We start from the raw sequence: 56,065 nt of genomic DNA on the forward strand, positions 1-56,065 counted from the left end.
GAGGATTCTAGGAGAGGAAACAAGGATCTGAGGAAGCACACGCTTGTTTCACAAGTGCATCATCACACACCAACCTGTTGCCATTATACACACACTCACAAGCGTACACACACACTGAAGACTTCATATGGATCCACAATGAAAAATTGTTAAGCGCAAAGGACCCAAGCTAGTTAGCTTGAATAAATAAAACCAAATGTATTAATTGAAATACAGGCCATAATTCCTTAGTTGTGCTTAATTTTGAATGTGTCTCTCGTGTTCTGTGTTTGTGTGTTGCATCCACTCATACATATCCTGGCCCCAAACCCTCCAAATCAAAAGTTTAATCTGAGTTTAGTCAACAGCTTTATTTGTAAGTGCACATTCCAGAACAGAGCAACAACAGATCTGATAAAGGCTGGTGTTTCTTTAACTCTTCACTCAGTTGTTACAAATAGAGAGCTATAAGTCATGTACGCACATAAATGATTCCTGCAGCTGCCTTCTGTACATCCTCCCCACCCCAGAGCTATAGCTCCTTCTCCGCTAACTGCTGCAGTCCCTAACACGGCCACTAATTTCACTGCTGCTTGTTATGACCTGTGGGCATTTGTGGTGGTCTGCATCAGGCCCCATCACCAACCCTGCAACCCCTTCTACAGCCCCTCCTACTACTACACCACACAGCTTTACATGTGATTGCCCCCACAACTATAGGCCCAGCAACAGCTCCTACTGCTGCCCCTACAAATAATGGCACCACCTACTTAGTAATTTCTGCCAGGATCTCAAGGCAGTTGATGGCCATCATTCAGATGTCGAAGTCAGAGGTGGGAGACTGCTTAATTATGATCACCTTCCTGATGATAAGCTCCTTTGCCTTTCTCAACATTTTATTGGTATAGCACCCTCCTCCGTTTCCCTCCACCATCCTCTCTACCTTTTCTAGCAGCCCTTTCACCTGCTCTCGGTTGGCGAGATCTTGGTGAGGTCCTTGTTGTTGAAGACATGGTATCTGTTCTGGCACCTCTTCAGCAGAGCCTTGAGTGCCTTTGGGGACTCCTATGTATTCTTCTATCTGCATGCCATCCTGAATCTCCTTGTGGTGAAAAGAACCAACCCGTAGTTCTGCTCCGCTTTCTCCCTAAAAAATCGTAGTAATTTGCCCCACAACCATCTCATCTTCTTCAGTGAAGTGGCCGTGCGGGATGACTACAAGGAAGGCATGGGGGCCAGGGACACACACCTGGCAATCACAGTGTGGAGGTCATCTGGAGCAACAATGACTACAAGGAAGGCATGGGGGCCAGGGACACACATCTGGCAATCTCAGTGTGGAGGTCATCTAGAGCGACAACAAAAAATACACATGTCAAATGGTAATATTGGAAGCAACACCTGACACAAACCAGAAGGTAGGGCTAGTTTAATAGGTTTTCAATGGTTAAGTTATGACAATTTTTCCCCAGTGGAATGATGGATTCAGTCAAAGTCCTGTGACAATATTGAAACAAAGGAAATATATGTAGTTATACCTACTTGAAATGACATTTGTCTGATTTAAATGTCCTTAACTATTAGCTATTGGTTAACCATTCTCTGCTTTTGCAAACTCTTTTGTGGCTTTTTGTTCCATCAATGATGTAATGAATAGAGCCTGTAAAGGATTGTTACAATAACTAAGTTACAATACACACATTTAACACTATTTTCAAGATACAGAAACATTTAGGCCAAAGTAGCTTTGAATCCTGATTGAACCTTTAAAAGCAGTAATGCAATATAGTTTCACTGTTTAAAGTGTAGCCCATCCAGATGGTCAGCTATAGACTTCATAGATCGTTTTTAAGTCATTCATATATTTTTCTAGTGTTCTCTGCTCACCATTTACAAATCATCAGTTACTTGCCCTCAAATAAGGTTGTTACGTTAGAGCTACCTATTCTAAGAACATACATGTAAAACATGAACAACGAGAACCATTGCCAAAATAATGTTGTATTTGGTTGCATAGGACAATATATTACAAAGTGCGGACAGGCATGCATACTTACTTTATCCAAATTATGATAAAAAGCAGTATTTAAAAAAATATGGACCTAAGGAAATCCTTAGGTCCGAAGACCTCCTCGAAACTTGAACCTCGTCTGCAATTCTCATAAATAAACAGAAAAATAAGTTAGGGATTCATGAAGTAGAATGTGATGGTAGGCCTACTTTCATCTGCAATTGAACATAAGAAATCAGTGGGAAGGCAGTCATAGCCATATCAACATCAGTTAAATGTTTTGCATAAACCCCTGCTGTATGACTGACTATACATTTCCTCTGATATCTTTCATGTGGGATCATCATTCTAACACTGTCAAGACTGGAATTAGTTTTTTCTCTCTCACATTATCTTCAGTTTCAACAGAAATAGAAACAATTTAACTCCTCGACCTTTAAGCAACAAATCACACTGAAGGTGACAGCATCACTCAGGATAGTCAATAAAGGCTTTATTCAAACATGAAATAAAAAAAATACTAACAAACAAAAAACAGAAATCACAAGGTTTCGCATAAATACATACGGTCCAGAGCATATCAGAGACGACACATTTAAAAAAGAATTATACAACAACATTTAGACGCAAACAGCCAAATAACCCAACAAAACAATCTGAAATAATGTCGTGTTTTCTCTGTTCCTGCCTGTTATGAAGCATGTATGCATCTCATCATCTCAAATGCATTAATGGTAGTTGCCACTCAAAAGGTTAATATGAAACTAATAAACTATTAGCATGGGTCTTTGCATTGTGTGGATAAATTGCCACCTTACCAGAGATCAAATGGTCATTGCAGTCAAGAGCTAGGTTATAGACATCAGTGCTACAACCCAAAATGCTGACAGTACAGACCGTGGCTTCCATTGGTGTCATGCTTCACTATGCTGAATATTTCAATAGTGTGCGTGGTGGTACGAGTGAGAAGACAACTCAGAGGGGAATATCATGTCTCCTAACCTGGATGAAGGAGGCTCATGTTACTCAGTCCCTTGCACGGTGTATCATGACGAACTATGATATCCAATCAATCAGTAAAGGAATGGATGAAGGGCAAATGCTCAAGTTAAATACTAGGGCTGGGACGATACCAATACCGCAATACTCGTTAGTATCGTGGCAAGGAAACAAAGCAGGTTTAACTTCTTTAAGAAAACAACCCTAATGTTAGAAACAAACCTCATTATGTTGTCACATTTATTTTCCAAGCTATAGCACACAATGTGTCATACAGCAGGTTTTTAAAAGACCAAAGACTTGATCTGCTTCGTGTTTTCATTTTTGCCATGGGAAAAAAACCATTGAGATACTGGTATCATTCCGGCCCAATTAAATACCCCTGCAGGACACACCTTAGAACAATAAAACACAGAAACATAACAGGATCCTTGCTGATCAAACAATGCTATCTAATTACATGGATAGCAGATCGTTTTATAGTATTCTACTGTAATTACTGCAGAAGACACAATTTCAGTATAGTGCTTTCAGAGCATTGTCCTATGGCAGAGTGGTTCTTATTTACTCTAATTCAATACAGGGCCTAATCTATGAAATAGAGTATAAGATGGTGAAACTATGAAATAGGACTAGTTCTCTCGCACTGAAATATGCACCCTGACTTAAAGGGGAGCAAGCTTTGTCTTTTGATGTATAAAAACAACTCATACCAATAAGGATGCAAAATACTATTCATATATATTTCTGTGTGTGTGGTGAATATTAGTGAACTTTAACAGTTTTTTCAACTATAAAAATAGCTAAAAAAATCTGACAGGTATTTTTTAGTACAGAGTAGCGTTAAATTCATATAGATTATTTTTATTTTAAATATCAGATACGTTAAAGTAAAAGGCTGGTATAAAAGTAATCTGCTCCTCCTTTCCTCCTAAGACATTGCCATGTAACAGACTCAAAACAGAAGTCCTCCACACTTTCAACTTACGCTTTAGATCAGATCAGTATATGCTTCAGCCAACTATAATGCTAGTCAGAGAAGTTGGCGAAGCACAAACAGATCTGAGCTCAGGCTAGGAATGGTAACTCGTCCCATTTGTGACAACAGCATTGGGTCTCTACAGGACATAACATAAGTGTCCAATTGCAATGTCCAAATCACTGGACAGGTGGAGCAAGAAGGCCCCTTCAGCCCAAATGTGGCAAACAGAAGTCACAGAATCTATTTCACACAGGACAGGGGTTAAGGAAGGGTCAGGGGTTGTAAGCAAACATCCAATAAGACAATATATAAAATATAACTCAGTTACCACTCACTGTCTTCATTACAAAAGCCTTTTTTGTAAATTAACAAAAAGGTGAAATGAAAACAAGGTAATGGATTTAAAAGGAAACAGGGGGAGTTAAACTGTCTGTCAAGCTCCATGAAGCCACAAGGGCAACAACTTTTTTTAAAGTGAAAATGCAGACACTAAAGCATGAATCATGCAGAGCCTTCACTTCCTCACGGGCACACAGTAGGCATAACCACAGGTAGAACTAGACACGGGCATGCACACACACACACACACACACACACACACACACACACAATCTGAGAATTAGTCTCTTATAGCCAGACCTTGGGCAACGGCACATTCAAAGATTGCGGAAGTAAGCCGTCTGGCAAGAGACTATCTATCTGAGAATGGGATGTACAGTATAATAAGCGGGTGTCTATGGAGGCAGCTGCCTGCCAACATACACCACAGGCGGCCGGTGACACCTTAATTGGGGAGGACGGGCTCATAGTAATGGCTGGAACGGATTGATGGAATGGATTAATGGAATGGTATTGAACACACCAAATACATATTTTCCATGTGTTTGATACCATTCCATTCTAGACATTATTATGAGCCGTCCTCCCCTCAGCCTCCTGTGCCATACACCCAGATATAAAAAAGGCAAAAAAAGAAAAAAGGAAACCCGAGGAGAACTCCATGGCTCACGCCACTGACATTTTAAGGACACTTAAAGGGAGGATTGTATCATTTGGGTTGAGACAAAGCGTTTCGCTTTGTACCTCGTCTATGCTGGTTATAGAGTTGCCAAAGCATGATATAAAAAAATTGAAATAGACTGAAATAAATAACTCAACTCTTCCAGTGGATGTGAAAAAAAGGTCACTGAATGCGTCTGAGATGCGAACTCAACGGCTCGTCAAAACCTAACAATGACCCTTTAGGCTTAACTCTATAACTTGAGGCATTAATTATTGGCATTGTTCATTAATGAATATAATCTTATCGGAGATTGAAATCCTGAACCGAAACACAAAAAACCTCACCTGAACTCCTGCACAAATCCTCCACATACAGTATCAGTCCAAAAATGTGGACACCTACTCATTCAAGGGTTTTTCTTTATTTGTACTATTTTCTACATTGTACAATAATAGTGAAGACCTCAAAACGATGAAATAACATAAATGGAATCATGTAGTAACCAAAGAAATATATAAATATATTTTATATTTGAGATTCTTCAAAGTGGCCACCCTTTGCCTTGACAGGTTTGCACACTCTTGGCATTCTCTCAACCACCTTCACCTGGAATGCTTTTCCATGTCTTGAAGGAGTTACCACATACTCATTGGCTGCTTCTCCTTCACTCCGCGGTCCAACTCATCCCAAACCATCTCATTTGGGTTGAGGTCGGGTGATTGTGGAGGCCAGGTCATCTGAAGCAGCACTCCATCACTCTCCTTCTTGGTCAAATAGCCCTTACGCAGCCTGGAGGTGTGTTGGGTCATTGTCCTGTTGAAAAACAAATGATAGTCCCACTAAGCGCAAACTAGATGGGATGGCGTCTCGCTGCACAATGCTGTGGTAGCCATGCTGGTTAAGTGTGACTTGAATTCTAAATAAATCAAAGACAGTGTGACCAGCAAAGCAATCCCACACGATCACACCTCCTCCTCCATGCTTCACGCACCTACTCTGCGTCTCACAAAGACACAGCGGTTGGAACCAAAAATCTCAAATTTAGACTCATCATACCAAAGAACAGATTTTCACCGGTCAAATGTCCATTGCTCGTGTTTCTTGGCCCAAGCAAGTCTCTTCTTCTTATTGCCTTCCTTGAGTAGTGGTTTCTTTGCAGCAAGAAGACCATGAAGGCCTGATTCACACAGTCTCCTCTGAACAGTTGGTGTTGAGATGTGTCTGTTACTTTAACTCTGTGAAGCATTTATTTGGTCTGCAATTTCTGAAGCTGGTAACTCTAATGAACATCCTCTGCAGCAGAGGTAACTCTGGGTCTTCCATTCCTGTGGAGGTCCTCAAGAAAGCCAGTTTTATCATAGTGCTTAATAGTTTCTGCAACTGCACTTGAATAAACTTTAAAAGTTCTTGACATTTTCCAGATTGATTGACCTTCACATCTTAAAGTAATGACGGATTGTCGTTTCTCTTTACTTATTTGAGCTGTTCTTGCCATTATATGGACTTCGTCTTTTACCAAATAGGGCTATCTTCTGTATACCACCACTACCATGTCAAAACAACTGACTGGCTCAAACGTATTAAGGAAAGAAATTCCACAAATTAACAAGGCACATCTGTTAATTGAAATGCATTCCAGATGACTACCTCTTGAAGCTGGTTGAGAGAATGCCAAGAGTGAGCAAAATTGTCATCAAGGCAAAGGGTGGCTACTTTGAAAAATCTAAAACATATTTTGATTTGTTTCAACACTGTTTTGGTTACTACATGATTCCATGTGTGTTATTTCATGGTTTTGATGTCTTCACTATTATTCTACAATGCAGAAAATAGTAAAATAAAGAAAACCATGAAATGAGTAGGTGTGTCCAAACTTTTGACTGGGACTGTACATCAACGCATCATTTTCTCAAGAGATCTAGTTCTGTCTGCATGGATAAAGAAAGTATCTCCAGTAATGGAGTTTTGGATAAAGGCCAGTTGAGTCAGAATATGGCTGATAGGGAGTTGGTCCATCTGTGAGATGGGGCTACTCAATGACTAACTACTAACAGTGCCTCAATTCCATAATAGCACAGATTTCATATGGCAAAAGCAAGTAACAATACAGGCATCAAACGGACACCGTTAGGAGTTAATGGTGAGGTCCCTATACAAAACCAATATTAAAGGTAAAATAAAGTTTTAGTCCAACGTTTCACACACTTCTTGTTTTACATGTTATGTTGAGAACATGAATCGTGACATGCACTCTTGCTGTAAAAATTGAACAGTGCATGTTTGATTTCCTCAGAAATCCAGTTGGAAAGTTTGATTGACTAGGGCCCTGAAGCTGGATGCAATCGCTACAGATAATTCCTCTCCAAAAATGACTTTTTGACCAATTATCTATCCAGTTACTTCCCACTTCCTCTCTCTCAAGCAACATCATCATTTGAGTGGGAGAGATTTAGCACAGACACACCTTGCCCAAAAGGCCAGCCCAGAGTGGCTTAGGGCCAAACCCCATGTTTTCGTTCAAAGGAACACACAGTACAAGCAGTGGGGCAGCTGGTGGGGCACACACGGGTAGCGGATTCATACTTTAAAACATTTAACCAGTTGACCCTGCCCTGCTTACATCCCATCCACAGAAATAACAACTGAACACAAACATATGAGGTCATCAAAACAAACAAAAACATAACTATTAAAACATAGGTTCTAACACAAAAGAGACAGTTAAGGTTCTTTTGGGGAATAGATAAAAAAAATGTAAGTGATGAAAAGACAAAATGTCACATTGAGAATAGCCCCCTCACTTCTCTTTAACTCCATCCCTCCATTCTCTCCCTCCAACTCTATGAGGCTTTGGCTTTTCTCGCACGGGGTGACGTCTTGTCATCGGACTTCACCACACCGTTGGCAGAACCTACTAACAAAACAAACAAGAACAACATGTCAGAAACATATCTGCATCACAGAGTTGTAATGGCTGGAGGTGGGTGATCCAAGTGGGCGGCAGCGGCGGCGGACTCACCCCGGGCCAGGTCCTTCTTGTGGGGCTTGCTCTTTGGGCTGAAAGCCTTCTTCTTGGAGGCCTGGCTCTGGCTGTGCTCCCTCCACTTCTTCAACTGGAAGTTGATGAACTTCCACATCATCCAGGCCTGGGTCAGGCAAATGGCAGCCAGGCACGTCATCCTGAGAGGCAAGGGGGGAAACATTATGAAGACCAGCCATGAGCAATGACAGGCATTTTACTTTCTTTGATAGATGAAAAGTTCAAACTTGCTCTCAAGGGCCAAATCAGAGGGGGTAACAGGGCAAATTAAGCAATCTTAAGAAACATGGCTTGCCTAATGGTAAGCACATTGAAGTTGCCTTTTGCCAGTGAGAAACCCTGGTTCTCTGCGCGGGGCAGTCCGAAGCCAAAAGTTAGTACGGAGAGGGTGAGGGTAAGGAGGCGAGCGATGACGAAAAGTAGCGCCCACAGAGTGAAACTGGAAAATAAAAGAGAATCTGAGTTAGTCACCATGGCAACAACAGTAACATCGTCCATGGGCTGACGTAAGACACTATCAGTTATTCAAATCAATCAGTTTAGTCCGATAAGGGAGGAAAAGCTCCCATTGTATCACACAAGTGACTTGCTGAAGGTGACAATAATAACAAAATTAAATTCCAAACCTATCTCTGTATGCAGGTTTTATTCCCAACTTCTACCCTCCTTGTATTGACTGGTATGAAAATGGAGGGGGTGTCCAGCATACAACTTATACATACCCCTTCTGCTTGTTCTCGTCACTGAAGTAGAAGAGGCGTGAGGCGTGGAACAGGAGCTCCACCAGGTAGTGAGGTACCAGCAGCACCAGGCCCAGCCGGTGGAGGCTGAACACAGGAAGTCCGCAAACACCAGGGGAAACGGATAACAAACCTTAATCAGATGACATTTTCTGTCCAGGGATTAACCATACTGAACTACTCAGTAAAATTTTATATTATTCACATTTGCAGGAGGAAGCATCTTTAAAAGTTGTCCAGAAGATAGAAGCAATGATTTATGCATATCTACCATAAAAGGGCCTATAATTGATCCATGCAATGCAATTATGAGTGGCACTACTTCCAATATAGTTGTTTAGTATGTTTGGGCAAAATGGTTCTGTTACAGTCTAATGCTACGTAAATGCTTGAATTGAATAGTACTATATGTACTGTATCAACTGGTAATTTTCCATAGCTGTCCAGTACCCTCTTCACACACTGCACAAAGGAGGGATTTGCTGCTGACTCCTTATCGATCGGGCACTAGAGGCCCAGCTCAAGGCCAAATTCTTCTTCTAACAGAAAATAACTCATCACTCCCCTCAGTCATGTAGGCTGCGAGAACTGGTTAGAATATGTTCTTGTTTGTACAATGCTTTAAGGAAGTGGAGCCAAGTCCCCCTAATCTCTCATGTAAGCTTGCTTTCCCCTAGGAGAGGCAATCATCTCTTTGAGTAGAATAAGTATATAATGACTGTGTGATTCTGTAACTTTTGAGTTCTTCTCCAGTTCATCCTGAGAGTGATCTCTCTTGCAATTGATTGAATAAACTCCTATTGATGATAAGTTCTGCCTGATTCCTGAATGAGTTTTCCCTCAACAAGTAGGTGTCCTCCCATCGATTCTTTTTGGGGTAAGACCACCACCACGAGGGCTATTCGAGAGAGGATACGGAAAGGACACAAGGAAAAGGGATTCAGCCCACAACATCCGCAGGGGAAAAGGATACATTATAACACTGAAGCCATTTGCAAAAAAACTTGAATGACCTCCTTCCTTCCCTATCCTGTCAGTCATGCCCAGTGATCAGAAAGAGGTATGTGGAGCACTAGGATGAAATTAAAGCACTACGCTGCCTTTACCCATCTTCCAGACCAGTGGTCTTGAAGGAGAGGAGCTGAGTAACAGAAGGCCATTAAAATAGTATTGGGTCAAGGAGGTTCAGATGCCAGCTAAAACAGTTAGAGGTACTTCTGCTGATTATACTACTTTGATAGGATATCACTACTACCGTGATAACTGCTGAACTTTTCCAGTCACTTTCACACAACAAATTAGTTTGTCACACTTGACCTGTATGTTGGAAGATTAAAAAGGTTGCCTGTATGGGAGGTATTTTGAGGACAAAGCAAATACATTCATACAGGTTTACAACTAACCCCACCCATCACCTCAGACACCAAACTCTCTCCGGGGAAACAGTGCATTCGGAAAGTAGTCAGACCCCTTCACCTTTTACCCCATTTTGTTACGTTAGACTTATTCTAAAATTAATTAAATACATTTTTTCGTCATTAATCTACACACAATACCCCATAAGGACAAGGTGAAAACAGGTTTAGAAATTTCTGCAAATTTATAAAAAAAAGAAATACCTTATTTACGTAAGTATTCAGAGCCTTTGCTTTGAGAGTCGAAATTGAGCTCAGGCACATCCTGTTTCCATTGATCTTCCTTGAGATGTTTCTACAACTTGATTGGAGTCCACCTGTGGTAAATTCAATTGATTGGAGATTATTTAGAAAGGCACACCTGTCAATAGTTGACAATGCATGTCAGAGCAAAAACCAAGTCATGAGGTTGAAGGAATTGTCCATAGAGCTCCGAGACTGGATTGTGTCGAGGCACAGATCTAAGGAAGGGTACCAAAAAATGTCTGCAGCATTGAAGGTCTCCAAGAACAAAGTAGCATACATCACTCTTAAATGGAAGAAGTTTGGAACTACCAAGACTCTTCCTAGAGCTCGCCGCCCGGCCAAACGGAACAATCAGGGAAGAAGGGCCTTGGTCAGGGAGGTGACCAAGAACCCAATGGTCACTCTGACAGAACTCCAGAGTTCCTCTGTGGAGATGTGAGAAACTTCCAGAAGTACAACCATCTCTGCAGCACTCCACCAATCAGGCCTTTATGGTAGAGTGGCCAGACAGATGCCACTCCTCAGTAAAAGGCACATGACAGCCCTCTTGGAGTTTGCCAAAATGCACCAAAATAACTCAGACCATGAGAAACAAGATTCTCCGGACTCATGAAACCAAGACGGAACTCTTTGCCCTGAATGCCAAGCATCATGTCTGGAGGAAACCTGGCACCATCCCTATGGTGAAGCATGGTGGTGGCAGCATCATGCTGTGGGGGTGTTTTTCAGCGACAGGGACACGAGTCAGGATCGAGGGAAAGATGAACGGAGCAAAGTACAGAGAGATCCTTGATGAAAACCTACTGGGGCGAAAGACAATGACCCTAAGCACACAGCCAAGACAACATAGGAGTGGATTTTGGACAAGTCTCTGAATGTTCTTGAGTGGCACAGCCAGAGTCCGGACTTAAATCCGATCAAACATCTCTGGAGAGACCTGAAAATAGCTGTGCAGCGACACTCCCCATCCAACCTGACAGAGACTGAGATAATCTTCAGAGAATAATGAACGGAACTCCCCAAATACAGGTGTAGCCAAGCTTGTAGCATCATACCCAAGAAGACTCAAGGCTGTAATTTCTGCCAAAGGTGTTTCAACAAAGAACTGAGTAAAGGGTCTGAATACTTATGTAAATGTATTATCTGTTTCTTATTTTTATAAATTAGCAAAAATGTCTAAACCTGTTTTTGCTTCATCAATAGTCATCGCCATTTCACCTGCTGTTGTTGTGTAAGCTGATTAGCTGTTGTTGTCTCACCTGTTGTTTTAGCTAGCTCTCCCAATCAACACCTGCGATTACTTTATGCCCTGCTGTATGTCTCTCTCAAATGTCAATATGCCTTGTATACTGTTGTTCAGGTTAGTTATCATCGTTTTAGTTTACAATGGAGCCCCTAGTTCCACTCTTCATACCTCTGATACCTCCTTTGTCCCAACTCCCACACATGCAGTGACCTCACCCATTATAACCAGCATGTTGTATCCAGAGATACAACCTCTCTTATCATCACCCAGTGCCTGGGCTTACCTCCGCTGTACCCGCACCCCACCATAACCTTGTCTGCACATTATGCCCTGAATATATTCTACCACGCCCAGAAATCTGCTCCTTTTATTCTTTGTCCCCAACACTCTAGGCGACCAGTTTTGATAGCCTTTAGCCGCATCCTCATCCTACTCCTCCTCTGTTCCCCGGGTGATGTGGAGGTAAACCCAGGCCCTGCATGTCCCCAGGCACCCTCATTTGTTGACTTCTGTGATCGAAAAAGCCTTGGTTTCATGCATGTCAACATCAGAAGCCTCCTCCCTAAGTTTGTTTTACTCACTGCTTTAGCACACTCTGCCAACCCTGATGTCCTTGCCATGTCTGAATCCTGGCTTAGGAAGGCCACCAAAAATTCTGAGATTTCCATACCCAACTATAAAAAAATTTGTCAAGATAGAACTGCCAAAGGGGGAGGAGTTGCATTCTACTGCAGAGATAGCCTGCAAAGTAATGTCATACTTTCCAGTTCCATACCCAAACAGTTTGAAATTCTAATTAAAAAAATTAATCTCTCCAGAAATAAGTCTCTCACTGTTGCTGTCTGCTATCGACCCCCCTCCGCTCCCAGCTGTGCCCTGGACACCATTTGTGAATTGATCGCCCCCCATCTAGCTTCAGAGTTCCTTCTGTTAGGTAACCTAAACTGGGATATGCTTAACACACCGGCAGTCCTACAATCAAAGCTAGATGCCCTCAATCTCACACAACTCATCAAGGAACCCACCAGGTACAACCCTAAATCCGTAAACATGGGCACCCTCATAGACATTATCCTGACCAACTTGCCCTCCAAATACACCTCTGCTATCTTCAATCAGGATCTCAGCCTCATTGCCTGTATTCGCTACGGGTCCACGGTCAAACGACCACCCCTCATCACTGTCAAACGCTCCCTGAATCACTTCTGCGAGCAGGCCTTTCTAATCGACCTGACCCGGGTATACTGGAAGGATATTGACCTCATCCCGTCAGTTGAGGATGCCTGGTCATTCTTTAAAAGTAACTTCCTCACCATCTTAGATAAGCATGCTCCGCTCAAAAAATGCAGAACTAAGAACAGATATAGCCCTTGGTTCACTCCAGACCTGACTGCCCTCGACCAGCACAAAAACATTCTGTGGCGGACTGCAATAGCATCGAATAGTCCCCGCGATATGCAACTGTTCAGGGAAGTCAGGAACCAATACACACAGTCAGTCAGGAAAGCAAAGACCAGCCTTTTCAAGCAGAAATTTGCATCCTGTAGCTCTAACTCCAAAAAGTTATGGGACACAGTAAAGTCCATGGAGAACAAGAGCACCTCCTCCCAGCTGCCCACTGCACTGAGGCTAGGTAACACGGTCACCACCGATAAATCTGTGATAATCGAAAACTTCCACAAGCATTTTTCAAAGGCTGGCCATGCCTTCCTCCTGGCTACTCCAACCTCGGCCAAAGAGCCTCCCCCCCGCAGCTACTCGCCCAAGCCTCCCCAGCTTCTCCTTTACCCAAATCCAGATAGCAGATGTTCTGAAAGAGCTGCAAAACCTGGACCCATACAAATCAGCTGGGCTTGTCAATCTGGACCCTCTATTTCTGAAACTATCTGCCGCCATTGTCGCAACCCCTATTACCAGCCTGTTCAACCTCTCGTATCGTCTGAGATCCCCAAGGATTGGAAAGCTGCCGCGGTCATCCCCCTCTTCAAAGGGGGTGACACCCTGGACCCAAACTGTTACAGACCTATATCCATCCTGCCCTGCCCATCTAAGGTCTTCGAAAGCCAAGTTAACAAACAGATCACTGACCATCTCGAATCCCACCGTACCTTCTCCGCTGTGCAATCCGGATTCTGAGCCGGTCACGGGTGCTCAAGGTACAAAACAATATCATAACCACCATCGATAAAAGACAGTACTGTGCAGCCGTCTTCATCGACCTGGCCGAGGCTTTCGACTCTGTCAATCACCATATTCTTATCGGCAGACTCAGTAGCCTCGGTTTTTCTAATGACTGCCTTGCCTGGTTCACCAACTACTTTGCAGACAGAGTTCAGTGTGTCAAATCGGAGGGCATGTTGTCCGGTCCTCTGGCAGTCTCTATAGGGGTACCACAGGGTTCAATTCTCGGGGCGACTCTTTTCTCTGTATATATCAATGTTGCTCTTGCTGCGGGTGATTCCCTGATCCACCTCTATGCAGACGACACCATTCTGTATACTTCTGGCCCTTCCTTGGACACTGTGCTATCTAACCTCCAAACAAGCTTCAATGCCATACAACACTCATTCCGTGGCCTCCAAATGCTCTTAAACGCTAGTAAAACCAAATGCATGCTTTTCAACCGTTCGCTGCCTGCACCCGCACGCCCGACTAGCATCACCACCCTAGATGGTTCCGACCTAGAATATGTGGACATCAATAAGTACCTAGGTGTCTGGCTAGACTGTAAACTCTCCTTCCAGACTCATATCAAACATCTCCAAACCAAAATCAAATCTAGAGTCTGCTTTCTATTTCGCAACAAAGCCTCCTTCACTCACGCTGCCAAACTTACCCTAGTAAAACTGACTATCCTACCGATCCTCGACTTCGGCAATGTCATCTACAAAATAGCTTCCAATATTCTACTCAGCAAACTAGATGCAGTTTATCCCAGTGCCATCTGTTTTGTTACTAAAGCACCTTATACCACCTACCACTGCGACCTATATGCTCTAGTCGGCTGGCCCTCGCTACATATTCGTCGCCAGACCCACTGGCTCCAGGTCATCTACAAGTCCATGCTAGGTAAAGCTCCGCCTTATCTCAGTTCACTGGTCACGATGGCAACACCCACCCGTAGCACGCGCTCCAGCAGGTGTATCTCACTGATCATCCCTAAAGCCAACACCTCATTTGGCCGCCTTTCCTTCCAGTTCTCTGCTGCCTGTGACTGGAACGAATTGCAAAAATAGCTGAAGTTGGAGACTTTTATTTCCCGCACCAACTTCAAACATCTGCTATCTGAGCAGCTAACCGATCGCTGCAGCTGTACATAGTCCATCTGTAAATAGCCCACCCAATTTACCTACCTCATCCCCATACGGTTTTTATTTATTTACTTTTCTGCTCTTTTGCACACCAGTATCTCTACTTGCACATGATCATCTGATCATTTATCACTCCAGTGTTAATCTGCTAAATTGTAATTATTCGCTTCTATGGCCTATTTATTGCCTACCTCCTCATGCCTCTTGCACACAATGTATATAGACTTTTTTTCCTACTGTGTTATTGACTTGTTTATTGTTTACTCCATGTGTAACTGTGTTGTTGTCTGTTCACACTGCTATGCTTTATCTTGGCCAGGTCGGCAGTTGTAAATGAGAACTTGTTCTCAACTAGCCTACCTGGTTAAATAAAAAATTAAATAAAAATAAATCATTATGGGGTATTGTGTGCAGATTGAGAAAAAAACACACATTTAATATATTTTAGAATAAGGCTGTAACCAAATAAAATGTGGAAAATGTAAATTGGAAGGAATACTTTTCGAAGGTACTGTATTTTCAGGACACACCTACTCATTCAAGGGTTCTTCTTTATTTTTTACTATGTTCTACATTGTAGAATAATAGTGAAGACATCAAAATTATGACATAACACATGGAATCATGAAGTAACCAAAAAAAGTGTTAAACAAATCAAAATATAGTCAAAGTAGCCACCCTTTGCCTTAATGACAGCTTTACACACTCTGCATTTTCTCAACTAGCTTCATGAGGTAGTCACCTAGAATGAATTTCAATTAACAGGTGTGCCTTGTTAAAAGTCAGTTTGTGGAATTTCTTTCCTTCTTTATGCGTTTGAGCCAATCAGTTTTGTTGTGACAAGGTAAGGGTGGTATACAGAAGAAAATATGGATTTGGTCTTACCAAATAGGGTATGGCAAGAACGGCTCAAATAAGCAAAGAGAAACGACAGTCCATCATTACTTTAAGACATGAAGGTCAGTCAATCTGAAAAATGTAAAGAACTGTGAAAGTTTCTTCAAGTGCAGTCACAAAAACCATTAAGCACTGATGAATCTGGCTCTCATGAGGACCGCCACGGGAAAGGAAGACCCAGTTACTTCTGCAGCAGAGGATAAGTTCATTAGAGTTAACTGCACCTCAGAAATTGCAGCCTAAATAAAATGTTTCACAGATTTCAAGTAACAGACACATCAACATCAACTGTTCAGAGGAGACTGTGAATAAGGCCTTCATGGTCGAATTGCTGCAAAGAAACCACTACTAAAGGACACCAATAATAAGAAGAGACTTGCTTGGGGCAAGAAACACGAGCAATGGATATTAGACTGGTGGAAATCTGTCTTTGGTCTGAGGAGCCTAAATTTTAGGTTTTTGGCTCCAACCAACGTGTCTTTGTGAGACACAGAGTAGGTGAACGGATGATCTCTGCATGTGAGTTTCCCACCGTGAAGCTGGTGTGATGGTGTGGGAGTGCTTTGCTGGTGACACTGTCTGTGATTTATTTAGAATTCAAGGCACACTTATGGCACACAGCATGGCTACCGCAGCATTCTGCAGTGACACGGCATCCCATCTGGTTTGCACTTAGTGGGACTATCATTTGTTTTTTAACAAGACAATGACCCAACCCACCTCCAGGCTGCGTAAGGGCTATTTGACCAAGAAGGAGAGTGATGGAGTGCTGCATCAGATGACCTGGCCTCCACAATCACTCAACCTCAACCCAAATGAGACGGTATGGGATGAGTTGGACCGCAGAGTGAAGGAAAAGCAGCCAACAAGTGCTCAACATATGTGGGAACTCCTTCAAGACTGTTGGAAAAGCATTCCAGTTGAATCTGGTTGAGAGAATGCAAAGAGTGTACAAAGCTGTCATCAAGGGTGGCTTTTTTGGTTACTACATGATATATGTGTTATTTCATAGTTTTGATGTCTTTACTATTATTCTACAATGTAGAAAATAGTAAAAATAAAGAAAAACCCTTGAATGAGTAGGTGTTCTAAAACTTTTGACTGTGTATGTTTATGTTAGCTATGACATGATGTAGCTTGAGTGTCTTAATGCCTATTGGTCCACATATTTCATTATAGTGATTGTGTTCTCCATGCTCTATATATGTTTATAGATATCTTGTGTATTTTATGTATTGATGCAGGGCTCATCCGTAAAAGTATTGATTGATGCAGGGCTCACACCCTGCTAAAATAAAAGTAAAATAAAATAAGTAATAGTAAACTTGAGTTCTGATCATTTTTATATAAAAAAAAAATCCTCAATAGTGGTAGAGGTGACCACTGGGGAGCCAACTCCAAAGAGACCACACTCAAGTCCTCTATCCCCCACTCACTCAAACGTAGGAACTGGTTCCTCCAGCCTGACCCCTGCTGCCGTCTCTGGCTCCACACCCACCCGGCCATATAGACGTGTGAAGAGGCCAGCTCAGAAATGGAGGAGGGCCAGTGCACTACGGGCAACTACCACTGAGGGAGAGGAGGTTGGCAAACTGTGCTAGAGGATGATGTGGAGTCACTTCCACCATCATGTCGGCCTAAAAGGCAGCCAGGACCTCAGCTGAACATGACTGGAAAGTACAGCCCCCTTTATCTTTGTGTGTAAACTTACATTTTTTATTACCATAGCATTTTTGTATTTTCTCTATATTTATCAACTTGAAAATGTATCAACTAACCAATTCGGCCACTTGGGTACATTTGGACAAACTCGTGAGGGACACTTGTGAGACGTCATACAACATATTATGTGGCTCTCTCCTTCTTGAATATATCAGTCTGTTGCCCTGTTGTGGACAACATCTAAATTATCCCCAGACAACTCTCAATGTATGGCCTTTCTTTTGTAATAAAAATAGAACACACATGTTTTTTTGTTTTGTTTTATCTTTTACCAGATCTATTGTGTTATATTCGCCTACATTAATTTCACATCTCCACATTCAAAGTGGTTCCTTTCAAATTGTACCAAGAATATGCATATCCTTGCTTCAGGTCCTGAGCTACAGACAGTTAGATTTGGGTGTGTAATTTTAGGTGGAAATTGAGATGAAGGTTCCTATCCCAAAGAGGTTTTAAAGTGCATAAGTAAGGAAGTGCTGAACGGTAGCTCCATTCATACAGTCTTTATCTTCTTATCTAACCACTTCCCTGAGATGACGCACACTCACTTTAAGATGTAGGCACCGGTGATGTGGAAGACGTAAAGACAAATATAATAGAGCTGGCGGGGAATATCCTCCTGAAACACACAAGCAGGAAAGAGCCTTTATTAATGACTGCTGTATCAGTGTAGGTGTGCGCCACAGCAGTTTCAGTGCCACATTACTTTTACAGTCACAAATGGGTTTGTAAGAAGAGAATAAAGAATATGAACCATGTATTGCAACAATGGGGAATTACAGAATCACAAGATGTATCCTCCCATGTTTAAATGACAGATGTGTCATCTTTAGGACCTAACCCAAGGTGTGATCATGCACCCTTACCTTTCGCACTTTCTGGAAGTACAGCTCAGGAAGGGCATGGAGCCAGTATGCGATTTGGCAAATGTAGAAGAACTTCACCTGAAAGCTGCAGAGAGGGCAGGTTACAGGCAGGCAGAGATCCGGTCTATCTATGCAGGGAGTGAGTGGATATGATGGGACATGAACGCTTGATCATGATAACAGATTCTGTTACATGCATTTACAAACATGATTTTAAAAGATAGATGAAAGTCCATCAATAAGAAAAATATATGAAACCTGGGAGAAAATATTCAGTTCACAATCTATGTATTCCTGCTTAATCTATTTCCCCTAATAAAATGGATTTAAATAACACCTCTTTACACAATGAGAAATGAGGAGGGATGGAAAAGACAGACACTTAGCACTATGTGTCTAGCTTGAGTAAAACATCACATTTGGAATACATATTTTAGGGGAACCTGATGTCTAAAATGGATTTGATGAGACAGCCGGACAGTGTACTCCCATGCGCCATACTAGGGCTGCAATCCACCCTGGGTCACTAAGGCCTTTCCACTGTGCCAACTCAAAAACCTGAGCTGTCACAGAACACTTGTGGGGAATTATTGTGTTCTAGAACGCTTGGTAACTCCCCAAAAAGTTGTGATGAAAACAGTACTAACCCTGTCCCTCTGACATGTTGAAATAATAAATGAGTGACCCGAATGCGTAAAATGTATGTATAAATCCTTACTTACACCATGTGGGTGTGTGGGTAGCCCTCCCATAAGAAAGTAGGATTTGTCGCAAATTCCTCCTAACAGATAAGAAGAGACGGCATGAGCCAAAGAACAAATTCAACGGGATGGACTGCTTGTCTTCACATAATATTTCAAGGCTCCTGGCAGCGTTTCATTGGTCTTCTTACCGCCGTTAAGATGCTGCAGCCCCAGATGAAGGACAATAAGTAGAAGGCAGCAAGCTGTCCCGATTCATTGAACTTGCTATGTTTGGTTTTCGACAGGTGCAACCGCCTATTCATTTTCTGAAATCAGAGAAAATAGGACATGAGACATGCATACCGACGAAGAGAAACGTGTCTGTTATCATTTGTTGTGGGCTGTGTAAGAGAAGGAAATGGCAGTGGAGGATAATATTTGACTGCCTAAGAGGGTGAGAAGGATAAGACTGCTAAGCGAGACAAGGCCAGACCTTAAGTTATGATCACACTTGGGCTGGAAAAAAGGGGGAGAGACACACAGTGACTATGTGTTCTGTAGATTAACTACCTATACAGATATCCTCCTTTCGCTCTCAGTCACACACACACACACACACACAACAGGGGTCTGTGTGCAGAGACACTCACATCGAGAATGTATTCCTGTATTAAGGCGTGGAGTATGACAGCAATGAGCAGGTAGAAGAACACAGTGGCTATGTCTTTAGGACCGTACTGGTACAGGTTCACTTGCTCAGCCCTCTCATCTGATAACAGACAGATGAACAAAAAAACAACTTGGTCAATGGCTTCAAATACAAGGTACTGGATACATGCACTAAATACTGTAAAATTATATTACGTTTTTGAAATAAATATTTCAGCAGCATACCACCCTACATCCCACTGCTGGCTTGGCTCTGAAGCTAAGCAGGGTTGGTCCTGGTCAGTCCCAGGATGGGAGACCAGATGCTGGGCCAGTAGGAGGCACTCTTTCCTCTAGTCTAAAAAAATATATATACATACCCCAATGTGCCAGGGCAGTGATTGGGGACATTACCCTGTGGAGGGTGCCATCAATCAGATGAAATGTTTAATGGGTGTCCTGATACTAAAGATCCCATGGCACTTATTGTAAGAGCAGAGGTGTTAACCCTGGTGTCCTGGTTAAATTCCCAATCTGGCCCTCATACCATCATGGTCACCAAATCATCCCCAGCTTCCAATTGGCTCATTCATCCCCCTCTTCTCCCTTGTAACTATTCCCCATGTCATTGCTGTAAATTAGAACGTGTCAACTTACTTGGTAAAATAACTACTAATAAAAATTATGTAGACTTACCAAGACTTTGAGTCACATTGTATTGAATGGTGATGAACATGATGGCAAACTTTGCTGTGACCTGCAATAAACAAAAGATATCAAATAGAAGCAATGTTGTAGCAAAATGTATTGTCATGGTACCTTGTAACAAGAGTGGTTCTTCCTGATAATGCAGATGCATAGGAGTCAATCACAATAAAATGTTTTCGATTATTGTGGATAGACAGATTAATATAATGGTTCGATTAAAACCGATACATGCGTTGCAAGAATAACGATTTCCCTAATAATCCTATTTACATGAATACATCTGAAACCAGGCTACCTGATGGCACTCTGATAACTGCTGAAAATCGCCAATCAAAATAAACGTTCTACCACAGCGAATGTTATTTTTGGGAAACAAATGTTGTTCTGATTTCAAACATATGACGCGTGTATGTGAAAACTACTTCTAAAACGCATACATTCAGTTGTTCCTAACATACTTCACTCGTGCTAGAGGGAGGCTCGCTCCGCTGGTGCAAGCACATGCGCAGACCAAATACACCGCTGGAACGCCATTAGGGTGTTTACATGATTTAATAATTCGAAAGATTGCCCAGAAAACAAGGTGTTTTAATTGGCGTGTTTACTTCGATTTTGACATTAATAAGATTAAGATAAAGAGTACGGCGTTTACATGACTATTGCATAATCTGCCTACTGCCATAATCAGTTTAATATCGGATTATTAGTGTGTATGATTGTAAACGTACTCAATGAGACTGACAAATTGGATGGGGAATTGGCTAGATAGCCAACATGTTTCATTTTCAGAACAAGTTGCCTAGCAGGCTAACTTAGATAGCAAGTTCAGGTAACAGCAACAAGCACTCAATTAATTACGTTTTTGCAGACTTGAATGGGAGTTGAGTAATGTAAACAATCCCCATCGTTTATTGTCACATGCATGGATGTGATAGCAAACTGGCTAGCGCTATCTATCCATTTGGTAATATTAGATAGCTAGCTAGTTGGTGTGACATGCTAGTTGACCAGCAACTATTTAGCACAGTGTGCCTCCTGTCTTCCTTGGCAATCGGTGTGACATATGAGAAGAGAAACGCTTGCGCCCAGTCCCCTTTGAGTCTTGCTGACGTTGTCATCACAGTTCAGACGAGGCGTTTTCTTATATACTGTGCAGCATACATTCCAGGGTTTAACACCGTACCTCGAACATCAGGCCGAGGAGAATTATCATAGCCACACATGAAACCATATCCGCGTGATTCTGGATCACGAACTCGTGGCTCAGCACCGGCGGGCTCTTGTTCTTCTTTCGGAAACCCATGGCTGACCGATACAGCTCTCCCTACCTGCCGCTATTCAGTCACTCGCAGCCCCCGCTTGCATTCAGATGCAAACGATCCTATTTTGTTCCCGCCACTACTACCAGTTCACGGTGTAAATTGCCGTTCATGTGTTAACTAGCTTAGAAACGATAAAAATGTACACAACACCACGCACTTCGTTACTGGTCAGTCAAACGTCCCCTCCCAGTTCGGTTCCTAACACTCAAAAACCGCCCATTGACGTAGATAGGAAAAACCCGCCTCGTTTAACTCATGGTTGACACTATGCTGAACAAATCATGTGCAAGGGAATTGGTGGAGGAGGTGTCGGTTTCATATCAAGTCAATTAGGGGATTCGATTAATCTGGCACAAGGTGAAAGTTGATTCCATTCGTTTTGGACCCGGGCTGCCTCCCGGGCGTGAGCCAGGTGCCCCGTTCAAAGCCCACGGCGAAGTCTGCTCCACACAAAAGTGACGCAGTTAAGCACGAGGAGTAAAGAGTAGGATTCTGTATTTTCGCATGCAAAATGTATTGCTTTTGATAAAAACGCTTTATCTGCCTTCCCAATGAAAACTAGTTTGAAAATATATGTTATGGAAAAGATGTTTATGTTTCTGCAGGATGCATGTCACAGACCATGCACCGGTGCCCCGAAGTTCAGCGTAATCGAATCCGCCCAATCAATGTTGAGGGAAAGAAGGGATACCTCCAAGCCATCTTTCATTCCGTCCAGTCAGATTCTATTTTACATACTTATCTTCATTATCGGGTACGTATTGATTGTTTTACGTGAAATACCATTTATTCCGTTAGTTTTAGCAAAATAAATCGTGTAAAATAGGAAATATTTCTCAATGTGAATCAGGAAACGGTTGTTATTATTAACGTCAGCAGCTAGTTAGCTAGCTAACGTTAGCTAGTTACTGTAGCCAACAAAGCCCACTACGCAAAGGAAGTAGCTAGTGGTGATGGTGAACCCGTTTGATATAGCTACGTAGTTACACATTACAAGTCTGTTAAGTATATGGAATTGTACAGCCAAAAGGAACCAACCTTGGTAACTAGGTACACATTAATGTAATCCTACTGTCAATGATGGTTTAATCTTTCACCATGGCTTGTCACTCGTTCAGCCACACCTGACCCCAGCCTTCACATTCAATATTAACACAATTATATGTATTTAGTATAGGCTGTCAAACCATATTGATATGAGCTGTTATGGTATAATTTGTCTCTGCCATATCATTTGTACAAATGCCAGGATTTATAGATGTCCATTTCTGTATTAATATGTCATTTTTGTAAGTGGAGTACAGTCATGGATTACATTTTCTGTACTTAACTTTTTAAACCTAGCTAACTGTTAATTGTTCCGGAAACATTACACAATGGTCAAGGTACCAGGAGTACGAGCTGATTGAAAACCAATCAATATAGACCTAGTCCTTTCGACAACATTTGTCATACAAATTTGTCAAAAAAATGCTTCACAGTAACCCAGCCAAGATCCCTAACAGTGCAAGCGGTAAAAAGGCACAGCGTGAATAACCAATAACCCTCTGGCCAAACAGTTGTCCTTTTAGGCAAGACACCGCACAAATAGTTCAGAGGAGCGTATGTCCATCTATCTAGGCTAGACAGTTGTCACATTAGCATAGTTGGGTCCGACAAATATGTCAGATAAGTATTCATATAGAGGCAGGCGTGAAGAGTCACCGGTGGAAATGGTGAACCTGTGAGGGCCAGGGGCGTCTGAATCTGTCTGACGTTATTCTCATTTTATTCACTAGAGGACAGCATTGCACGTGCTTGGATTGTTTTATGAAACCAATGACTTCTGTGTTCTTTCGGCCCCAATTCTCCACCAAGCACACATGTCCTGTGCTCACAACAACATATCCTTTCAAAAGGGAAAGGGGATACCTAGTCAGTTGTACAACTGAATGCCTTCAACTGAAATGTGTCTTCCACATTTAACCCAACTCCTCTGAATCAGAGAGGTGTGGGGGGCTGCCTTAATCGACATCCAGGTCATCGGCACCCGGGGAACAGTAACTGACTTGTTCAGGGGCAGAACGACAGATTTTTACCTTGTCAGCTCGAGGATTCCATCCTTTCGGTTACTGGCCCAACGCTCTAACCACTAGGCTACCTGTCGGAAAGGCTATAATGATATAGCCTAATGGCTTTGCTATTCACATATCTGCACCAGTGGTAAGGAATAGTGGCAGATGGTGAAGGCACAGTGAAGAGTAGTAGAAGTTACAAGCACAGAGTGTTAGGGCTCAGACACACCAATAGCGTTTGCTGGCCGAGAATATTTAGCACCTCTGAACGAAATTTGAGAACCGAGTGCGCACCGATTTTACATTTGGAATTGTGTGAAAAATTTTGACAGACGAAACAGAAGAATGCTAGATCCACATTCAATGTGTGCGAGCCTTAGTTACCATTGCTTGTAACCTCTGTGTTGGGAGTGTGGCCTGGTGAGCTATTTAAAACATACTCCAATTGACAAACTGGCCTGTCTGAGAGTTAACAATAACAGACAGGTGCTGTTACCCAGGTACAGTGAATTATTGATGATTTTCACGGAGCACATGATGCAAGCGGTAGGTTCCTTGGAACACACGTACATGCACATACTGTCATTTGTTCTGGTCTGCATTGTCTGGCATTACAAAATGTCTCCCCTTTTCCTAACTTTTCTTTAATGTAATAAGTGCTACTTCCAACCTCAATTGTAAGACCAGAAATTAGCCTATATGTTATGGATTAGGCCTTATAAATACTGCAGAACATTAACCATCCACAGAATAGAATGTTAAACAACCCTACAACAAACATAACACTGTACCCCAAAATGTGCGATTACGGGTAGTGTTTATAACGGGCCGTAAACTAGATTCAGCCGATAGCCGAATTTTGTCAGAGTGGATGGTCTGGGGCCGGAACATAATTATAGTAATTTGTACACTTCAAACTGACCACAAGTCAGCCAAAAAATAGATTGTTATTTTCAAATACAATCATTTCATGCCTTGATTACATTGAGACACAATCATGCCTAATTTTGTAAATAAATTGGAATACTTGGGAACAGATTTCCTAAATGACCTTTTTTGGGGGGCTGGTGATTTTAGTATTTTTTTAAAACCAAAAACAACCCCCAAACTACTCTGGGGAGCCCCAAAAAAATCACAAATGAGCCTGTTGCTGACCCCTGGTATATAACAATATGTAACCTATTGTATGTATTTATTTTTCAAATATTTATTTGCAAAGTATTGGCTGTTTTTTTAAAATTTATTTTTATTTTTTACTTGTATGTTTCTCTTTTAGAGAAACTGTACTTTCAAGTAATGCTGTTTGGCCTGATGATTTATTAATTATAAAATTATTATTTTTGTAAAATGTTTTAATGTAACTCTTAGCAGATAAAATGAGTCCCATCTTGTTGTAGTATACATAATAGCTATTTCTATTTTGGAACAAGCCCATAAATAGCCTTTCTTTTGAATTTATTCATATTTATTTCAGAATAATTGTAACTTGTTTCCTTTTATGTTAATCCTATTTTTTTTTATATGATCTGGATTTACCATTCAGTTTTTCTTTTAATTCCACTTATATTATAGGGAAACATTCCCTGGTCTACATTTTAAATTGTGTGCAATTTCTCCAGGCCTTGGTTGTAGTTTTGGTGAAGAATGAGCCTATGTGCCCTCTCTCCTCTGAAGACGGTTGAGGAGATGGGAGGGGTTTAGACAAAGGCCTTCTCTACAAAAATGGAGGTTACAACAGAGCAGCCCTGCTGTCTGTTTTTAATTTAGTAGATGCTGCCATTTCTACTATATAATCTGTGAAAATAACATAACTTGCACCAGATGCAACCTTAGGAAACAGTATTACATTGTTGTGTGTGTGTTATTTTGTGATTTGGGCCTAGCTCTCTCTCTCTTTTTTTATCTCCATGTCTCTCCTGCACTCAGCGCTGAACAAAGATAATTACTCAGGAAACCCTTCGGCCAATCGGATGCGGTCTTACATCCCGCCTGTGACAAAGGGGCCAGTCAGGGCCTGGCTACCATCAGACAGGCCTGATCGCCTTGCCTGAAGAACGGAGCCTTCCCAGGCTGAGAGTGTCCTCCATGTTTTATAAGTGTTGCCATAACAGTGTGTCAGGCAGCCATGCATCCACAGAGGTAAGCCCTGTCTATTTATCTCAACTCTAATTACAACATTCCTTCCTCCTCCTCCTCTGTTGTGTGAATGTTGCTGTGCAAATCTGGATGTGAATACCTGAAAATCACAGATTGCTTTCCCAAAGGAGTGGGGTGGGGGGGGCTTTGGGGGCAGGGGAGTCCTTGCAAGGCCCCTGTACCACAGAGAGCTTAGGTGGGGGTTGGGTTAGGACTCTCCCCTCTGCGCTCTCTGTCTATCTCTCTGTGTGTGTGTGTGTGTTTGTGTGTGGCAGGCAGGCTCACATGTGTTCCCCAGACATCCAGGCTGCCATGCAGTGGACTGCAGAGTGGACCATGGCAAATCCTTGGTTTCCTTGTCTTTTTTATAATGCAAAAGAGAGTAAGCTACAAATGGGCAATCTCTTATCTATCTCCCCTCTGCTGTGCCAGCCTTGTGTGTCATGGCACACAAGGCTGGGGGATGGGTGGCTGAGGAGGACTAGTGGATTGGGGGGTGGGGGGGTGTTATGTATCTTTTGTTGTTGTGATTTAGTGTGTCATGCCAGGCCAGGGAGAATGGTCGTGGGGGAAACACATGTGCCTGTTAGACTGACCGGGGCGGGGGGTCTCCAGACGCTGATAGCTAACTCAACACTGGTGTCTTACAGTAAGTAGTGTTTTGGGGGACAAAATTAATACTTTCATAATTAATATCTGCAGATTTTCCCGAGTGGCGCAGTGATCTAAGGCACTGCATCTCAGTGCTAGAGGCGTCACTACAGACCCTGGTTTTATTCCAGGCTATATCACAACTGGCCGTGATTGGATGGCGCACAATTGGCCCAGCGTCGTCCGGGTTAGGGTTTGGCCGGGGTAGGTCGTCATTGTAATTAAGAATTTATTCTTAACTGACTTGTCTAGTTAAATAAAATAAAAATAATACGAAAATATGAAATAATTCTTCACCAATTGACGCTAAATTAATTTCCAGTCTTACCCTCATCAGAACTGAGTCCTCAGAGTTCATTCAGTGTTCCGAAACCAAAAATGGAGGGTTTGAGGGAAATTGGTACATTTCATTCTTCCTCCACACATTAGTAGCCCTGTGTAGTCTAGTTGTTTTGAAGCTCATGGAATATGGGGTCTCAATTTACGGCCAAAGTCCTCCAGTTTACAGGCCAGTGCTACTTTGACTCTGTAGCACACATCCTTGTAAAGCTGCTTCTTCTGCTCTGTGCCTCAAACAGTGGCCATTTTGTGTTAGAAACTGATTGTCCCTCTGGGTAATGCTCCACTCATGTCATTACAAATCACTGCCACCCAGAGAAACACTATATTTTTGTTGATTGTGTGTATCTTCTTTGTGTGATGGTTTGTTTGACTTCAGCTCAACTCATACTTACTTGTCTGCATTTGTGTGCTTGTGTTCTCGTGTTCTCTCCCCCCCTTGCACCGCTCGGGCCTCTCACCTATTTATAGCTGTAGAGACAAAAACACCATTGATCTGCTGCTTCATTTAAATGCCTGGTTTGACGTTTCTGAAATACTTGTGTTAAGATAATCATATCCCCTATTGTAAGTAGGTTATAGAAACTGCATATCTGGCTCTCAATTCACAAGAATCCTTTTTGGTAGCAATTTATAGTACTGTTTCCACTGCTGTTTAATAGGACATTACTTTATGGTTCTTAATTCAAATAATGAATCACAATTAATAACTAGCCCCTTCCCTACCTGTTTCCAAATAGTGCCTAAAAGTAAATGTTTGCATGAATCAGAAAGTCATTCATAGGTTCTAATTATGTAATTAGTTACCATGGCACGGCAGATCTTAAAATCCACATTTTACTTTGATATGCCTACAATACTAGAAAAATGAATGTATTTCCATTTGCAATTATGAGCTAACTTTGGTGTCAAATCTATATTAGAATTTCTACATCCTCACTATCAACCACCTTGGTTTGGCTCTATACAAAGCATGTTCTAATTACAGTATGTGAATGGCACATCAACCACCATTACGTTAGCTTCCTCTTTTACTGTGGTTCATGAAAGGATGGGGGATGGGTGGCGCAGCAGTCTAAGGCACTGCATCTCAGTGCAAGAGGTGTCACTACAGTCCCTGGTTTGAATCCAGGCTGTATCACATCCGGCCCTGATTGGGAGTCCCATAGGGCGATGCACAATTGGCCCAGCATTGGCCAGGGTAGGCCATCATTGTAAATAAGAATTGCTCTTAACTGACTTGCCAAGTTAAATAATAAAAAAAGGTAAAACATTTCAGTACACTCATGGACAAAGCCAAAAGTGATCCAACACCCCCGGGAAAAAAAAGAAATGGACAATTTTGAACAATCATTAGGTGAGGTTGGAGATGTGTATAAATTCAACTTTGAGCTCCATTAGCGTTATGTTAGTGGTAGGCCTAATGTTAGTAATCTGGTGACAGGTTATCTTTAGGCAGTCCTCTGGGGTTAGCTGAGGCAGCATTGCTCGTAAATTGGACACCAGGCTTTTATATGGTCTGCTTGTGATTTACTGCCTCCTAACCACAAAGAACAACTCAAAAACCCTCTTCTAAAACCTCTACCCATTCGCTCGGTCGCAATCAAAACAGACTGACAACCTTTTAAACCGAGGTGAAATTACACCGTTTTAATGCATAGGGAATCTCTGCATTGCAGCAGAAAATGTGTTTTAAGGAAGAAAGAAGCCTGCGCACAGCGAGTCGTGTGGCATACCACAGCCGACCAATCCGGTCCCGCCCTGCAGACCCTCCAGCCAATTACAGCAGCAGTTGAGGTTAAAGATTGACAATTGCAGTGAGAGCGGCAGCACAGAGCGAGCAGGGGCCTTCTGGAAAATTCTACAGCCATCTTTGTTTCATCTCCTCCAGCCCAGTGTAAAAATCAGGCTGAAGGATTTTTCTTACATATTCTGTGGTATAAGACAAGGTATGCTACTTAGTGTGAATTATCTCTGATGAAGAACATGTTTTTTGGTTTTAAAAAATGTACAAAAATTAATTGTGTATAATGAATCTAATCTTTTTGCAGTGATTATAGTATGAAATGCTGGCAAAAGCATAGAACCTATTTCTGCCAGACTGTGCCTAAAACTAGTGGTTTCATATGGTCTTGAGTGAATGGTAAATTTAATCTTGACGGTGTTGTTTGTGCGTTATATCCCTCAGAGTCAGTCTTCTCTCTGGAGGTCAGGGGCTGCAGGGTGGCAAGGGTGCCAGGTTGTTTCTCCATCAACAATACTGATCCTCAGTGGATTCAAGTACACCAACACATAGCATTCAATGAAACAACCCTGCTTTCATGGCACCAATTACAGAGCAGGAACCCAGACCCTCTCTCTGTACTAGACACAACTGTGTTGTACGAGACGGAGAAACAGTGTATTCTCCCCAGGGATAGGTCCTAAGTTTGCCAGATGTCTTTATTCTTATAGTCAAACAATTTCTCTTTCTCTCAGTCTCTTTCATATTATTATGCCTAATTATTATTCGACAGCAGTGGGCACAGTAAAAGTGAAACTGAATATGGGGGTTACATTGGATAACTGATTTCCAATTAGCTGGATTTCTTCTCTCTCTCTCGCCTGTCTCGTCAGTCTCCCTCCTGTTGTACTCGGCAGTGACGGTGGTTTGGCTTAACTGTGTTTTGGTGTTTGGATGTTGAGCTGTAATCTCCACGGATCTCCTGTTCCTCGTGTGTGTGCCTGTGACTGGAGCCTCGGTCGGCATGGGGGAGTGGAGGGAGAGGAGTCGGCTGTGGCCTCCATTTTCTGTGACGAGAGAACCCTGCTCTGCCTCTGCTTGCCTGTCTCTGAGGAGCCAGTGGAATCTCAAGGCACAGATTCAATGTGTGTGTCTTTTTTTCTTCTTCTTCTATCAGCCATTAATCTTTTGTGGTGTTTGCTAATGTTATCCTGAATTTTGGTCTTCTGGAATATTCATAGATACTGAAGATTTTTTTTGCTATCTGTTCTCCTGTGATTCTGCCAGGTTTCAGGAATTCTGCTCCTGGTCTGAAATGCCCTCTGAAAGAACATAGGACGACTAAACGATCTGCTTAGCTAGACGCTACAGGATCAGGTGGTTCTTGTGTCACTCTGGCTGCTCGGTGGGCCTATTTTTGAGTGAATAACGAGTGTGAACCTTGGCTTACTGCTGGGTTGCATGATTAAAGTGCTCAGTCCTCTCACAGTGCTCTCGCTGGTAGGACACGTAGCACAGAGAGTTGGCTAACATTTGCTCTCTTTCATGTTGGCTTCCTTCGTTTTTTCATTCTGTGCCTGGAACAGGAAGGCCCTGAAGGGCAGCATGTCTAAACAAGACGAGACTCATATGCTGGATACTTTTAGAGTTTTCTTCCATTTGTATCTTCTTGATCTTCTCTCGTTATCCAGATTACATTATGGGTGATTTTATGCCTCAGTCTTTTTGATAATGGCGATTATGCCTAGTGATTTATTGATTGAGACTTCTCATGTGAATGTGGTGACAGGGTTGTTAAGCATTACCTTAGGTTTATGAATGCTCAGTGTCATGGACTTGGTTTGATGAGCAGGACGTCAAGGTTTACAGTGCGTGTTAATGAGGGTGGCTTTATTGGCTTAGTAGATTTAGTTAATGGCCTCTCACAGTGGTAGTCATGCTTGGATGCATCAATGGCTGCCCTCAGCTCTGGCTCTGGAGTATTGTGCCTCTCCTTTTTCTACTCTGTCCTTTTTGTCTTCCAGATCAATGACCATGATGGATGTGGATTCTGAAGAATATATCAACTCTAATCTTATCCAAATCTTTGTCTCAAATGTTCCTCTGAGAACATCTATAACATTCCCACTTGTCCACTTCTTGAAAACAAAAATTATTCTAGATCTAGTGCTGAATATTAGCCTGTTAGGCTACCTGGACCTAGACGTTCTCCTATCAGGAGCCACCAGGGTATTGGGTCTGGTTCAGAGTGGGACCTGTGTTGGATCCTGAGGATTATTTTCAGACAATGAATACGACTACATCCTTGGAACGAGGCCCTCAGTGGCCCTTACAAAGGAGGGGCTGAACTCTCAAAGAACCCCATTCATCACCAAGGACCCCCTCCCCTTTCTTCTCCTCATTTTTCTTCCTGAGAGGGAATTAGAGGAGAGCAAAACCAAATACACAAAAAGCTCCAGGCTTTGATTTGTCCGTTTCTGTAAATGGAAGAAGCTATAGTTTACATTTTTGCACAATATTGTTTGTTATTGATATGATTTGCTGTGGAAATCTTATTTCGGCTGTCAATAACAGACTAGTTAACAGACCTATGTAACAGGTAAAAACCTGTAGCTAGCTAGTCAGACCAAGGTTGACTCCGTAGAGCTTACTGAAGTGATCTGGTGTAGTGGGTTTCTATACTGAACAAAAATATAAACTCAACATGTAAAGTGTTGGTTCAATGTTTCATGAGCTGAAATAAAAGATCCCAGAACTTTAAAAGGCCACTCTAAAATATGCAGTTTTGTCACACAACACAATGCCACAGATGTCTCAAGTTTTGAGGGAGCGTGCAATTGGCATGCTGACTGCAGGAATGTCCACCAGAACTGTTGCCAGAGAATTTCATGTTATTTTCTATACCATAAGCCGTCTCTGTCATTGTTGAGAATTTGGCAGTACGTCCAACCGACTTCACAATCACAGACCACGTGTAACCATGCCAGCCCAGGACATCCACATCCGGCTTCTTTACCTGCGGGATCGTCTGAGATCAGCCACCCGGACAGCTGATGAAACTTGAGTATTTCTGTATGTCATAAAGCCCTTTTGTGGGGAAAAACTCATTCTGATTGGCTGGGCTTGGCTCCCCAGTTGGTGGGCCTGGCTCCCAAGTGAGTGGGCCTATGCCCTCCCAGTCCCACGCAAAGCGCCCCTGACCAGTAGTCAAATCCATAGATTAGGGCCTAAAGAATGTATTAAATTGACTGAGTTCCTTATATCAACTGTAACTCAGTAAAATCGTTGAAATTGTGGCGTTTATTTTTGTTCAGTATAGGAATAGCCAGTTGTGAGAGCTGGGGTTTGGGTGGCTACCAAAAATCACCTTTTTACACTCTCATCCATGACTGTCTGAGGCAATCTTCTGTGAGTCACCGTCCATTTTGAAGGTGAAAACCCTTTTGTGACGTAGCCTACGCATTTGTGGAAGTGTTTTTGTAATCATTGAAAACCCCAAAATGTGTTTAAGGCGTTGCTCTTTTGAATGAGCTTGCATTGTACAGAAAGATCTTCTTTAGTGTAGGTAGGTGGGCAAATGGGGACGCAAACAAACTCGTCAATGCATGGCCCTCATCAGGACTGAAGCCCTTGTCTCTCCATTGTGTCCTTGAGGACAGGAGCACACAGCCTACTCGGTTGGATGGCCTTATTTGTTGTGCTGAAGCACAAGTGTTGCGTTTTATTGCAACTCTTGTGCAAGCTGAATAAAGAGGTCCTGTTGCCATGGAGATTCTCTCCAGTGGCACCCCATGGAACACAAACTCCCAACGTCTAAAGTTTATCTGACTGTGATTACCAATGATTATAGACATGCATAGGAAGACATGATTACTCTGAAAAAAAATGTGGTTGTCATTTAGGAGACTCTTATCGAGAGCGACTTACAATTCGTGATCATGAATGATCTTAAAGGCCATGGATCTGAGATCTAAATCAATTCTGTGCCACATCGGTTGCGCCTTAGGTTTGGTAACAATAGTAACCTATTGATGTTTCTCAATAAAGCTGATGAGGTAACCACAATGGAAACCTGCTGAAACTCTGGTGACTTTGTCCCCTGGGACCCTGCCCTAGGTGGTGTTCCACTTGTTTACTGTGTGACATGATTTGTTTTGTGAACACTGTTTGTGACTGACTCTCTCTCCTGCTTTCATTCTGTGCTGTGCAGTCTGGCTGAGGACGAGGTACAGACGGAGTCGGATGTGGTAGAGGGGATGGATGTGGCACTGCGATCCAAAGGTAAGAACAAGGCCCTGCATGCTAAGACCAATGTTGTATTATGAGAAGACCGCATATTCTAGTATTCTTCTTCTAGTGTTTATTTTACCGTTAAACATACTTGTTGTTTGATGTGGATCTCATAGAGCTACACAGAGCAACCATTGTGCCATTCAGTTAAAATTGTATCACCACTACCTCTGAGGTTGTTGCACGGGTTCAGCCTCACCATCACGTGCTGTGGATGTTAGCCTATGTCACCATTTAGGAGGCATCCTTCACACGTGATCACTATCACAGGGCCCGACCACACTGACTTAACATATGAAATTTGTTGGCAGATTGGGAAACCAAGCAGTAGGGTTTGGTTACCAAAATCCCTTATCTGGTTGGATTCAGTATTCCTGGGCAACCACCATATTAAGTCTCTCAATGAAGGGGTTCTGCTAACAAAAAGAATGCTTGAGGATTTACTCTGCCTTTAACCTTCAAATACCCCCCCATCTGAGTGTCATTGTGTAGAGTGGCCTGGGACTGGAAGTGCCTCTGTCGCTCTAGCCTTTCATGCCAGGGATCTAGTCTCTGTCCTTCTAAGATTCCTATAAGCTGCTACTCTCTGTGTTGTATGTATGGCTACCTGGTGTCCCCTCTGCTCCTGACACTAGTGTCTGACCCTGGGTCAGCAGAGCGGGTGCTGGCGACTCAGAAGAGGAAGGTGTCCAGCCCAACCCACTCCTCCAACGGCCACTACCCCTCAGACACCTCTCCCAGCCCCTTGAAGAAGAAGAAGAAACCTGGAGCCGTCCACAGCAACAACAAAGACCAGGTGGGGTGGAGGTGTAGTTTGTGACTGTGTGTGTGTGTGCACCTGTGCATGACTGATTGTGCACCTGTGCATGACTGATTGTGCTTCCAGGTTTAAATGAAAGACACTGCTTCATGTTCTGTGGTCGGATGCATTTGTTCATATCCCAAAAATGTCTACCATGTATTGATGATGGACTATTAAGATGATTTATCGGTCTGCTGATTAATCATGATAACTGTTTATAGAGAAGAATACTTTAAAATTACTTTTCTAAACTGCCTTTTTTGGAAAGAGTAGATATGCCTGCCAAATATGTTTGTTTGTGTTGTGAATTCTTTGTTTTACATGTATGACATGATTCAACCCCAAGCCAAAACCTTTGAATTCAGTTCCACTGACAATGAACATGTCATACACACATTCTGAACAGTCACATACAGTGGGGCAAAAAGGTATTTAGTTAGCCACCAATTGTGCAAGTTCTCCCACTTAAAAAGATGAGGCCTGTAATTTTCATCATAGGAACACTTCAACTATGACAGACAAAATGAGGGAAAAAAATCCAGAAAAATCACACTGTAGGATTTTTTATGAATTTATTTGCAAATTATGGTGGAAAATAAGTATTTGGTCACCTACAAACAAGCAAGATTTCTGGCTCTCACAGACCTGTAACTTCTTCTTTATGAGGCTCCTCTGTCCTCCACTCGTTACCTGTATTAATGGCACCTGTTTGAACTTGTTATCAGTATAAAAGTCACCTGTCCACAACCTCAAACAGTCACACTCCAAACTCCACTATGGCCAAGACCAAAGAGCTGTCAAAGGACACCAGAAACAAAATTGTAGACCTGTACCAGGCTGGGAATGCTGAATCTGCAATAGGTAAGCAGCTTGGTTTGAAGAAATCAACTGTGGGAGCAATTATTAGGAAATGGAAGACATACAAGACCACTGATAATCTCCCTCGATCTGGGGCTCCACGCAAGATCTCACCCCGTGGGGTCAAAATGATCACAAGAGCGGTGAGCAAAAATCCCAGAACCACACGGGGGGACCTAGTGAATGACCTGCAGAGATCTGGGACCAAAGTAACAAAGCCTACCATCAGTAACACACTACGCCGCCAGGGACTCAAATCCTGCAGTGCCAGACGTGTCCCCCTGCTTCAACAAGTACATGTCCAGGCCCGTCTGAAGTTTGCTAGAGAGCATTTGGATGATCCAGAAGAAGATTGGGAGCATATCATATGGTCAGATGAAACCAAAATACAACTTTTTGGTAAAAACTCAACTCGTTGTGTTTTGAGGACAAAATATGCTGAGTTGCATCCAAAGAACACCATACCTACTGTGAAGCATGGGGGTGGAAACATCATGCTTTGGGGCTGTTTTTCTGCAAAGGGACCAGGACGACTGATCCGTGTAAAGGAAAGAATGAATGGGGCCATGTATCGTGAGATTTTGAGTGAAAACCTCCTTCCATCAGCAAGGGCATTGAAGATGAAACGTGGCTGGGTCTTTCAGCATGACAATGATCCCAAACACACCGCCCGGGCAACGAAGGAGTGACTTCGTAAGAAGGTCCGGAGTGGCCTAGCCAGTCTCCAGATCTCAACCCCATAGAAAATCTTTGGAGGGAGTTGAAAGTCTGTGTTGCCCAGCAACAGCCCCAAAACATCACTGCTCTAGAGGAGATCTGCATGGAGGAATGGGCCAAAATACCAGCAACAGTGTGTGAAAACCTTGTGAAGACTTACAGAAAACGTTTGACCTCTGTCATTGCCAACAAAGGGTATATAACAAAGTATTGAGATAAACTTTTGTTATTGACCAAATACTTATTTTCCACCATCATTTGCTAATAAATTCATAAAAAATCCTACAATGTGATTTTCTGGATTTTTTTTCTTCTCATTTTGTCTGTCATAGTTGAAGTGTACCTATGATGAAAATTACAGGCCTCTCTCATCTTTTTAAGTGGGAGAACTTGCACAATTGGTGGATGACTAAATACTTTTTTGCCCCACTGTAGATATGTGCTGACTAGTATTGTGTCTTGTTCACTGATTGGCTGATGTGGGTTGATGTGGTGTCAAGCATGATACCCAACACAAAACTGGTTATTGGTCCACCAGGGAAAGTCATCAATGAAATTGCACATTGCAAGTCTGACAACTTAAAAAGATGACGACAACACAAACTTCCGGTTTAGATCAAGAACAATGACATTACTATCGTATAGGCCTACATTGATATTGACTAGACCAACTAAACAGTCTTGTGTTTGGTGCCTGCCTTATTTTGCCTTACATGTTGCTTATTACCCTGCCTTACTTGCCACTTTGTGATTATCTGTGTGTTTCTGTTGCACTGCACCTTTTGTGTTTTGTTTTCTGCGTGTGTTTTGAAACCCGCCCCCTGTTTCTCTTGCCTGCATTTCAGTCAGAACTAAGACATGGTCCCTTTTACTATGTGAAGCAGCCATCACTCACCACAGACCCTGTTGATGTTGTCCCGCAGGACAGCAGGAATGACTTCTACTGCTGGCTGTGCCACCGCGAGGGCCAGGTGCTCTGCTGTGAGCTCTGCCCGAGGGTGTACCACGCCAAGTGCCTCAAACTGCCAGCAGAGCCCGAGGGTGACTGGTTCTGTCCAGAGTGTGAGGTACTCACTCACGTGTGTGCCGTGCGTGTGGGTGTGTAGGTGTATATACGTGTGAAAGCGGTATGGGAGTGTTCCGGGCACATTCTCGCTTAACCACTAGCTTAATGTCCGCTTGCTCTTTGGGGTGTCAGGTGATGGGGTTGGAGGCATGCTTGGGGTCAATTCCAATTGGACTCTGCATTCTAGTAAAAAAATAAAATAAACATATTATCCTATAATAATGGTACTACACGTGGTACTTCCTAATTATTGAATTTAAATGGAATGGACCCCAGGCCTGTTTAGATGGGGCTAACATAAAGTGGGCAGGATCTTTATCGTCCCTCTCTAGATGGATGTTGCCTCCTATGAGGACTAGTACCACAGTCTCCTATAGATTATGACATACTGTAGATGCATAGTTAATAGCCAGCCCAGCGACCTACTGTGAGTGGTTGTGTTTACCCAGCTACTATTTGTCAATGGTACATTGTCCTGACTTCGTCATTTTTCTAGAAAATCACAGTAGCAGAGTGCATAGAGACACAGAGCAAGGCCATGACAATGCTAACGATAGACCAGCTGTCCTACCTGCTGAAGTTTGCCCTCCAGAAGATGAAACAACCGGGGGTAAGTTAGTGAAAGTCTCTCTCATGCCCTCTAGAGATGGTTCTATCGCTTCTGTTGTTTATGAGAGTTGAACTAATACATATTTCTTCTGTGGGCAGACTGAGCCCTTCTGGAAGCCTGTGGCTCTGGAGCAGCACCCTGACTATGCTGAGTACATATACCACCCAATGGACCTCGCAACACTAGAGAAGGTACCATTACATTCACATTTCAGTCATTTAGAGCAGACGTTTATCAATTCCCGACTTGGAGCCCGCTAATAGCAAGGCAATGATGAGCTTTTTGAGTCTATAAATCGTGGTCTACAGATAATACAGTGCCTTCAGAAAGTATTCACAAGCCTTCATTTTTTCCACATTTTGTTGTGTTGCCTGAATTTTAAATTGATTACGTTTAGATTTTGTCACTGGTCTACCCAAAATAACCCATAATGTCAAAGTGGAATTATGTTTTAAGAAATGTTTACTAATTAATAAAGAATGAAAAGCTAATATGTTTTGAGTAAGTATTCCACCCATTTGTTATGGCAAGCCTAAATACACTGAACAAAAATATAAACGCAACCATTTCAGTTCATATCAATCAATTGAAATAAATAAGTTAGGCCCAAATCTATGGGTTTCACATGACTGGGAATACAGATATGCATACGTTGGTCACAGATACCTAAAAAAAAAGAATAAGTAGGAGCCTTGATCAGAAAACCAGTCCGTATCTGGTGTAACCACCATTTGCCTCATGCAGTGCATATAATTGATCTGGCTGTTGATTGTGGCCTGTGGAATGGCTGTGTGAAGTTGCTGGATATTGGCGGGAACTGGAACACGCTGTCGATCCAGAGTATCCCAAGCATGCTCAATGGATGACATGTCTGGTGAGTATGCAGGCCATGGGACATTTTCAGCTTCCAGGAATTCAGCTTCCAGATCCTTGTGACATGGGACGGTGGATGAATAGCATGACAGTGGGCCTCAGGATCTCGTCACAGCATCTCGGTACATTCAAATGGCCATCTATAAAATGCAATTATGTTCATTGTCCGTAGCTTATGCTTGCCCATACCATAACCCCACCGGCACCATGGGGCACTCTCTGTCTGCCATCTGCCCGGTACAGTTGAAACCTGGATTCTTCCATGAAGAGCACACTTTTTCAGTGTGCCATTGGCCATCGAAGGTGAGCTTTTGCCCACTGAAGTTGGTTACTACATCAAACTGCAGTCAGGTCAAGACCCTGGTGAGGACGACAAGCACATGAGCTTCCCTGAGACGGTTTCTGACAGTTTGTGTAGAAATTCTTTGGTTGTGCAAACCTACAGTTTCATCAGCTGTCCATGTGGCTTGTCTCAGACCATCCCGTAGGTGAATAAGCCTGATGTGGAGGTCCTGGGCTGGTGTGGTTACACGTGGTTTGCGGTTGTGAGGCCGGTTGGACGTACTGCCAAATTCTCTAAAACAACGTTGGAGGTGGCTTATGGTAGAGAAATTAACAGAATTATCTGCCAACAGCACTGGTGGACATTCCTGCAGTCAGCATGCCAATTGCACACTCCCTCAAAACCTGAGACATCTGTGGCATTGTGTTTGACAAGACTGCACATTTTAGAGTGGACTTTTATTATCCCCCAGCACAGGGTGTACCTGTGTAATGATCATGCTGTTTAATCATCTTTTCTGATATGCTTTATATGTCAGGTGGATGGATTAGCTTGACAAAGGAGAAATGCTCACTAATGGGGATGTAAACAAATTTGTGCACAAAATTTGAGAGAAATAAGCTATTTGTGCATATTGAAATGTTCTGGGATCTTTTATTTCAGCTCATGAAACATGGGACCAACACTTTACATGTTGCATTTATGTTTTTGTTCAGGATATGTTCAGGAGTAAAAATTGTAAACAAGTTGCATGGACTTACTCTGTGTGCAATAACAGTTTTTAACAACATATTTTAATGACTATCTCATCTCTGTACCCCACACATACAATTATCTGTAAGGTCCCTCAGTCGAGCGGTGTATTTCACAACACATATTCAACCACAAAGACCAGGGAGGTTTTCCAATGCCTTGCAAGGAAGGGCACCACCGATTTGGTAGATGGGTAAAAATAAAGCTCTCTCTTTGAGCATGGTGAAGTTATTAATTACACTTTGGATGACATATCAATACACCCAGTCACTACAAAGATACCAGAGTCCTTCCTAACTCAGTTGCTGGAGAGGAAGGAAACTGCTCAGAGATTTTACCATTTTAAAACGGTTACAGTATGGCTGGGCGATATGGCCTGAAACGTAATCTTAAAAAAATAAAACTATATCTACATTTAAAAAAATATTTTCTCTAAATAAGCTTTGTTGTACAATTAAAGGTCAAATACATTGCATTTAAAACAGTCAAAAATAAGCTAATGAATTCAGAGCTTGTGAAATTATACCTAGACTGAATATATGCCTTCCACAACTATAAATCAAATCAAATTGTATTGGTCACATACACGTTTTAGCAGATTGTTATTGCAGGTGTAGCGAAATGCTTGTGTTTTTAGCTCCGACAGTGCAGTAATATCTAACAAGTAATGTCTAACAATTTCACAACAAAAATTGTTGTGAAAGACGCACTAATAGTTTAATTACTTTATCAAAATAATTGTACCTACTGTTTTTCTTATGATCACTGATCTGGCTTTCAGGTGTGTCTATAAAATGTACTTCTTGTTACATTTAACCAGAACCATGCATAATGCACATTCACTAACAATGTAGCAGGTATTATAGTCAATTAACACCAATCTCATAAATAATCTCTCAAGCACAAGCCCATGTGCTAGTGAGAAGTCAGCTAATATTTATATTTTAAGTTTAGCCAACTTGGATCAAATATATAATTTCACAAGCTCTGAATTCAGCTAACAAGGCAAAATAGTTTAATTGTTATGAACACACCCTTCTGTCCATCTCCAACTGTTTGAACAGCATGCTAGTCTGTCCACTTTGTTCAGATGTTGAAATCAAGTGGCTTACCTTATTTCTCAGAATGAGTTGCCAATTCCTTATATAATTGTTTTATGCTTATTGCAGATTTATAAAACAGTCATCCAAATAGCTAGTATAACAATATTTGACAAAAATGCTGCTAGCGATACGTGGTACCATAATGCGGGCGAGACAAACTGAGCATACATTTTCTAGAATGAATGTTCATTGGTACATCTGTTTTAGTAGTGATGGCTCTTGCTTGAAATTTGAGGAGTTGAAACAAACAGGGTATGGTTCAAAAGATTAACTTCTCTATTACAGTAAAATAATGTCTCAATATGTTTCAGTGTCCATATGACCGATTCTGTTGGATCGAACCTCAAATGCAAATGGCGAGTTAAAACCGTTTTGTCAGAGAGGTAGAAGTGATCTCTCATCTTTGTTGTTATGGTAGGGGGATTGGCTTGGGAGAAAGAGACGAACCGAGAGGTTTCACTCTTGCCAAAATCTGTCAAAATAAGCCCAAAGTGTTTCTAACACAAGGCCAAATATACACTGGAGTTGCTTAGAAAGACAACATTGAATGTTCCTGATTGGCCTTTAAATTTTAATTTATTTCACCTTTATTTAACCAGGTAGGCTAGTTGAGAACAAGTTCTCATTTTTACAACTGCGACCTGGCCAAGATAAAGCATAGCAGTGTGAACAGACAACAACACAGAGTTACACATGGAGTAAACAATAAACAAGTCAATAACACAGGGGAAAAAAAGAGTCTATATACATTGTGTGCAAAAGGCATGAGGAGGTAGGCGAATAACTACAATTTTGCAGATTAACACTGGAGTGATAAATGATCAGATGGTCATGTGCAGGTAGTGATACTGGTGTGCAAAAGAGCAGAAAAGTAAATAAATAAAAACAGTATGGGGATGAGGTAGGAAAATTGGGTGGGCTATTTACCGATGGACTATGTACAGCTGCAGCGATCGGTTAGCTGCTCAGATAGCATAATTTTTTTACTTAAATCGGCTTGAAAATCTATGGCAAGACTTAAATTGTTGTTTAGAAATGATCAACAACCAACTTTGACAAGAGTTTGAAGAATCTTAAAAATGTCTAAAACCATGTTTTCACTTTGTCATTATGAGGTATTGTGTGTAGATGGGTGAGGAAAAAAGGCATTAAGAGTTGGGCCAAATTTTAGATTTTTTTTTTTAACATAGCGTTGTTTAAATATTCCCCATGTAATGTTAATGGGGCGCTAACATAGCTGCCATAGAATTTTGTCATGTAAATGCATCATTATGCAGAAACATTAAAGCGTCAATCAGCAGTTAAAACAATAAAGCGTACTCATCACCATTGTTTCGGTAAAAAGCAGGGGGGGATGGGGCTGGAGAAATGTAACCACTCTCAAATTCAAAGACAGAGCTATGGCTACAAGGACTGACCATCCATGATATAAAAATTATAGTTTTAACCATCCTTGTTCAATGGGCCCAACTCTCTAAATACATGGCTCTGGTGTAATCAAATCATATTTTTCTCTGCTATATTGGTAGAATATGAAAAAGAAAATGTATGGCTGCACAGAATCCTTTTTGGCTGACATGAAATGGATCTTACACAACTGCATCATCTACAATGGAGGTATGTCAAAAACACATGTTTAAGACAGTTTCCTCACTATACTGCTTGCAACATGCTTTGGAAATAAAACTTGGCTCTTACAAACATGTTTGTTCCAGGAAATCACAAACTAACAGCAACAGCAAAGGTTGTTGTGAAGATCTGTGAACATGAAGTGAGTATCATTTTTACATGATGACTGAAATGCCATTCGGTTGTGTGTTTTGTTTTCTCCTTTCTAAATGTATTTCAGTAATGTGGAAAATGCTGTTTTTTTCAGGTGAATGAAATTGAGGTCTGTCCGGAGTGCTACCTGTCCTCGTGCCAAAAGAGGGACAACTGGTTTTGCGAGCCATGTGTAAGACAAATGTTTCCTCATCTTCTTTTGCAAAGGACATTTTATGGATATAAATGTAAATGTTTGTCCTGTGACTTAAGGTCACAATTCAGTTTGTCCTGAAGACAAATGTAGATTAGCCTAAATGTAATGTTTCAAATCTCAAAAATACTCTTTACAACACAGGTAAAGTCTTTGTGAATCCTATTCCTCTGTTTGTGTTTATGTTGTTTTATCTAACCGTGACCCCCGGTCTGCCCCCCCTCTCAGGGTCACCCACACCCCCTGGTATGGGCAAAGTTGAAGGGCTTCCCCTTCTGGCCAGCCAAAGCACTACGGGAGAAGGATGGACAGGTGGACGCACGCTTCTTCGGACAGCATGACCGGTGAGCCTTGCTATTTAATGAAAGTGGCGGATGGAAGAGACTTTTCATAGTAATTACTGAAGTACTGTTTGCATTCGTATGGTATTGGACTCCTCTGAAGGTAATCATAGGTCTCTCTGCTTATCCTACTCCTAACTTGTCTCCCTGTGTTTTTTCTCTGCAGGGCGTGGGTTCCCATTAACAATTGCTACCTCATTTCCAAGGAGATTCCCTTCTCTGTGAAGAAGACCAAGAGCATCTTCAACAGCGCCATGCAGGAGATGGAGGTCTATGTGGAGAACATCCGCAAGAAGTTTGGGGTGTTCAACTACGCCCCCTTCCGCACCCCCTACACGCCCAACAACCAGCTTCAGATGCTGCTGGACCCAGCCAACCCCGACGCAGGGACCGTGAAGACGGAGAAACCTGACAAGATGCGCTTCAACTTCGACATGACTGCATCTCCAAAGATGCTCTTGGGCAAGAGCTCTCTGTCGAGCGGGATGGGACGGAGGATCTCTCTCACGGACATGCCTCGCTCTCCCATGAGCACCAACTCGTCTGTACACACAGGTTCTGATGTGGAGCAGGATGGGATGGAGAGAGGGCCTAGGAACCCCCCATTCCACTACAGCGCTGGGGAGGATTCTATGGACTATACCGGTAATTAACATGCTCCTGAATCATATAACTATATAACGCATCATATAACTAACTAACACCGTATAGTCACATTCAAAACACAGGTTAGGATCAAGACTCAAACCATTTGTGGAGGTTAAAGTGTTATGCGTTATTGCCTCAGCATCCCCTGCCTCAGTGAAGATGGGCCATGCAGGCAGCATGACGGGCAGCCCCAAGCCCTTCTCCCCTGGTCTGGTGCCCAAACAGGAGAGGGCCCCAGGCACAGGCAGCATCCTCAATCTCAACCTGGGTGAGTCCCATCTAACCCCACCCCCTTATGTAGCACCTTGTCTTGTGCAGTCTGTTTGGTTAGGGCAGGGTTGGGTAAACTACGGCCCGGCAGGAGGTTTGAGTATAGATTTTTTACATTTTATTTTGGGTTATAATTAGTAAATTATTATTTGGAGTAAAAAAATATATATAATAAAAAACACACTCCGCACCTGAACGTCTAAAACTATATAGTATGTACAAATGATTATATATTTTCAAATTACTGCCCATTTTCTGGCCCGCAAATTGATTTTGACATTTAAAAAAAAAATCCCGAAGTGGCCCTTGAGCCAAAATGTTTTCCCACCCCTGGGTTAGGGGTTATGTTTTGGTTTTGGTTGCGTTTTAGTGTCAGGGTTCATAAGGTCATGGAATTTTTAAATGATGTTTTCCAGGCCTGGAATGTTTTAGGAAAATGATCAAATCCAAAAAGTTTTTGAAAAGTCATGGAAATTAATTAAATAATTTCTGTTAATGTAAATAATTTAGGCACAGTTTTTTAAAATATTTTACATAAAATAAACATATCAGACAGGATCGGAATATGACACTTCAGTGCATATGTGTGTGTGCGCAAGCGTCACCTGCATGTGTGTGAGTGTGCCTTGCTCAAGGAGAGAGACAGTCGGACATTACATTCCCTCTATGATTGCAGCAGTAGGTAGGCCTAGCCTATAAAATATGATAGAGAACAGACTAATTGGGTAGCCAATTCAAAACATATATTGTAGCCTGGCCAGTTAACTAGAGAGATAACTGTTGTTGTTATTAGTCATGTCCCAGAAAACCTTCCACTTACGGTACACTTGCGAATAAGGCCATAAAAAGTGTCATACAGATTATTCATTTAAATTATTATTTTTGACACAACTAACAATTAACTTTGTCATTGTATTAGTTGGGATTATTTTTAATCTCGATGAATCGAGTCATGTTAATCAAAATAATAATGTGTGAATTGTGATCAGTAGTTTTATGAACTGGTTTTGTAGATACTTCCAGTTGATTTGGGCATCCGATGTATGAGACATTGCAAGTCAATAGATACTAATCAGCCTGCAAAGTAAACACTTCTAAGGTAGCTAAGAGAAACATGCCTAAACTAGAAAAGGTGAATTTCCTGAAGAAAATTTGTGGGCTTGTTTCAGCTGAATAAAAATATTAGTAACCAACCATACAGTTAGCCATTTGATCTTTGGTATATTGAATAATGAGCACATTATTGTATAAAGGTATAAAACATATTTGGTTGCAATGTTTTACATCAAGGGTGGTCAACCATCCTCCAGGAAAACTACTGGGTGTGCAGGCTTTTGTTCCAGTCCCCCTCTAACAAAACACATTTTAGAAATGAGCTGCTCAACCGGGCCTTGATAAATGAACATTTATGTGTATGATCCAGTACCTCTCCAGACTGAGGGAAAGGGGGATACCTAGTCAGTTGCACAACTTAATGCATTCAACCGAAAATCTGTCTTCCGCATTTAACCCAACACCTTGGATTGACCCCATGTGTATTATTCAGTTGCCTAATAGGTATTCTACTTGGTGGGGTGGGTTAAGTGCCTTGCACAACAACAGGAAATGGTACATGGGATCAGAGAGCAGCTTCCCAGTGTCGGTACTACATTTATGTACATAGAGACGCCACAAATTGTTGGTCATGGAAATTTGGTTAAAAGTAATGGAGAAGTCATGAATTTCCATCTGTCAAAATGTTTATGAAACCTATAGTGTTGTTTATCACAGATCGTGTGAAGGCTGAGATGGACCTGAAGGAGCTCAGTGAGACAGTACAGCATCAACAACAACAACAGGGTTCATCACTCCTCCTCACCACCCCCAAGAGACCCATGAGGAGCCTGGACAAGACCATCGAGAGCTGCAAGGCCCAACTAGGTACACACATACACTCACACACTTTCACACACCATCCATGAATTGTGTCTAGAGCAGGGATTGGCAACTCTAGTCCACGGGGCCGGAGTGGTGTCACCCTTTTCCCCATCCCTAGCAAACACAGCTGATTTAAACTAATTGCATTCAAGCTGAAGATCTTCATTATTGGAGTCAGATGTGTTAGCTGGGGCTGGGGCAAAAGTGTGACACCAATCAGGTCCCAGAGGACTGGAGTTGCCCATCCCTAGTCTAGAGGAACAAATTTGAAGACCTATAAATGATACGCTCATGTTCATCATGTATTAATTCTATGATTTATATGTTGTTTCTTTATCCCTGTGCAGGCATTGATGAGATCTCTGAGGACGTATATAAGGGCGTGGAACACAGTGACTCTGAGGATTCTGAAAAGTCAGAATCCAGCAACAGCGAGTACCTTAGCGACAAGGATCACAGACCGAAGAGCGCCGCCCATGACAACAAGGACAAAGCAGAGAGGGAGTCTAGAAAGAGGCCCAAGGCAAGCACACCGGTAGAGGACAAGGGGGCAGTCACAGGGACCAGGGATAAAAACAACTCTGAAGCCCTGCTCAAAGACCGACATGGCAGCAATGGTCCAGAGAGAGATTCCCGGGAGAAGCCCATGACTCCCCAGACTCAGCCTCCCACAGACAGGCCCAAGGCCCTAGAGGTGGGTAGGGCAGGCGCACCCCGGGCCCTTGCTGGCCCAGACCAGGACTCCGACTCAGAGAGTGAGCTGGTGATTGACCTGGGGGATGAGCAGGGGGGCAGAGACCGTAAGAGAGCCAGGAGGGAGCCAGGGGCTGTAGCCGCTAAGCCCACGAAGGAGCCCCCTGGCACCAAGCTGGAAGGTGAGGGCTCATTTCAAGTCTTGTTTATTTTGTTTTGTGTACTCTAGTTGCTTCGTATGATAATTTTTTGAGAGACTGAGGCCTAAAGGCTCATCAGATGGGAGGAAAATACAGTTTGTCTGTCTTTATTTAATCAATGTTTTTTTTCTCTCTGACCAGGTAAATTCCCCACCGTAGTGACCCCCCCTCTAGCCTCCGCCACCTTGTCCAACCCCAAAGACCCCAGTCAGCCCTTCATCAACCCCACACTCAACCTGTCCTCTAGCCAGCTCAACACGGCCTTCACCACCCCCCCTGCAGCTCCCACCCTAGCCACCACCCTCTCCTCCACAGCTGCCTCAGCCCAGTCGGCAGCGAAGAAACAGCGCCCCCTGCTGCCCAAAGAGACAGCTCAGGCAGTGCAGAGGGCAGTGGTGTGGAACCCCGCCAACAAGTTCCAGACGTCCTCCCAGAAGTGGCCCATGCAGCAGGAGGAGCAGCCGGCTGGGCCAAACCAGACACAGGTTCCTGTTCCTGTCCAGGCTCCGACGCAGGCACAGACACGCAGCCCACAGCAGGTCCAGTCACAGCAGCAGTTGCAGGCATCCTCCAGTACACGTTACCAGACCAGACAGGCAGCAAAAGGTACATAGAAACCCAGTCCACTAAACACAACTCTCCAACATCTGTAAACGCATACACAATTATCTCATATTAGTTCATATGAGCTGAATTGTAGTTTTCTTTCATTCCTCTTTTCTTCTGTGGTTTGCAGCCGTGCAGCCTAGAGATGGTCCCCAGACCTCAACCTCATCAGTTACCTTGGTCACCTCTGGTGCCTCCTCCACCTCTTCCTCCTCTTACCTGGCAGGAGACTTCCAGATCCCCACAGCTTCAGCAGATGTGGCAGCTGACATCGCAAAGTACACCAGCAAAGTGAGTTAGCCTGATGCTATATGTCTAAACAGAATAAATAGATGGAAACTTTACAGGGGAAAGTTTATTGATTCACATATTATATTTGTGTTATATTGATATGGAAAGTTACCTGACTGTGATCAATCTGTGAATTGTTATAATCTCACCTGATCTCTTCAGATGATGGACACGATTAAAGGGACGATGACAGAAATCTACAACGACCTTTCCAAAAGCACTTCAGGAAACACAATCGCAGAGGTGAGTGCTGCTGAAGAGACTTTTGGTTGAGTCTGTAACATAAGTAAACTTCTCTCCTGTCTCACTGCATTGTGATAACTGTTGAATATTTTTGCCCAGATCCGACGGCTGAGGATAGAGATAGAGAAGCTTCAGTGGCTACATCAGCAAGAGCTGTCGGAGATGAAACACAATCTTGGTTTGTTATACTTGCCCTTTCCTTAAAAATATAATCATCTTTTAGGTTGGTAACAATGTGAGTGTACAAAATAATAAGAACACCTTCCTAATATTGAGTTGTACCCCCCCTTTGCCACCAGAACAGCCTCAATTCGTCAGGGCTTGGACTCTACAAGGTGTCTAAAGCGTTCCACAAAGATGCTGGCACATGTTGACGCCATTGCAAGTTAGCTGATGGCCTTTGTGTGGTGGACCATTCTTGATACATACAGGAAACTGTTGAACGTGAAAGACCCAGCAGCGTTGCAGTTCTTTACACAAACTGGTGCGCCTGGCACCTACCACCATACCCCATTCAAAGGGACTTAAATATTATGTCTAGCCCATTCACCCTCTGAATGGCACACATAGACAATCCATGTCTCAATTATCTCAATGCTTAAAAATCCTCCCCTTCATCTATACTGATTTGAAGTGGATTTAATAAGTGACATCAATAAGGGATCATAGCTTTCACCTAGATTCACCTGGTCAGTCTATGTCATGGAAAAAGGGATCCCTAGTCAGTTGTCCAACTGAAATGTGTCTTCTGCATTTAACCCAACACCTCTGAATCATAGAGGTGCGGGGGGCTGCCATAATCGACATCCACGTCTTTGGTGCCCGGGGAACAGTGGGTTAACTGCCTTTCTCAGGGGCAGAACGACAGATTTTTACCTTGTCAGCTTCGGGATACGATCCAGGAACCTTCCGCTTACTGGCCCAAAGCTCTAACCACTAACCACCTGCCATTCCTAATGTTTTGTACATATATGTTTGTCTTTGTCAGCCAATTCATGTGTGTATGAGATTGACTAATGTGTTATTTTATCTATGTGTTTCTAACATTTTAATAATGCAAGTGTGTGCATTATAGCTGTGTTTCTAATATACTTATTCAATGCATGTGTTGTAGGAAGTTTATAAAACACATGCATAGTACACATTTTTATCCATGTGTTACATTCATATTCATTCATTATATTTGATATCAAGTGAATTCTATTCATAGATTTTCTAAATGTGTCCTGTCATGTCCTGTAGAGCTGACTATGGCAGAGATGAGGCAGAGTCTGGAGCAGGAGAGGGAGCGTCTGGTGGCGGAGGTGAAGAAGCAGATGGAGGTGGAGAAACTGCAGGCAGTGGATGAGACCAAGAAGAAGCAGTGGTGTGCGAACTGCAGGAAGGAGGCCATCTTCTACTGCTGCTGGAACACCAGCTACTGTGACTACCCCTGCCAGCAAGCCCACTGGCCAGAACACATGAAGTCCTGCACACAGTCAGGTAAAATAATAATTTAGTTATTACACACACAAAAGATGTAATTTGCACCAAAAATGTCCTATGCGCCAACATTTCTGAAAAACTCCACTCCAGGGTTTCTTCTTGATTATAAAGGGGCTTAGTTGATGGGCGTTTACAAATCTCTCCAAAGAGCTGATATTTCTTTTTGCAGTTTTCAAGCTAGTTTCCTGCAATTCTATGCATTTTTACATGGATAATGCAGTGTTATTTTGCTCAAACATGATAACTAAATGAATACTAAACTCAGCAAAAAAAGAAACGTCCTCTCACTGTCAACTGCGTTTATTTTCAGCAAACTTAACATACAGTGGGGCAAAAAAGTATTTAGTCAGCCACCAATTGTGCAAGTTCTCCCACTTAAAAAGATGAGCGAGGCCTGTAATTTATCATAGGTACACTTCAACTATGACAGACAAAATGACAAAAAAAATCCAGAAAATCACATTGTAGGATTTTTAATGAATTTATTTGCAAATTATGGTGGAAAATAAGTATTCAGACATGTGACTAACAGAAATGTAATAATGTGTCCCTGAACAAAGGGGGGAGGGGTCAAAATCAAAAGTAACAGTCAGTCTCTGGTGTGGCCACCAGCTGCATTAACTTATTGGTGACAGGGGGCAGTATTTTCACGTCCGGATGAAATGCATGCCCAAATTCAACTGCTCTGAAGTTTTTAAGTTTAAGTTTTTAAAACAGTTTGAATCATGTCTGTGAGTATAACAGAACTTATTTAGCAGGCAAAACCCCGAGGACAAACCATTCCGATTTTTTGGGGGGGTTCACTCTTTTCAATAGCTTTTCATTGGGAATCCAGATTTCTAAGGGGCATTCTTGCAGTTCCTATTGCTTCCACTGGATGCAGTCTTCAGTCTTTAGAAATTTGTTGAGGTTATTCCTTTGTGTAATGAAGAAGTACGGCCATCTTGAACGAGGGTCACTTGAAGTTAGATACTGTTATAGCTACAGTTTGTTTTCCTCCTGTATTGAACACAGATCATCCCGTCTTCAATTTTATCGATTATTTACGTTAAAAAATACCTCAAGTTGTATTACAAAAGTAATTTGAAATGTTTTGGCAAAGTTTACAAGTAAATTTTGAGATATTTTGTAGTCACGTTGCGCAAGTTGGAACCGGATCAAACGTGCCAAATAAATGGACATTTTGGATATATATCAACGGAATTAATAGAACAAAAGGACCATTTGTGATGTTTATGGGACATTTTGGATTGCCAACAAAAGAAGCTCGTCAAAGGTAAGGCATGAATTATATTTTTATTTCTGCGTTCTGTGTCGCGCCTGCAGGGTTGTGTCATGACGTTGCCCTCTTTGGGTACATCGAGCACCATCCCCCGCTCTCTGCTACTACAACCAGACTGCTGTGGTCAGAGAGAGGTCATAAATTCCTGAGGAGAGGATCTCCTCATGGCCACACAGTATAACGACAGAGTGAACTTAGGGATAGAGAACAAAGGAATTTCTTCCACCTCACAGAACTTGAGGTCCGAACAACATTTATGTTCCGTGTAAGGTATAAAAGATCGGTGAAGAATCCAGCTATGAACTGGTCCATTTGTTACATTTTGGTGAGGCTCATGGGAGACGGTGTGGCCACATTACCATAACGCTGTTTATATAATAGCCTCAGATATGAGGTTCACATCTAATTGTTGTATAAGATGATTGAGTGAAGATAATACTGTTTGTAAAATTGTGTAATGTGATGTTGGACTGTTTAATGAAGGAAACTCCCAATTCCCTTTTGAGTTGAACTAAATCAGAGAACCACCCAGTTAGGGTTAGGCATCCTGGGACAGCCCCTTTTCTGCAATTCCGAATAAAACCCCAACTTTAAGAAGTTCTCAGTAGACCATGTTTTCCTCCATTACGAAGGGACAAAGGTTGCAGACCATTGCTGAATCTTTTAACCATGCCACGTGGTTAAACTCCTAGACTATCGATACCGACAGAATAAGAACAAGTCTTTGATATTAAATACTAGTCTGCAGCTAGGAATTCGGTATCATTGAACGCGAAGAACGACAACCACCGAAAACAACCATTCTACAACAACATGAATGAATGTCGCTCTGAACTATACCCTCTAACCACGACAGAGAGAGAGAGAGAACGAAAACTCTCCAACAGAAACTAACTTTCCAACACTTTTCAACACACTGAGCGTAAATATATATTGATTGCAATTGTTCCCGAATGAGTGAGCGTTCATGTGCAAAGGATTAGCATTTCAATTGTTATAATTATTACCTCTGTAGTGACTTCTCAGTCGACCCCCACTTACCTTTTGTGTAACAAGCCGCCATGCCAGTTTAGCCCACTAGGGCACATTCCCCTATCATTTCTTGTAACCATATTTACTTTGTTTGTTTGTGTGCACACTGTGATTGTTTAGTTAGTTAATAAATAAATGATTTAAGACAATTGATGTATGGATGACTCGTGGTGAAGACTGCGTTCGTGCAGATAACCAACCATTTATGACGTTTGGAATGAGCCTAACGTAAGGTAAAATAAATAATTCATTAATCAGAAGACTATTGACCAGATATGAAAATATCTGAGGTTATATTAGGAAATTATAATTTTGTAATCTGAATATTTCCCTTGGTGCCCCGACTTCCTAGTTAATTACAGTTACATGATTAATCAGTTTGATCGCGTAATACTAATTACAGAGGATCTTTGATAAAAACGAAGTCTTCAATTTAATGATAGTAAAGACACGACAGTTGAAATATGCTCTCTTTGTTTACGGAGGTGCTATCGTCAGATAATAGCATCGTTTGCTTTCGCCGAAAAGCCTTTTTGAAATATGACATGTTGGCTGGATTCACAACAAGTGTAGCTTTAATTTGCTATCTTGCATGTGTGATTTAATGAAAGTTAAATTTTTATAGTATTTATTTGAATTTGGCGCTCTGCATCTTCCCTGGCTTTTGGCCAGGTGGGACGCTAGTGTCCCATATATCCCGGAGAGGTTAAGTACTGTAGTGCATCTCCTCCTCATATTTGCCAGTTCTTGCTGTGAGATGTTACCCCACTCTTCCACCAAGGTACCTGCAAGTTCCCAGACATTTCTGGTGGGAATGGCCCTAGCCCTCAACCTTCGATCCAACAGGTCCTAGACGTGCTCAATGGGATTGAGATCCGGACTCTTCGCTGGGTGTGGCAGAACACTGACATTCCTGTCTTGCAGGAAATCACGCACAGAACGAGCAGTATGACTGGTGGCATTGTCATGCTGGAGGGTCATGTCAGGATGAGCCTGCAGGAAGGGTACCATATGAGAGAGAAGGATGTCTTCCCTGTAACGCACAGCGTTGAGATTGCCTGCAATGACAACAAGCTCAGTCCGATGATGCTGTGACAAACCGCCCCAGACCATGACGGACCCTCCACCTCCAAATCGATCCCGCTCCAGAGTACAGGCCTCTGTGTAATGCTCATTCCTTCGACGATAAGCGCGAATCCGACCACCACCCCTGGTGATGCCATTCCTGTCTGGTCCAGCGACGGTGGGTTTGTGCCCATAGGCGACGTTGTTGCTGGTGATGACCTACCACAGGCCTACAAGCCCTCAGTCCAGCCTCTCTCAGCCTATTGTTGACAGCGCTGATGGAGGGATTGTGCGTTCCTGGTGTAACTTGGGCAGTTGTTGTTGCCAACCTGTACCTGTCCTGCAGGTGTGATGTTCAGATGTAACGATCCCTGTAGCGTTGTCTTAGGCGTCTCATAGTACGGACATTGCAATTTATTGCCCAGGCCAAAATTCCATCCAACCTCACTGAGCTCGAGCTGTTTTGCAAGGAGGAATGGGAAAAAATGTCAGTCTCTCGATGTGCAAAACTGATAGAGACATACCCCAAGCGACTTACAGCTGTAATCGCAGCAAAAGGTGGAGCTACAAAGTATTAACTTAAGGGGGCTGAATAATTTTGCACGCCCAATTTTTCAGTTTTTGATTTGTTAAAAAAGTTTGAAATATCCAATAAATGTCGTTCCACTTCATGATTGTGTCCCACTTGTTGTTGATTCTTCACAAAAAAATACAGTTTTATATCTTTATGTTTGAAGCCTGAAATGTGGCAAAAGGTCGCAAAGTTCAAGGGGGCCGAATACTTTCGCAAGGCACTGTAAATACAAATAGTAGAATTATGCCTTTTATTTTGAATTCTAACTGCAAAGTCCACTATTGTGGCTAATCCTTATTGTGACTAGCTTCACATAGATGGGTCCGACCACCATTAATCAAATATGAACTGTCTTATAAATTAGGGTAATTTTAGATGATGACACCTAACTATAGCTACTGAAACAGATTGTCGTTTTGCTATGTTTTTGGGGAAGAACATTTTTCGTATTCATTAGCTTTTTTTTTTATGACCAACTTTACCAGCATCATAGCATACGTATTGATGAATTCTTGTGACATATGAAATGAGTCAGTGTAATCAATGTGTATTAACTACGTAAAAAATGCATGAAATGATTATGTGACGTGCAGTTATATTCAGGTCCTGTTTGGTCAACAAACTTATTTGACACGTCAAATAGTGTTAAATAGTGTATTTGTTTTGACACGCAAAGACCCAAACGGTGTTTCATAGAAATCCTGGTTGAGAATGAAACGACTGAACAAATTAACACAGCAAGTAAGTGAAAAAAAATAGGTTTTGATTATGTTTTACTGGTAATGGGGACATATGTAAATGCCAACAAAATAACTTTTTGGTCAGTGTGTGTGTGTGTGTGTGTGCAACCTTTATTTAACTAGGCAAGTCAGTTAATTTAAGAACAAATTATTATTTACAATGACGTCCTACCCCGGCCAAACCCGGACGACGCTGGGCCAATTGTGTGCCGCCCTATGGGACTCCCAATCACGGCCGGATGTAATACAGCCTGGATTCTAACCAGGGACTGTAGTGACGCCTCTTGCATTGCCGAGATGCAGTGCCTTAGATCGCTGCATCCATGTGTGTGTTTTTGAGTATTTAACTGTACTAGAATGCTTTAAAGGCCGCTAAAAAATTTATCGCTATCGTTTTTTTTGGCAAGGAAAATTTTGGATATCGGTATCGGCCAAAAATGTTATATCGGTGCATCACTAATTGTTAGTTCTCAAAGATTATTATAGTCACAAATATATAGATTCATTTTTCCATCCCGGAAAATATATTTTAAAAAAGATATACCATTTTGGACTTACTTGACCCGAATAAACTCTTAGGCGGCCCACCCAAGGATTACAATGGCAGAAAAGTCCCTGCTCTCGCACAAAAAAAAAACATACACATCGTCTTTCTCTGTATTTTACTATCTAAACTTGTATCATGTCCTCCTCCCTCTGTTCTGACAGCAACAGCTTCTCAACAGGAACCAGAGGTGGAGTCAACCTCTGACCCCTCAGCCAAACCACCAGGTCCCTCTTCCAGCGACCAGCCCCCCTCTGGTACAGCATCTGCCCCCACAGACAAAGGCTCCTCTCCTACCTGCAGCGTGGACAAGTGCAAGGACAGGGCCTCTGTTACTGTGCCCTAACCACTACACTGCACTGCACATTTTTACTCTACAATCCTACATTCTGTTAAATGTATGTATCTGTCGGAAAGGGACTAGAGGATATGTACAATAGACCAAATCTCTCTGCGACCAACTAATCTGGGAATGTCGAGCGAATCTCAGTATGACCACAGAGGCAATTAAACCACCAAACACCCTCAACCTCTCCTAGTCAGGCTCAGGGCTTTTAAATGCCATGGACACTCTTTGCATGAAGGCCTGCTCCTCTGTGATTCAGCTGACTTGTCTCGATTTGTTCAATGTCTGCTTCGTGATCTGATATTTCAAGCCATCTTTCATCCTCCTCAAAGTCTGTGCCCTAGACTGAAGGAGTTACTTACCTTGTCCTTGTGACTGTATTTCATCTGGATGTAATACATTTTCATTACCTCTCTCCTCCTTTCATCCCCATTTGATGTCCCTCTTACCAACTACCTTAACGATATAGGTATCTACAGGAGAGCCCATCAAAAGATCAGACATCAAAGTTTTCTGTATTCTGACAGCACTCTTAAAGGAAAACTCCACCCAAAAACTATCTTTTGGTATTTGTTTCATTAGCCCATGGTTTATATAGTCCCAAAATGTATTGCATGTCAGCAATCAAGTTTAAGATATGTAAATGTTAAAATACAGAAATACAGCCAGTATGATGCTGCGTATTGCATCATTTGGGTGGAATTTTCCTTTAGACAATCTTAAACTGTGATGCTGCTCTTTAAAATATACCCCAAGTCTTTATAGTTATTTGCCAACGGAAGTGAAATGGCACATTATTGTGCCAGCCATTTTTGGGACACCCAACAGATTTAAAATATAAATTCTACATTGTCAATACAGTTTAAAATATTTCATAATTTAGTAAATTGTCATTAAGTTATCAATCTCTCCCCCCCCCGTGTGTGCATTATTGGTTCATACTCATATTATATAGTAACTCAGTGTTTACATAGAATTTAACCAACTGTGATGTATAAAACAAACATAATGGCTAAAACTGTACAATGTTTTTGTAAGAAGACACATGGACAATATTTATAGTGCTACAACAAGCATATGAGGTTCTCTTTTTTATAGCACTGTTTGTGAATGTTCCAAATGTCTTGAAACAGCTCGACTCTGGAAAACAGTTGTATTTGAAAATGCATTATAAGACTTCCAATGAATGTCACTAGGACCCTCTGTTCGGACTCTGTCAGATCTATTTCTCGCATCTACCTTCGTTGTTGTGGTTACTTCGGACTATGATAAAGCGTGTTGGAGGGTAAAAGGAAACTACAAAAGTTATTATTATACTGAGCATGTTTATTTGTCCCCTTTTTTGTCTCACGTGCTCTTGTTTACATATTGTACATACAGTAAATGGATTGTTAATGTCTTAAAGAAAACAATTAAAACAGGTCTGACCAACCTGTCTTGTGAAAGTGCTTTCTTGGAATAAGTGGGCTTTGTTGCCACCTGCTGTCCTACTGGTAACAATGTTTAATGGTTTAGCTAAGTAGCATTTGTTGGTGTGCTCAAATTCAAAGCTAGGCTATACAGCGTTTGTTTTCAATTTTATTGTTTACAAACATTGAAGTAAAACAAGCTTATATTTTGGGTTCTGATGGTGGTACGACAATTGAATTTAGCTCATGAGGCATTTATAAGTTATTCTGATGTGTGTGTGTGTGTGTGTGTGTACAGTGGGGCAAAAAAGTATTTAGTCAGCCACCA

The 56,065-nt window shown here is 42.1% G+C and overlaps 2 protein-coding genes across 10 annotated transcripts; one reads left to right on the plus strand and one right to left on the minus strand.

The window, feature by feature from the left end:
* Window positions 1-2,462: 2,462 nt before the first annotated feature.
* On the minus strand, window positions 2,463-22,020 carry LOC139368769 (translocating chain-associated membrane protein 1-like 1). Of its 5 annotated transcripts, none has more exons than XM_071108093.1 (11): window positions 21,976-22,020; window positions 20,485-20,545; window positions 19,791-19,909; window positions 19,350-19,466; window positions 19,180-19,238; window positions 18,458-18,542; window positions 18,140-18,210; window positions 8,737-8,841; window positions 8,310-8,453; window positions 7,994-8,154; window positions 2,463-7,888 (listed from the first exon to the last, which is right to left on the minus strand). In XM_071108093.1, the coding sequence occupies exons 2-11, from the start codon at window positions 20,522-20,524 to the stop codon at window positions 7,815-7,817; spliced, it is 975 nt and encodes a 324-aa protein (XP_070964194.1). In that variant the 5' UTR covers window positions 20,525-20,545; window positions 21,976-22,020; the 3' UTR covers window positions 2,463-7,814. The 5 variants fall into 5 exon arrangements, with proteins under 5 accessions (XP_070964194.1, XP_070964192.1, XP_070964191.1 ...); XM_071108091.1 differs by having other exon boundaries at window positions 2,463-7,885; window positions 21,680-22,011; XM_071108090.1 differs by having other exon boundaries at window positions 21,680-22,010.
* Window positions 22,021-22,462: 442 nt separating this feature from the next.
* Window positions 22,463-55,759, plus strand: LOC139368771 (MYND-type zinc finger-containing chromatin reader ZMYND8-like). 5 transcript variants are annotated; one of them, XM_071108095.1, is made up of 21 exons: window positions 22,463-22,572; window positions 25,799-26,011; window positions 32,932-33,002; window positions 33,647-33,807; window positions 36,234-36,455; window positions 36,951-37,064; window positions 37,163-37,255; window positions 41,606-41,693; window positions 41,792-41,847; window positions 41,953-42,030; window positions 42,280-42,395; window positions 42,559-43,037; window positions 43,180-43,308; window positions 45,081-45,230; window positions 45,575-46,102; window positions 46,262-46,726; window positions 46,857-47,017; window positions 47,180-47,260; window positions 47,360-47,438; window positions 48,503-48,742; window positions 54,147-55,759. In XM_071108095.1, the coding sequence occupies exons 2-21, from the start codon at window positions 25,998-26,000 to the stop codon at window positions 54,326-54,328; spliced, it is 3,507 nt and encodes a 1,168-aa protein (XP_070964196.1). In that variant the 5' UTR covers window positions 22,463-22,572; window positions 25,799-25,997; the 3' UTR covers window positions 54,329-55,759. The 5 variants fall into 5 exon arrangements, with proteins under 5 accessions (XP_070964196.1, XP_070964200.1, XP_070964197.1 ...); XM_071108099.1 differs by having other exon boundaries at window positions 22,485-22,572; window positions 36,312-36,455; XM_071108096.1 differs by lacking the exons at window positions 22,463-22,572; window positions 25,799-26,011 and adding an exon at window positions 26,566-26,657.
* The last annotated feature ends 306 nt before the right edge of the window (window positions 55,760-56,065 follow it).

This window comes from Oncorhynchus clarkii, chromosome 16 (assembly GCF_045791955.1).
Source record: "Oncorhynchus clarkii lewisi isolate Uvic-CL-2024 chromosome 16, UVic_Ocla_1.0, whole genome shotgun sequence".
Taxonomy (NCBI): domain Eukaryota; kingdom Metazoa; phylum Chordata; class Actinopteri; order Salmoniformes; family Salmonidae; genus Oncorhynchus; species Oncorhynchus clarkii.

What these genes read in the sequence shown, in the direction of transcription:
- LOC139368769 (XM_071108090.1), bottom strand. Translation starts at nt 21,799, where the DNA reads ATGGGTTTCCGAAAGAAGAACAAGAGCCCGCCGGTGCTGAGCCACGAG. An exon ending in TACCCACACACCCACATGGT is followed by an intron (nt 18,543 to 19,179) that starts GTAAGTAAGGAT and finishes CCCTCTCTGCAG; the next exon opens with CTTTCAGGTGAAGTTCTTCT. An exon ending in CAAGAAGGACCTGGCCCGGG is followed by an intron (nt 7,889 to 7,993) that starts GTGAGTCCGCCG and finishes TTGTTTTGTTAG; the next exon opens with TAGGTTCTGCCAACGGTGTG.
- LOC139368771 (XM_071108095.1), top strand. An exon ending in GGTTCTGTCCAGAGTGTGAG is followed by an intron (nt 36,456 to 36,950) that starts GTACTCACTCAC and finishes TCATTTTTCTAG; the next exon opens with AAAATCACAGTAGCAGAGTG. An exon ending in GGATTCTATGGACTATACCG is followed by an intron (nt 43,038 to 43,179) that starts GTAATTAACATG and finishes TTATTGCCTCAG; the next exon opens with CATCCCCTGCCTCAGTGAAG.